We start from the raw sequence: 72,089 nt of genomic DNA, 5'->3' as shown, positions 1-72,089 counted from the left end.
GGGTGGGGGTGCAGGAAAAAGCACGTTTTTTTTCAAAAATCATACTTCTAGATTTTAAAAATTCCAATTTTTTTTTTGCATGATGCGCATGTGAATTTCAAAATTTGTAACTTATCCATGCAGGCCTGCGTCCCCTCACATGTGTGCTTTCGCGGCCCCACCTCCCATCATATGCGTGCACCTTATTGGATGTTGATTGGTGAGTGCAAAAATGCGGCATGTTTTACAATACAAAAGGGATCATATCTAGGCGAAATAATAATGATTTGGAGCATTAACGATCTTCCAACAATAAACCACACCAAGCCAAGGAAGAAATTCGTGAAACCACGTTGACAAAAGACTTAAAGACCAATGGTACGATATGGCCCGCGTGTGCCGTCTAATGGTACCGCCCGTTATTGATGCTGCCTCGTCAAATATATTCACCTTGTGAAGAGGAATCTGAAGGGATAGACATAAGACACCAGAAAACCACGAAACCTGATCTTCGGGAGAGATCTAGAGGGAGAACTCGCATAAAGGGATCCATCACCACCGTTGCTTGGATCATTAGAGTCTAAGGCATCGATCTTCATCGTCATCATCATCACCATTTTTGTATTAATCTAAGTTGCTTGGATCCTTAACCTTGAGTTACGTTGGATTCATATTTGTATTAAACGGATCCCCCATTTTCCATCTATAGTATGGTGATGATGTTATTTGCCTCCATGTGTGAGTAGATCCATTTGTTTTTGGGGAGATGAAGAAACCCTAGCCAAATTATGAAATGAAATAAAGTTTGTGGATTGTCTAATAATTATAAAGTGTGTTGGTTCTTGCCAATGATGATGTGTGTTGTAGACCACATAATATTTTCCTAAGGGACGTTCGTAAGAAACATCATTGTATATGGTTAACGGTACATGGACGTACATATGGCAGCAATTCTCCGCCTATGTCAATCATGTATATACGAGGATAACAAGGACCAGTACCTAAGACCATGACCATGGGGAGAACCTTATTTGCAGGACCTGCGCAACATACTATCATATAAGGTAGTGGTCATGAGGGATGTGAAACAGTGCTTACATGAGCTTCCATATAAGGTGAAAGGACACAGATACCGCCTAGAGGGGGGTGAATAGGCGGTTAAAAACTTTTCCTAGGTGGGCTTAACAAATACAGAATAAAACTAGTGTTTACTTTGTCAAGACCAAAACCTATATACTATGGTTCACCTATGTGCACCAACAACTTATGCTAAGCAAGATAAGCAACTATGTGATATCAAGATATATATATATATATATATATATATATATATATATATATATATATATATAACTTCAAGCACGAAGGCTATCACAAAGTAAAGTGCATAAGTAAAGAGCTCGGGTATAGAGATAACCGAGGCACGCGGGAGACGTGATTTATCCCGAAGTTCACACTCTTGCGAGTAATAATTTCCGTTGGAGAGGTTGAAAGGACACGGATGTCGCCTAGAGGGGGGGGGGGTGAATAGGCGATATAAAACTTTTACGAGATGGGCTTAACAAATGCGGAATAAAACTAGCGTTTACTTTGTCATGCCCAAAGCCTATATACTATGGTTCACCTATGTGCACTAACAACTTATGCTAAGCAATACAAGCAACTATGTGATAGCAAGATATATAACTTCAAGCACGATGGCTATCACAAAGTAAAGTGCATAAGTAAAGAGCTCGGGTATAGAGATAACCGAGGCACGCGGGAGACGATGATTTAACCTGAAGTTCACACTCTTGCGAGTGCTAATCTCCGTTGGAGAGGTGCGGTGGCTTAGTGCTCCCGAACGCCACAAAAGGCTCACCTTGAGGTGTGGTTGCTCGATGCACACCAACGCCACAAAGGCCTCACCCCAAGATGCGGTACTCACACCACACACCGAACGCCACGAAGGCGCCTCACCTTATTCTCCGGTGACCCTCGCCACAAAGGCCTAGGTCACGGTTCCACTAAGGGATTTCCTTCGAGGCGGAAACCGGGCCTTACACAAAGCTTGGGGCACGCATCCACAACTTAATTGGAGGCTCCCAAGAAATCGCCACAAAGGCCTAGAATCCGTCTAGGGTTCCAAGAACCCAAGAGTAACAACCTTCTTGCTTTCACTTCCACGAATCACCGTGGAGAACTCAAACCGATGCACCAAATGCAATGGCAAGAACACCACAAAGATGCTCAAGTCCTTCTCTCTCAAATTCCAACAAAGCTACAAAAGCTATTGGGAGAATAAGAGAGGAAGAACAAAGGAATTCACAAAGAACACCAAGATCAAGATCTAGAGGATTCCACTCACAAAGAGATGGATTTGATTGGTAGAAATGTAGATCTAGATCTTCTCTCTCTTTTCCCTCAAATGGGGGCAAGAATCATGGAGGGATAGAGAGAAAGGGAAAGCTTCTCAAGAACAACAATGGAGGAGAGAGAGAGTGGGAGAAGCACCAGCCCAAGGAGGAAGAAGGGGGGTATTTATACCCCCCCCCCAAAAAAAATCGAGCCGTTGCAGCAAATTGGGGGCGGATAATCCGGCCTAAGTAGGGGCCGGATAATCCGCCCCCCCCCCCCCGGAAAATCCGGCCTTTGGGAAATTCCGGGCAAATGTCCGGCCCTGTTCCAGACTTGCTTTTCGAAAAGTCCTTAGCCAAATTTCAGGGGCCGGATATTTTGCAAATATCCGGCCCGGAAAATCCGGCCAGGTGAAACTTGTAAAATCAATATCTAAAGATTGGTAGCTCCGAATTGAGTGAAACCAATTTTGTTGGAAAGAGGACGACAAGAGCTACCCAACAAAAAGTGGAAATATGGAAACCAGTGGGGGTTGATTTTCTATTATATTTAGACGTGCAACTCCTCAACATGAGAAACCGAGAAAATCACCAAACTCGAAAACGCAACAAGTGATCTATGCGAAATCCGTTTTCGATGAACTAGAGCTTGTCATGAGAATAAGCACAAGCTCTAAAACATCACATGGATAAGATCCAAATAACAACCAAGAAAGATGATGCAAGGATGCAAAGGTTTGAGCTCTCTCCGAACGATACGATCGAGTTACTCACTCGAGAGCCCTCTTGATAGTACGACAACTAAACTATAAACCGGTCTCCAACTACACTATGAGACCGGTGAGAAAGAAACCCTATCAAGAGCAAACCTTAACCTTGCGCGTTCCACTTGAGCTCGATGATGACGATCTTGACCGCAACAAGATGGAACGCCTTTCTTGATTGCGCTTGCTTGAAGAAGTCATGCGAATTGCTCTCCCATACTCCACTATGGGAGAGCTTCTTCTTTGACGCATCTTCACATATCCATGAACATCATATGGATGGGAGAGCTTCTTGCTTGACGAAGTCTTGTGGGTTGCTCCCCCATAATCCATCATGGGAGAGCTTCTTTTTCGTCGCATCTTCACATATCCATGATCACCATATGGATGGCAAGAGTCAAGCAAAGGATCTCTTCGAGATGGCTCATCTTGAACTTGCACTTCATTTCTTCATGGCAAGCTTCAAGCATATGATCTCTTCGAGTTGGCTCATCTTGAACTTGCACTTCATTTCGTTGATGTCTTGAAGTTAACTTTGAGAGCTCACTTCATCTTTATCTTCAAGACATACTTGACACTTGATCTTCTTCATTTGCTTCTTATTGCAATCTTGAAGCCAACATATGGTTCAAGCATTGCATATGGACAACTCCTACAAATATAACTCAATGCAAACATTAGTCCATAGGGATTGTCATTAATTACCAAAACCACACATGGGGGCTCCATGCACTTTCAGAGGTGCGGTGGCTTAGAGCTCCTGAACGCCACAAGAGGTCTCACCTTGAGGTGTGGTTGCTCAATGCACACCAACGCCACAAAGACCTCACCCCAAGATGCGGTAGTCACACAACACACCGAGCGCCACAAAGACCTCACCATATTCTCCGGTGACCCTCGCCACAAAGGCCTAGGTCACGGTTCCACTAAGGGATTTCCTTCGAGGCGGAAACCGGGCCTTACACAAAGGTTGGGGCACACATCCACAACTTAATTGGAGGCTCCAACAAATCACCACAAAGGCCTAGAATTCGTCTTGGGTTCCAAGAACCCAAGAGTAACAACTTTCTTGCTTTCACTTCCACGAATCACCGTGGAAAACTCAAACCGATGCACCAAATGCAATGGCAAATCCTTCACTCTCAAATTCCACCAAAGCTACAAAAGCTTGTGGGGGAAGAAGAGAGGAAGAACAAAGGAAATCCACAAAGAACTCCAAGATCAAGATCTAGAGAATTCCACTCGCAAAGAGAGGGATTTGATTGGTAGAAATGTAGATCAAGATCTCCTCTTACTTTTCCCTCAAAAAGATTCAAGAAGCATGGGAGGAATAGAGGGATAGGTAAAGCTCTCAAGGTCAACAATGGTGGAGAGCAAAAGGAGGAAGAAGAAGTGGGGATTGTCATTAATTACCAAAACCACACATGGGGGCTCCATGCACTTTCAATCTCCCCCATTTTGGTAATTGATGACAATCTCTTTGAGAGGGTTTATATAAGGAATTTAAGTAACAAACAAGTTGAATACATAGAGCAAACTCCCCCATAATATATGCATGTGTGAATGAACTTGAATTTCATTGCATACATTGGCATTCAAAGCCTAGTGGAGTTTCCTCTAAATATTCAACTATGCAAAGCAACAAGATGCAATGCAAGAAAGGCACATGCTTAAGCACAAAGCAAAGACATAGCCAAATTCCCTTAAACCCTCCAAACTTCTCCCCCATTGGCACCAATTGCCGAAATGGGTGAAAAATTTAGAAGGCCAATATAGTGAGAGTTCCTCCATAGCGTGTGCATTTCTCATAATTTGAGTGGAATCAAATGCACATATCCAATGATGAATATTCGGAAGGAATCACACTATAGCGAGGATCAAAGATTGCAAAAAGATAACAAAGTCAAGAAGTTTCAACAAATGAAGCAAGCAATCAAATGAACCACAAATAAGATACAAAAATAAAGATAGATATTATGATAAGATCAAGAAGATTGCTCTAAATAATATGAGGAAGCTCCCCAAGGTTTGTGCACAAAACTTGACAATGTGCATTGGAGTATAAAGTGCACAAACATGGAATCATCACTCCCATAATATCATTCAAAACAAAAGATACCAAGTGAATTAAACTCTAATGATCACTACAAAATTGTGCTTTAAATAAAATGAGGAAGCTCCCCAAGGTACATGCATAAATTAAAATGTTGCATTTGAATACAATATGCATAACATGGAATCCTCACTCCCTCACTATCAATTAAAAGCACGAACATTTGCAATGAATCATAGATAGAAAATTAAGCTTAACACTTGCAACAAACAAATGGTTGAGCAAGAAGTAAGAGGCACCATAATACAAGGCTCAACCAAGAGGATATGTGACAGGCATGATAAATCATATTATAAGACTATTACAAGGATGAGCAAAAAGCATCATCATAGTCTTCAATGAATTATATTGCTTAGCATGACCAATCAACACGCAACAAATAAATAAGATATCAAATGGAGATGTATCATTTCTTATGTGTATAAGTTTCTCTAAGTGGGCAATATCACAAAGATATTTCTCCACAAAGAAACATGCACACACAAAATAGATATGCAAGAAATATAGCATGATATCCAAGATGAAGTCATGCAATATACCAATAAGATTTTTTGCTTAATAGCATGGCCAAAGGCTCAATTTTATCTTATTGTACATTCATGGACTTCAACCACAAACACATCAAAGATATCACAAATATCAACAAGGGAAAGAAGATAGTTGAGATACTTTGAGAGGAGCAACAAGTATCACAAAGAAAGGATACCAAAACAAATAACTCAATTTGCACTTTCATCGATATTGCACATGTGAGAGGCTTGAGGAATTGATATGCAATAAAATTGCTAGATAGGCATAGTCGGGATGGATGAATCATGAGCATGATTTTATATACTTCCCAACGTATGTGCTCATCTCAAGTTACTCACATTTGCAATAAAGAGGTTTCATTAAAATCTTTGCAAGAAGCATAATATTTGCAAATCAAGAGATTCATGCCAAGATGCAACCATATGGTTGGATGCTAGAAAAATATGCATGAGAAGATACTTGTTACCGAGATAGCATTGGTGTGGATGTAGTAGATAGGAGTTCGTTGATCATCCTAGCTTGCCTCAAGTTGCCATTGAGTCACCACTTCTTCCTAAGAGTGAGACAAGCATCCAATGTATCTCCATGTACCTAAAACAAAATTAAGCACAAAATGGTTCCCAAACTAATTGGGTCCAAAGTAGTTAGGTACACTATAACATATAGGACAAAATCCACAAACTATGTGCATATAGATATGAAATCGAATTTCATGCACATCTTAATCAAATTAGGATTTGATGGAGTTTACCCTATATATTGGATCAAAGAAAGTAACATATGACATAAGATATACATATATTAAATATGCATGCACAAGACTTTCAAGAACCAAAGGAAGATACAATTTGGACAAAACACCAAATAAATCAAGAGACAATGGTTGTCCAAATTATATCAAAGAATCAAATCAACACAAGATTGACTCCAAAGACTTATCTCATTATAAGAAGTTAATTAAATCCAAAAACAAAGGAATGAGATAACCAACTCCCAAGAGAGCAAGGTTCCAACAAATAAACCAAATCCTCAACACTTTTTATGATGGCACAAAGTACCAAAAAGAAAAGGTTTGTCTTCCAATATCAATTACTTGATAATGACCAAGAGATGTTAAACATTCTAACAAATATAGGAGAGCTCCCCCAAGATTAGTGCATTATCTAGGATTTTGCATATGAATACAAAATGCACAAAACTAGGATCATCACGCTACCTATATCTACTAAAAATGCTAAGAAAGTTTGAATAGACAAATTAGATCCATAAGATGCAAGGAAGACGCATGGGAGTCAAAGCACAACAAATTTATGGCAACAAATAAGGTAATTTAAACACAAGAGCCAATGTAAATATGATCAATAAATATCTACCTCATAATAGATTGCCAATTGTCCTAGGACAAGAGGCATTAGGAAATATTTCCTGTGGTAGTTTGTATGTATGCATAAGATCATATTTACAACAAATAAAGCATATGGTAAAAGATAAGAGTTAACCATCATGCAAAGGGAGTTTCTTGATAGCTTCAATTAGTCATACCAACATGCAAAGCAATTAATAGTATTCATACCAACATGCAAAGCAATTAATAGTATTCATACCAACATGCAAAGCAATTAATAGTATTCATACCAACATGCAAAGCAATTAATAGTATGACTTGAAGCACATGGTTTTCCAAAAAGGGTATTGAGGGACACGGTTGTGTAAAACCATGCCAAGAAAAACTTTCACTAATAAGATCCACAAAGATATTAGCAAAGAAGCCATTTAACCAAATTGGAACTTGTTTGAGCAAACATGTCACATAGGAGAGAGATAATTTATAATATCAATTCTATGATACACAACCTCAAATGTTCACATTTTCTAGGCTTGTAATATGCACAAAGCTTATTACTCCCCCATAATGTGATAAGGAAATTATTTTCACAAGAGGCAAATAAGATCCAACTAGAGATATTAATGGACATTAGAATTTGAATTTCTCATGAAGATAACATACCACATAGAGACTAGATAATCTTGCAATATCAATTCTAAGTGATATTCCTCATGTACACACATTGTTAGGATTGTGAAATTCCCAAAGGAATATCACTCCCCCAAAATGGGATTGTCCATTAATCGCTCATAAGAGCCATATAAGATACAACAAGATGCAAAGAGGCTCCAACACAAACACAAATACATGGTGTGCAACCCAACATACATAGACTTGATTTCTCAAGATAAGCAAGTAGGAAGCACAACATATACAAACACATGCTAGGAACAAAACTAACACATGCAAAGGGGCGAGTAACTTTCAATATAAATGAGTTGAGCACATGTTACCGCAAGGAGGAACATTGGATATATGATAGAAGCAAGATAACCAAAAGACTTGGCTTGATATAATATAAATGATGAAGATCCCTTAATTCTTCATGATGTAGCCAAGTCTCCAATGCCCTCCAACAAGCACCTATTGATCAAGTTTTGGATTGTTGGTCCCCAACTAAGTTGGGTCCTAAGAGGTTAGTCATAATAGGCTTGGCAACCCAAATGGTTCTTTTCTTGACACCACTTTGAGTACCAACATATTTGGCAAACACATTGCCACCCTCATCCGTACGAAGAGAATAAACATCATCAATGGTGATAGAGTTGGATGAGGTACCAATAGTGCAAAAGGAGGAGATGTGGCCCTTCTCACGGCATATGTAGCAAGTTCTTTTCTTCTCCTTCTTCTCACTAGATTTCTCCACAATGGGAGCATTGGCTTGAGACTTCTTGGGAAGTGGCATTTCTTCAACTTGAGGTTGAATATGAGTTTGAGCTTGAGGCCGCTTCCCTTTTTGCTTCTTCTTCAAAGGGCAAGATCTAACATGATGCCCTTCAATTTTGCACTTGAAGCAAACAATCTTGGCCGGGTCTTTGACTTGTACTTGGCCCTTCTTCTTGTTGTTGTTCTTGGACTTTTTCTTGTTGTTGGATTTGAATCCAAGTCCACTCTTGTCATTGAGGGATTGTTGCATACTCAACATCGTGTCAAGTTTGCATTTCCCTTCATGACTCTTTACCAAGTCATTCTTCAAAGAAGTGACTTGGGCCTTGAGCTCTTTGATTTCCTCTACATGGTTAGTAACAACACAAGTACTAGAGGAAGTAGAGCTTTCATTGTTAGAGCAACAAGGCAAGGACGATAATTCATCACAAGATTTAGCAATACTATGAGTGGATGAATTACTAGGACTAGCACATGGCAATATAACATTTTGAGTAGTAGTGCTAGTATCCACATGAGGCTTACAAGGTGTTGCCTTTGATATGATAGCCTCATGAGCTAACTTTAGCCTATCATGAGAGGCTAGAAGATCCTCATGGGAGCTAGAAAGCTTTCCATGATTTTCTTCCAATTTCCCATAATTGCTAGTTAGCAATTCAAGTTGAGCCCTTAGCTCAACATTCTCCTTCAAGATAGATGCTTCACAAGAAGTAGAGTTAGTAGCACAAGCATCATCACAAGACATATCAAGAAGAGAGGGTAACATAGCATGCTCTTTTAAATATGAAGCTTGTAGTTGCTCATGTGACTTGGTGAGGATAGAGTGTTCGCTCTCCAAGGCCTTGTGGGCCTTGTCTAGATCATCTAGATCCTTAACAAGTTTATCATGACCAACACCAACTTTGGACTTTTCATTTTTAAGCATTTTTAATTTAGCTTTAGCATGGTCTCTTTCCTTAGTGAGTTTAGAAAATATTTTATTTTGAGACACCTCAAGAGTTTCAAGTTGCTCCTCAAGAGAGGCTACGGTATCTTGTTCTTCTTCAAGATCATTTTTTAGGGATGCTACATCATTGGCATACTCTCGTTCAAGAGCACCCATTTTATCAATGGTGTTCTCATGCATCCAAATAAGTTTTTGACTCTCAATAGCGATAGTCAATATTTCAAAGAAGTGAGAGCTAGCAATTTTATCTTTGCAAAGAACCTTGAATACACTATTACCCTTATCGCGTAGAGAGACAACCCAATCCTCTTCATACTCATCCTCATCCTTATCACCACGAGAAATATTAGATTCCATGGTAGGAGGTACCGTGGAACCCTTGGCCATAAGGCATATATGAGAACCGTGAGATAAAGATGAGGAGTTTCTTGAGGCTCCTTTCAAGATCTTGTCTTGACCAATAGAATCTTTGGTTTCCTCTACATTGTTAGTCACACAAGAACTAGAGGAAATCGAAGCATTTTTATCATGGCCACAAGACAAAGCAAGCATATCATCATTAGATTTATTCAAGCAACTTACACATGATATGCAAGGACTATCAACACAAGCATGTAAATCATTTCTAGTGCTAGATGTGTTTAAGTCCAAAGATGAACAATTGCAATGAGATATAGATGAAGGATCATCAATAGTAAGCTCAATACCAACATTGCAATTTCCATCACCACTCACCATATCATTACCTCGTGTCTTGCCACACATTGGTGAAGTGGATGAAGATGAGAACTCATCACGGCCGGAAGTGGAAGCAATACAATCATCCTCAATAATATTGGACACATCATATTTATCTTGAAGCTTTGTCCATAATTCATGAGCGCTCCCAAAAGGCATGATTGATGTAGTAACTACATTGCTCACAACAATGGAAAACACATGAGAAGCAAGAGCATCGAGACAAGAGTTTTTCTTCTCCTCAAGAGTTAACTTTTGGGGATCCTTAGGAGAATAAAAACCCATGTCAAGACTTCGCTCCAAGTCCGGGGAAATACCCCGCAATATATTAAGCACATAAATTTTCCATAGATCATAATTTGTGCCATCAAATATAAACAAGTCATTGTGCGCTAATCCCCTAACCGACATCTTTACTCTCAAGGCGGTGAAGCCTAAGAATGAGAAACCTTGCTCTGATACCAATTGAAAGGACACGGATGTCGCCTAGAGGGGGGGCTGAATAGGCGATATAAAACTTTTACGAGATGGGCTTAACAAATGCGGAATAAAACTAGCGTTTACTTTGTCAAGCCCAAAGCCTTGATGGGATTCGTAGCATGGAAAACAAAAAATTTCCTACCGCAAGAACGAAAACCAAGCCAAGATCCAATCTAGAAGATGGGAGCAACGAGAAGATCATGAGACTAACCCTCGAAGATTTCCAAAGCTTAACGAGATTAGATCTCATGGTGGATGTAGTCGATCACTTGCCGCTTGCAAAAGCGCGTAGAAGATCTTGACGGTGCCACAGTCGGGCAGCACCTCCGTACTCGGTCACACGTACGGTGTTGATGACGACGTCCTCCTCCCCGTTCCAGCGGGCAGCGGAAGTAGTAGATCCTCCTCGGAATCCCGGCAGCACGACGGCGTGGTGGCGGTGGTGGTGGAGAACTCCGGCAGGGCTTCGCCTAAGCACTACTAGAGGTGTATGAGGAGGAGGGGGAGCTAGGGTTTGGGGAGAGGGGGCTATGGGCGCCGGCCACTTGGGGGCTGCGGCCAAGAGGGCTTTGATTTGGCCGGCCCCCTCCCCTTGTCCCCCTATTTATAGGTGGAAACCCCCAAGAGTTGGACTCCAAGTCTTCGAATAAGACCCGAACCCAAAACTTGCCATAAGCACGAAACCTACCCAAGGTGGGACTCCTACTCAAGGTGGGACTCCCACCCCTTCCTTGGGGGGGTTGGCCGGCCACCTATGGTGGAGTCCACCTGGGACTCCTCCCCCCTAGGGTTGGCCGGCCATGCTAGGTGGAGTCCCTCCGGGACTCCACTTTCCATGGTGACTTCTTCCGGACTTTTCTAGAACCTTCTAGAACCTTCCATAAATGCACCGGATCATTTCCAAACATGGAAAGTGACTTCCTATATATGAATCTTATTCTCCGGACCATTCCGGACCTCCTCATGATGTCCTGGATCCCATCCGAGACTCCGAACAAAACTTCGAACTCCATTCCATATTCCATATCTACTTAAACGACATCAAACCTTAAGTGTGTCACCCTACGGTTCGCGAACTATGCAGACATGGTTGAGACCTCTCTCCGACCAATAACCAATAGCGGGATCTGGAGATCCATAATGGCTCCCACATATTCAACGATGACTTAGTGATCGAATGAACCATTTACATACGATACCGATTCCCTTTGTCACGCGATATTTTACTTGTCCGAGGTTTGATCATCGGTATCTCTATACCTTGTTCAACCTCGTCTCCTGATAAGTACTCTTTACTCGTACCGTGGTATGTGGTATCTTATGAACCATTCATATGCTTGCAAGCTAATTAGACGACATTCCACCGAGAGGGCCCAGAGTATATCTATCCGTCATCGGGATGGACAAATCCCACTGTTGATCCATATGCCTCAACTCATACTTTCCGAATACCTAATCCCACCTTTATAACCACCCATTTACGCAGTGGCGTTTGATGTAATCAAAGTACCCTTCCGGCATAAGTGATTTATATGATCTCATGGTCGAAAGGACTAGGTAACTATGTATCGAAAGCTTATAGCAAATGAACTTAATGACGTGATCTTATGCTACGCTTAATTGGGTGTGTCCATTACATCATTCATCAATGACATAACCTTGTTATTAATAACATCCAATGTTCACGATCATGAAACGATGATCATCTACTAATCAACAAGCTAGTTATACAAGAGGCTTACTAGGGACTCCTTGTTGTTTACACAACACACATGTATCAATGTTTCCGGTTGATACAATTATAGCATGGAGTGTAAACATTTATCATAAACACAAAGATATATTATAATAACCATTTTATTATTGCCTCTTGGGCATATCTCCAACAGTCTCCCACTTGCACTAGAGTCAATAATCTAGTTTACATTTGTAAAGATATAACACTTTGGCCTTCTGGTGCTTATCATGTTTTGCTCACGGGAGAGGTTTTTAGTCAACGGATCTGATACACTCAGAAACGTATGTATTTTGCAATTTATTTGCGTCTCAACGCATCACTCATTTTCCAAATGAGTCGGCATTAATCATATATGTTCAGTCTTCTGGTGGAACCTTAATTCCGCGGTCTGAAAAAATGTCACTAATATTGTCATACACAATATAGCTTCAAAGTTCTGACACTATCGGAACTACACCAAGTTCAAAGAACTTATCGACTTTAAACATCCTCAGTCATTGTCAAAACAATGACATATTCTGCCTTCGTTTGTAGAATCCGTCACAATATTTAGAACTCATCTAAATCCAGCATAGACATCTTCTAGCTCATTGTGCTACCTTTTAAACAACACTTAGCCTAATTGAGATTGAAATTTTATTTTTATATGTGACCAAACTAATATCGGTGCAACACTTTACAGCGATTTGTTTGTCATTACCCATACAAAACTATATATATCCTTGGTTCTTCTAAAGAACTCAGGGATATTCTTACTGTTGTCCAATGATCATCACATGAATCATTCTGGTATATGCTCCTAACTCTTTAAAGCACAGGACATCTGATTGTGTACATTTTATTCGTGATCTAAAATCACTCATGTGTTTTTACTCATTGAGTGTCAGATACACTCAAGTCTTGTTAAACCTTCACATGAAAAGAACATCTTCTTAATTTATTATATTGAACTACTTCAATATTCATTTTATGTACTTTTAACTTAAACTTATTATGTGTTTCAATCTATCTTCATAGATCTTGACACTAAATATGTTTCAGTTCATATCCTTTCATTGAAGTTAATTCTCAATGAAACCTTTTTAATCAATTACATAATTATATTATTTATAATCAACGATATGTCATCTACATAAAGTATTACAAATATGTCTCAGCGCTCCCACTTAATTTCTTGCAAATGCAAGTATCTTCATCGTTTCTGATGAAATCAAAACTCTTTTATTATTTCATCCGGTGAAGATTCCAACTCCGTGATACTTACTTCATCCAGTAAAGTTTGTATACCTTTCTAGTATTCTACGGACTAGCAAAACTCTCAGCTGTATCTTGTATACACCTTTAATACACACTTCTGTTAAGGAATGTATTTTGCCATCCTACTAACATATCTCATAAAAGAAATATGTAGTGATTACTAGAACAATCCGCATAGATTATAAGCATCGCTGCTAAAGATCTAATCTTATCGCGGTCAACTCTTTGAACTTTGTCGTAAACAATCTTTTGACAAGTCGAGCTTCTTCAAGGATATTATATCCAAGTCTATTTATAGATCTATTTACTTTCAAAAAGTATTTTAGATACTATCTTGGATTTCATGGCTCTTAGCCATTTTGACGGAGTCGGGGCCCATCATAACTTCTTTGTATGCAGTTGGTTTATCATTGTTCAAAATCAATCCTTTGTTCACAAATCATTTATTTGATCACAAAGTAAACCATACCTACAAGGTTCAATAGGTACTTCGATCTCCATGACTCTAACACTTTGTAGACATGGGAGCCATGATCATCGTGGCCGCTTCCGGAACCATTTCCGATGCTGTGCTACTCTGATCATCATGCTCAGGTTAATCAACCTTATCAAGTTCCATTGTCCTCCCACTCAAATACTTCGCTAGAAACAATTTCTTGGAAATAAGTAAGAAACATCGACAAAACCTTTTGTCTTTGTCTCCATAGTGGAAAGAATTCCCAATCATTCTCTGGGATAACCAACAAAGACATTCATCCTATTTTGGTTGTAAACTCATTTACTTATGCTACGCATACCAAAATTTAAGAAAGGACTATTAGGTTCTATACCCATGCCATAACTCGTATGGTGTCATTTCAACGGATTATGATGATGCTCTATTCAGTGTAAAAGCGGTAGTCTCTAAAGCATAATCCACAAAAATATAATGGCGTCATTTTATATTATCTCATCATTAATCCAACAAAGTTTGGATACGTCTCTCGGATACTCCATCATCACTATGATATTCCAAGAAATGTGAGTTGTAGAACAATTTCATAACTCTCTTAGATGTTCGCTAAAATTCGTAATTCAAATATTTCCACCATGATCCAATCATAGATATTTGACTTTTCTATTACGATGATTTCCACTTCATGCTGAAATTTATCGAATAAATATATCCACATATATATACTCAATTCATTGTTGGAAGTTTTCATGAAGTAGAAGAATCTCCCGCACACAACTATGCCCAGTGAACCACATACATCATCATGTATGTTTCCACTAAGTTAGTTGCCCGTTCAACTCTTGGCCTATGAACGGTATTTCAATCATTCTATTTAGAAGAGATTTGCAAGCGCCAAATGATTCAAAAATCAAATGACTCCAAAAATCCATTTGCATGGAGTTCCTTCATGCGTTCCTTTCTAACATGACCAAAATGGCGGTTCCACTAATAAGTGGAATTCACATCATTTGCCTTATGGCATTTTAGCGTCAGTGTTATGCATGTGTGTTTCACCATAAAGATTTATAATAACTTATCCATCGTACATGGAATACTGTCATAATTTGAACAACTCATTGTTTTCATTTGACCAGAACAAAATAACAATTATGAAGTTCTTTATTATAAATCTGAAGGGCTAGGTAGAATGCCAACGACGAACACAATAACACTTTATTTTTGTTCCAGACGTGCATTCTTACCATATTCCTTGTCAGTCACTTAGGCCATTGAATTCTTGTATTGCGTTGTTTCGTATGACATCTCATACCAACCAATATGATACAAATACCCAAGAACTTCATTGTGTGACCAATCAAAGAATACATTCATAACATGTATATCATATATATACACCTGAGCTAGACTTTCTAGTCTTTTCTTTCTTTCTGTCAAAATCTTTTGTAGTTTCTCTTTTAGCTTTCCTCATTCTCAGAAAACACTTCACCTTCAATAACTTCTAGGTCCATTGGTCAAATACTAAAAACCTTGAGGTTTTTACTTTGAAGTTGATCATCACATGACAAGTGTTCCAGATTTCACTATTAGTAACCTTTTAATGTGATGAACAATTTCACTCATAATTTTTATCCATCAACTCATGACGACTTTCCGAGACCATGTCTGTACATGCTAGGCTCGTAAAGTTTAACCTCAGTATTCGCATGTGCAAATCTGGCTTGCACCCGTTGTATGCACACGTAGAATCTATCACACCCGATCATCACGTGATGCTTCGAAACGATGAGTCTTAGGAACGGTGCATACTAAGGACGATCACTTCATGGATATGCGAATATCGTTAGTGCCCAACTAGTTGGAGGATTGGGACGCCTGGCGTCTTCAACCTTCGTACATTCCCATAAAACTTATGAGTTTATGTAGTCTCACTAGATTATATTCTATCATCTTGCAATAAGGTCTTAGATATCACATATATCTCTTACCTTGCTTATTTCTGAAAACAAAATTTCCAGCTCCTTACTTTTCAAACAGATTTGAACTTCAAGTTTCACGGAGACAAGATGACTTTAGGTACTAATTGAAACCATTGCTCTTTGAATCAACAATGTGAGGTTTACTAAAAGTTTGCAATAGGACTTAATCATTTCTTGATTCTTTAACAATACGGTACCAGTCCGTAAAGTTTCTTGTCAGACTTAACAGTATTTCTATCTCAATTACAAGACTAGCGCATGGTAGATAACGGATGCCAATTCTACAAATTTAATTCAAAATACTATTCAGACTATGTTCATGATAATTAGTTCATGTTTTAATCTAATTACTAATGAACTCCCACTTAATACAACATCCCTCATAGTTGTTTAGTGGCACACGATCCATATTCACTACACCAAAACCGATCATCACGTGAGATGATGTAGCTTCAATGGTGAACATCAACATGTTGATCATATCATCCATATGACTCGTGTTCAACCTTTCGGTTTCCTGTGTTCCGAGGCCATGTCTGTACATGCTAGGCTCGCCAAGCAAACCCAAGTATTTCCGCGTGTGCAACATGGCTTACACCCGTTGTATGTGAACGTAGAATCTATCACATCCGATCATCACGAGATGCTTCAAAAACGACGAACTGTAGCAACGGTGCATACGAGGGGAGAACACTTTATTATCTTGATATTAATGTGAGGGATCATCTTATAATGCTACCGTCGCGATCTAAGCAAGATAAGATGCATAAAGGATTAACATCACATGCAATTCATATGTGATATGATATGGCCCTTTAGTCTTTGCGCCTTTGATCTTCATCTCCAAAGCACGGACATGATCTCCATCATCAACGGGCATGATCTCCATCATCGTCGACGTAGCGTCAAGGTCCATGGCGCCGTCTTCATGGTTGTTCTCCATGTAGCAACTATTACAACTACTTTGAAATAATACTATTACATGAAATATAAAGACAACCATAAGGCTCCTGCCGGTTGCCACAATACAATAATGATCATCTCATACATATTCATCATCACATCGTGGCCATATCACATCACCAAACCCTGCAAAAACAAGTTAGACGCCTCTAATTTGGTTTGCATATTTTACGTGGTTTAGGGTTTTCGAGTGAGATCCGATCTACCTACGAACATGAACCACAACGGTGATACTAGTGTTGTCAATAGAAAGAGTAAATTGAATCTTCACTATGGTGGGAGAGACAGACACCCGCAAAGCCACTTATGCAATACAAGTTGCATGTTGAGCGTGGAGCAAGTCTCATGAACGCGGTCATGTAAAGTTAGCCCGGGCCGCTTCATCCCACCATCCCGCAAGATGCAAAGTACACGAACTAAAGACAACAAAAGCATCAACGCCCACAAAACCATTGTGTTCTACTCGTGCAACCAATCTATGCATAGACACGGCTCTGATACCACTGATGGGATTCGTAGCATAGAAAACAAAAATTTTCCTACCGCAAGAACGAAAACCAAGCCAAGATGCAATCTAGAAGATGGGAGCAACGAGAAGATCATGAGACTAACCCTCGAAGATTTCCAAAGCTTAACGAGATTAGATCTCGTGGTGGATGTAGTCGATCACTTGCCGCTTGCAAAAGCGCGTAGAAGATCTTGACGGTGCCACAGTCGGGCAGCACCTCCGTACTCGGTCACACGTACGGTGTTGATGACGACGTCCTCCTCCCCGTTCCAGCGGGTAGCGGAAGTAGTAGATCCTCCTCGGAATCCCGGTAGAACGACGGCGTGGTGGCGATGGTGGTGGAGAACTCCGACAGGGCTTCGCCTAAGCACTACTAGAGGTGTATGAGGAGGAGGGGGAGCTAGGGTTTGGGGAGAGGGGGCTATGGGCGCCGGCCACTTGGGGGCTGCGGCCAAGAGGGCTTTGATTTGGCCGGCCCCCTCCCCTTGTCCCCCTATTTATAGGTGGAAACCCCCAAGAGTTGGACTCCAAGTCTTCGAATAAGACCCGGACCCAAAACTTGCCATAAGCACGAAACCTACCCAAGGTGGGACTCCTACTCAAGGTGGGACTCCCACCCCTTCCTTGGGGGGGTTGGCCGGCCACCTATGGTGGAGTCCACCTGGGACTCCTCCCCCCTAGGGTTGGCCGTCCATGCTAGGTGGAGTCCCTCCGGGACTCCACTTTCCATGGTGACTTCTTCCGGACTTTTCTAGAACCTTCTAGAACCTTCCATAAATGCACCGGATCATTTCCAAACTTGGAAAGTGACTTCCTATATATGAATCTTATTCTCCGGACCATTCCGGACCTCCTCGTGATGTCCTGGATCCCATCCGAGACTCCGAACAAAACTTCGAACTCCATTCCATGTTCCATATCTACTTAAACGACATCAAACCTTAAGTGTGTCACCCTACGGTTCGCAAACTATGCAGACATGGTTGAGACCTCTCTCCGACCAATAACCAATAGCGGGATCTGGAGATCCATAATGGCTCCCACATATTCAACGATGACTTAGTGATCGAATGAACCATTTACATACGATACCGATTCCCTTTGTCACGCGATATTTTACTTGTCCGAGGTTTGATCATCGGTATCTCTATACCTTGTTCAACCTCGTCTCCTGACAAGTACTCTTTACTCGTACCGTGGTATGTGGTCTCTTATGAACCATTCATATGCTTGCAAGCTAATTAGACGACATTCCACCGAGAGGGCCCAGTGTATATCTATCCGTCATCGGGATGGACAAATCCCACTGTTGATCCATATGCCTCAACTCATACTTTCCGAATACCTAATCCCACCTTTATAACCACCCATTTACGCAGTGGCGTTTGATGTAATCAAAGTACCCTTCCGGCATAAGTGATTTATATGATCTCATGGTCGAAAGGACTAGGTAACTATGTATCGAAAGCTTATAGCAAATGAACTTAATGACGTGATCTTATGCTACGCTTAATTGGGTGTGTCCATTACATCATTCATCAATGACATAACCTTGTTATTAATAACATCCAATGTTCATGATCATGAAACGATGATCATCTATTAATCAACAAGCTAGTTATACAAGAGGCTTACTAGGGACTCCTTGTTGTTTACACAACACACATGTATCAATGTTTCCGGTTGATACAATTATAGCATGGAGTGTAAACATTTATCATAAACACAAAGATATATTATAATAACCATTTTATTATTGCCTCTTGGGCATATCTCCAACAAGCCTATATGCTATGGTTCACCTATGTGCACCAACAACTTATGCTAAGCAATACAATCAACTATGTGATAGCAAGATATATAACTTCAAGCACGATGGCTATCACAAAGTAAAGTGCATAAGTAAAGAGCTCGGGTATAGAGATAACCGAGGCACGCGGGAGACGATGATTTAACCCGAAGTTCACACTCTTGCGAGTGCTAATCTCCGTTGGAGAGCTGCGGTGGCTTAGTGCTCCCGAACGCCACAAAAGGCTCACCTTGAGGTGTGGTTGCTCGATGCACACCAACGCCACAAAGGCCTCACCCCAAGATGCGGTACTCACACCACACACCGAACGCCACGAAGGCGCCTCACCTTATTCTCCGGTGGCCCTCGCCACAAAGGCCTAGGTCACGGTTCCACTAAGGGATTTCCTTCGAGGCGGAAACCGGGCCTTACACAAAGCTTGGGGCACGCATCCACAACTTAATTGGAGGCTCCCAAGAAATCGCCACAAAGGCCTAGAATCCGTCTAGGGTTCCAAGAACCCAAGAGTAACAACCTTCTTGCTTTCACTTCCACGAATCACCGTGGAGAACTCAAACCGATGCACCAAATGCAATGGCAAGAACACCACAAAGATGCTCAAGTCCTTCTCTCTCAAATTCCAACAAAGCTACAAAAGCTATTGGGAGAATAAGAGAGGAAGAACAAAGGAATTCACAAAGAACACCAAGATCAAGATCTAGAGGATTCCACTCACAAAGAGATGGATTTGATTGGTAGAAATGTAGATCTAGATCTTCTCTCTCTTTTCCCTCAAATGGGGGCAAGAATCATGGAGGGATAGAGAGAAAGGGAAAGCTTCTCAAGAACAACAATGGAGGAGAGAGAGAGTGGGAGAAGCACCAGCCCAAGGAGGAAGAAGGGGGGTATTTATACCCCCCCCCCCCCAAAAAATCGAGCCGTTGCAGCAAATTGGGGGCGGATAATCCGGCCTAAGTAGGGGCCGGATAATCCGGCCCCCCCCGGAAAATCCGGCCTTTGGGAAATTCCGGGCAAATGTCCGGCCCTGTTCCAGACTTGCTTTTCGAAAAGTCCTTAGCCAAATTTCAGGGGCCGGATATTTTGCAAATATCCGGCCCGGAAAATCCGGCCAGGTGAAACTTGTAAAATCAATATCTAAAGATTGGTAGCTCCGAATTGAGTGAAGCCAATTTTGTTGGAAAGAGGACGACAAGAGCTACCCAACAAAAAGTGGAAATATGGAAACCAGTGGGGGTTGATTTTCTATTATATTTAGACGTGCAACTCCTCAACATGAGAAACCGAGAAAATCACCAAACTCGAAAACGCAACAAGTGATCTATGCGAAATCCGTTTTCGATGAACTAGAGCTTGTCATGAGAATAAGCACAAGCTCTAAAACATCACATGGATAAGATCCAAATAACAACCAAGAAAGATGATGCAAGGATGCAAAGGTTTGAGCTCTCTCCGAACGATACGATCGAGTTACTCACTCGAGAGCCCTCTTGATAGTACGGCAACTAAACTATAAACCGGTCTCCAACTACACTATGAGACCGGTGAGAAAGAAACCCTATCAAGAGCAAACCTTTACCTTGCGCGTTCCACTTGAGCTCGATGATGACGATCTTGACCGCAACAAGATGGAACGCCTTTCTTGATTGCGCTTGCTTGAAGAAGTCATGCGAATTGCTCTCCCATACTCCACTATGGGAGAGCTTCTTCTTTGACGCATCTTCACATATCCATGAACATCATATGGATGGGAGAGCTTCTTGCTTGACGAAGTCTTGTGGGTTGCTCCCCCATAATCCATCATGGGAGAGCTTCTTTTTCGTCGCATCTTCACATATCCATGATCACCATATGGATGGCAAGAGTCAAGCAAAGGATCTCTTCGAGATGGCTCATCTTGAACTTGCACTTCATTTCTTCATGGCAAGCTTCAAGCATATGATCTCTTCGAGTTGGCTCATCTTGAACTTGCACTTCATTTCGTTGATGTCTTGAAGTTAACTTTGAGAGCTCACTTCATCTTTATCTTCAAGACATACTTGACACTTGATCTTCTTCATTTGCTTCTTATTGCAATCTTGAAGCCAACATATGGTTCAAGCATTGCATATGGACAACTCCTACAAATATAACTCAATGCAAACATTAGTCCATAGGGATTGTCATTAATTACCAAAACCACACATGGGGGCTCCATGCACTTTCAGAGGTGCGGTGGCTTAGAGCTCCTGAACGCCACAAGAGGTCTCACCTTGAGGTGTGGTTGCTCAATGCACACCAACGCCACAAAGACCTCACCCCAAGATGCGGTAGTCACACAACACACCGAGCGCCACAAAGACCTCACCATATTCTCCGGTGACCCTCGCCACAAAGGCCTAGGTCACGGTTCCACTAAGGGATTTCCTTCGAGGCGGAAACCGGGCCTTACACAAAGGTTGGGGCACACATCCACAACTTAATTGGAGGCTCCAACAAATCACCACAAAGGCCTAGAATTTGTCTAGGGTTCCAAGAACCCAAGAGTAAAAACTTTCTTGCTTTCACTTCCACGAATCACCGTGGAAAACTCAAACCGATGCACCAAATGCAATGGCAAGTCCTTCACTCTCAAATTCCACCAAAGCTACAAAAGCTTGTGGGGGAAGAAGAGAGGAAGAACAAAGGAAATCCACAAAGAACTCCAAGATCAAGATCTAGAGAATTCCACTCGCAAAGAGAGGGATTTGATTGGTAGAAATGTAGATCAAGATCTCCTCTTACTTTTCCCTCAAAAAGATTCAAGAAGCATGGGAGGAATAGAGGGATAGGTAAAGCTCTCAAGGTCAACAATGGTGGAGAGCAAAAGGAGGAAGAAGAAGTGGGGAGAGAGAGGAGGAAGAAAGCATTAAAAAGGGGGTCTCAGATTTCTGCCCGTTGGGGCCAAAATCGCGACTGGCCGGCAGTGCCGGCCTGGTGTCACCGGCAATGCCGGGTGCTCCCAGCGGCAGTGCCGGGGTGCTCCTGGCGGCAGTTCCGGCCTCCATGTTTTTACCCAAACACCCGATACGAAAACCTTAAAAACTTTTGCATCCGGACTCCGAATTCGATGATCTTGGGCTCGTTGAAATCACAACAACAAGCTCTACAACAATATGCATAGAAACATCATATTCCAGCACGGGAGTATAGAAACAAATGAATAAAGGTTTTATCTATCTATAAAAGACAAACCGATAAACCTCCAATATGGAAAATGCAACAACTTGAGTTAGGAAACTCGGATTTAGGTGAAACCAATTTTGTTGTAAAGAGGGTGACAAGAGATACCCCACAAAGATTTAAAAACTTAAGAACAAGTGGGGTAGATTTTTCTATGGATTTTAGAGTGAAACCTCTCAACACGAAGAACCGAGAAAAACTCCAATATCGAAAACGCAACAAGTGATTCATGCGGAATCCGCTGATGAAATAGAGCTTGCTATGGAAATAACCACAAGCTCTAAATCACCACATGGATAAGATCCAAATAACAACCAAGAAAGACGATGCAAGTATGCAAAGGTTTGAGCTCTCTCCGAACAATACGATCAAGTTACTCACTTAAGAGTCCTCTTGATAGTACGGCAACTAAACTATAAACCGGTCTCCAACTACACCATGAGACCGGTAAGAAAGAAACCCTATCAAGAGCAAACCTTAAACTTGCACGTTCATCTTGAGCTCGATGATGACGATCTTGACCGCAACAAGATGGAACGCCTTTCTTGATTGTACTTGTTTGACGAAGTCTTGTGGATTGCTCCCCCATAATACACCATGGGAGAGCTTCTTCTTCGGCACATCTTCACATATCCATGATAACCATATGGATGGCAAGATTCAAGCAAATGATCTCTTCGAGATGGCTAATCTTGAACTTGCACTTCATTTCTTCATTCTTCATCAGGTTGATGTCTTGAAGTTAAACTTGAGGGCTCACTTCATCTTCATCTTTAAGACATACTTGACACTTAATATTATTCATCAATTTCTTCTTATTGCAACCTTGAAGCCAACATATGGTTCAAGCATTGCCTATGGACAACTCCTACAAATATAACTCAATCCAAACATTAGTCCATAGGGATTATCATTACTTACCAAAACCACACATGGAGGCTCCATGCACTTTCAATCTCCCCCATTTTGGTAATTGATGACAATCTCTTTGAGATGGTTTTTATATAAGGAATTTAAGTAACAAACAAGTTGAATACATAGAGCAAACTCCCCCATAATATATGCACGTGTGGCATACATTGGCATTCAAAGCCTTGTGGAGTTTCCTCTAAATATTCAACTATGCAAAGCAACAAGATGCAATGCAAGAAAGGCACATGCTTAAGCACAAAGCAAAGACATAACCAAATTCTCTTAAACCCTCCAAACTTCTCCCCCATTGACACCAATTGCCGAAATGGGTGAAAAATTTAGAAGGCCAGTATAGTGAGAGTTCCTCCATACCGTGTGCATTTCTCATAATTTGAGTGGAAACAAATGCACGTATCCAATGACGAATATTCGGAAGGAATCACACTATAGAGAGTATCAAAGATTGCAAAAAGGATAACAAAGTCAAGAAGCTTCAACAATAATCATCAAGAACTTGTTGCAATGAAGTTGCATTATTCGAGTCTGCCTTCAAGAGAATCAAGGAATCATCAGCAAATAATAAATGTGAAACTAACGGTGCATTTCTGCACACCTTTATCAGTTCAATTCCACCAACCTCCTCTGCTTGCAATAAACAACTCAATAATCCTTCTGCACATAACAGAAACAGATAGGGAGATAGAGGATCACCCTGTCGAATGCCTCTAGTGGGACTAAAACCCTCTTGTCAGCTGAGAATTAAATCTCATAGAATATGTCACCGAAGTAACATAGGACATCACTAAGTCAACCCACTGATTGTGAAAACCAAGCCTGATCATCATATTACGAAGAAAAGTCCACTCAACTCTGTCATAGGCTTTATGCATATCAAGCTTTACTGCACATAAGCTTGTCTTCCCCTTCTTTTTGTTTTTAATCTTGTGAATACACTCATATGCTACCAGCACATTATCAATAATGAGTCTACCTGGCACAAACGCACTTTGGTTAGGGGATATTATTTCTGGAAGAATAACCTTTAATCTAGCTGCAAGCATCTTTGAGATAATTTTATAGACAACATTGCAAAGAGATATAGGTCGAAACTGTGATACCTCCTCTGGATCTTCAATTTTTGGAATCAAAACCACAATTGTTTCATTCCATCCTGTAGGGATCACCTTGTCATTAATCGCCTTAAGAACTGCATGTATAATGTCATCACCCACTAAGTGCCGATTTTTTTTATAGAACAGAGCATGTAGTCTATCTGGCCCAGGGGCCTTCAAGTCCCTAGTAAACATAGCTTTTTTGACATCCTCCCCCGAAAACGGTGCAATAAGTTTATCATTCATCTCCTGTGTGACCTTTGGAACAATCTTCTCCAAGAACAGCGGATCAGTAACTTGAACCTCCGACGAGAAGAGGTTCGAAAAGTAATCTCGGACTAGAGGGTTTAAACTTTCTGTGCCCTCAACAGCCTCGCCATTTTGATTCTTCAGGGATTTAATGAAAATTTTCTTTCTCCGAGCTGATGCAAAGCTATGAAAGTAAGCTGTATTCTTGTCACCATTTTGGAGCCAGTTAGCACGTGCTGGTTGACTCCATTTAATCTCCTCCTATTCCAGTAGCTTCTCAATCAGATTTGCAAGCCTGTGCTTCTTCTGTTCATTTTCTACTGACATTTGGCCACGCATAAGCTCTTCCAAATCTCGTTGGGCCTTTCTAAGCTGTTTCTTGGGCTGCTTGAGTACGGATCTTAAAGTAAAGAAACAATGTGAATACAATGACAATGACATGCACAAGACCTCGATACAATGGCCGCTCTTGTAGATGGACATCTTGAGCCCACAAGACTTATATGCAAGCGTAATTCAAGTCAACCCGGTAGCGTGGTACATATTAAAGGGGGACACGTCACCCGCTACCACTAATGTATTAGCATTCTAGGAGAGCTACCTCTCTTATTGGTCAGCCAATCCAGCAAAGGTGGGTATCGGTATACATCGCTTTTGTACTCTAAATCTTCGATACTATTTTGACGGGCATTTATTTAAACGGGTTTACTAGAAATCAGGCATCTGATTTTTATTATGTCTCAGTTAACTCCTTAACCATTGAATTTTTCTCGTGATTCGTGTTGATATGACAGTTACAAGTGGATTGCAATTGAGATTTCTCTAGTTACATGTGGGTTACAACTGAGATTATCCTAGTTGCTAGTGGGTTGCAACTTACAACCAAAAAAATTCGTAGTTGCAAGTAGGCATCAACTGAGATTTTTTCCGAGTTACACCTAGGTTGTAACTGAGAAAAAATATCGACACTGTTAAATATTTTTCAGGATTTGTGCTTGCCTATGAGTCGCAACTAGGTTGTAACGAACCGATGTAGTATTTCTAAGTCATCCTTAAATATGGAAGTCATGTTTTTTTGTTAGACAATATTAGTGAGAATGTGAGATCATGCTTACTCCCTCATTGCAGTGTATATCAGCTTTATATTCCAAGCACAGATGATCACCTGCAACTACATATCAACTGTTGCAGATCCAACATACTATTTCTGTGCGGACATCGTCTTGGCAATGGCCACGAAGATCTCCCTGCTCGGCGCCAAGGCGGCAAGCAGGCGGTCCCTGTCCGGCAGGCACAGCCACACGGTCTGATTCGCCGTGTACTCCCTCGCCCACCGGTACAGTGTCGGGTGCTCCTCCTCTGTCAGCAGCCGCACCCCAGCAATTTCTTCGAAGATCTCCATCCAGTGCGCAATCCCGCTAACGGCAATGTCGAGGAACCCGATGGTGTCGCCTCCGAAGAACCTCATCCCCTCCAGCAGCTGCCCCTCGATGAGCGTCCGGTTCGCCTTCGCCGCACTGATGGCACCGGCCTGCTCCTCGCCGTCCGTCCACAGCGCCATCCACATGGACTCCCTGAGCTGTGTAGGCATAGCAAAACAGAGTGAAAATCTGAAATTTGGTTACCGATCGAGCTAACCCAATTCCTGTAAGAAGTCGTTTGGAAGCCAGGCTTTTATTTCGTTTATAGCATTTTGACATGTATTCATTTCATTTACATTGTAATTCTAGAAATGAACACTTGTTTGGTTGCCACAGGAATTGCAAATGACAGCAGAATTCAATATTGAATTTGTAAATAGCTTCCATAGAGAAACACAAATGACAGGTCTCATCTTGGAATTGTGTTTACCCATGACGTTATTTTGCTGGATTTCCTAAATGAAATGACGGCCCAATTTTGTGGCAACCAAACAGCCCACCTATGGAATTTCAAAATGAATTCCAGGATTCCAGGTCCAAATGATGAATACCAAACGACTTCTAAGATATATGTGTCAGTTCACCTACCTCCTTGTCCATGAAGCTGGCCCAGAACCGGACAGCGGCGCGAGCGAGAGGGTCGGCCGGCATGAGCGGCGGCCCATCAAATGCCTCGTCAACGTACTCAACGATGACGAGCGACTCGCAGATGGCCGGCCGGTCGCCGTGGAGGAGCACGGGCACCTTCTGGTGGACGGGGTTGTGCTTCAGGAGCAGCTCGCTCTTGTTGTTGAGGTCTTCAGTGATGAGCTCGTAGGGAACCCCCTTCAGCCGCAGCGCCAGCTCGGCGCGGTGCACCACTGGGCTGCCGAAGCAGCCGAAGAGCTTCACCGGCTCGGACATCATCACCAGTGCTTTGCTTGGTTTGGTGTCTCACTGATTTCTTTGAGATATAAAGCTTCAGCCGCTTTGATCACCACGCGAAAGAACTAAACTGAATGTTATGTTTCGTCCTCGTGCAGTCGTGCGCACGTCTGCAAGAAAATTCAGAGCAGCTTCTGGTCAAACCTTATGGCATGTTTTCCACGGCTGAAAGCCACTGGAAGCTTCGCAGCTCTAAACATGCCTAGTGATAATGTGCCAAGATGTACAACCAAAAGAAGGCGTTCGCATCATTTATTTGGGACACACATCAAATATAACTACTTGCTCGCCGTCAATGCGGCAACTATAGACGACAAGAGTGGAGAAAATAAGCATAAAAGCTTAAATTCCTGAGTAATCATAAACCAGATTGCAAACAATAAATGTTGAATGGAAGGTACTAATAATTTTGATTGATCTAGATGTGTTTGATCGTTTTCTACAATCACAATAAGAGAAGCGAAGCACTAGCTAGAAAATTTGAAATGGCGCATTAATGTTCTAAAATGGTTCTCTCTTTCGTGACTTTTTTAATGCTTCGGTTTCAGATACTTATCATTTCCCCTATTTTATGGTATTATTTTGGTACTAACTTCATAATCGGAACGTGCCTAGGAGCGTAATTTTGATAAATATGTATCACAATAAATTACTTACTTATTTATTTTTCTTTTATAGGTACGCCCAAATATTAATCAGAATTTCCTTTACACGAGATGTTATATAAATATTTTTGTATAGTTTTGTTAAATGAAATGCATAAACTCTATGTTTCTAAGCGTTTTTCGTTGGGCCTTCATCTTTGATCTTGTCTCTTTTTTGAAATGCCGACAAGGTTACTGTCATGGACTTTATACCTTGACTAGGCTTCACTTTCTTGACTTCTGTCCAAGTAGGTGCCATATCGTTTTGGATCCTACCTAAATCAATATTACTATTTTTAACAACAAATGTCTTTGTCTGACATGACTTATATGCAAGTGAAACTCAAGTCAAACCGATAATATGGTACTCCCTCTGATCCATAGTAAGTGTTAAAATTCCGACACTTATTATGAATCGGAGGGAGTACTAAAGAGAGGGTATGCATGTCTCCTGCGGCACGTAACCACTATTGTAACCTATTCTACACGATCTACTTGTGTTGCTTGTCAACAAATCGAGCAAAGACGTGGCATTGCTTGTCAACAATTCGAGCAACATGAGCCACCCTTGAACCCTAAATTTGAAACCTAACTTGGCATGTGTCTAGTGATCAGCTTGGGAACCGAAGAGGAAGAAGTAAGTGATACTCGATAAGTTTTTGTCAATTGTCACGAAGTCAAAGTAAACTTCAATCCGAGTACAATACTAGTAAATTGCCTTTTCATTGGATCATATCATACTCGCTTCCGCATGACTCTACATGTACCTTGCCCCGATATATTAATTAAGTAGAAGAGTTATGATAAGATAGTCCGGACCAAATAAAAGACAAAGCGAGAGTACTGTCCCGGCATGATTTGGCCCAAACGCTTTGCACCTGCAGTAACCCAAAAGCGGGGTTCCCTTTTTATTTTTTCAAGGAGAATTAAAGGTGGCATATGCCTTATTTTCAAGACCCTTACGTTGGTCCCATTAATTCCAAATCTTCCAAGTGACAAGGAGAGTGAGAGAGACGACGGCTTTGCTGTTAGGCATGTGAGCACTCATCATGTTTCGCCACCAAAACTCAATAGAGAGACCACCCAATTGGTTCAGTTGTATATCGGGGGTACGCAACCATTATTGAATGCAGTTCCAAAAACGAACGTAGTACCTACACTGGACGAATAGGTGGAAGACCGATTCTGTGGTTTTCTTACAAAGGGGGCATAGACCATAATTTGGCCACCCATGTTTTTGTTGCCGGTCGATGGTCCATATGCGGTTTTGAGTGCTGAGGCAACCGAAAAATGGTTCAATTCTGAATACCACGGGAGTACTTGCACCTCTCTTTCCTTGTTGTGAAATGTAAGATTTCTGATTACCATGGGAGTACTTGCACTTTATTCCGAATAATCCGAATAATGGAGTAGACAGTCTAAGGCAATAATTCGAATTGGGGTCTCTCCTTTATGTTGGTCTATATGGAGGGTGTGAAATGATATTATCTTTACAAAAAATTATTATTTCACTTTTTGCGGTTATCCATATGGTGGCACATTGGGTTCAGCTATGGGACCTCCTTTCGCCGGAGGGGTAGCGACATGCTAGGCGGCTACAATGATGTGTAGTGATAGTATGCTTTGTTTCTTTCGTTGGTTGATATTTGTATCAATTCTTGACGATGCTTGGGTTGTAATAACTACTGAATTTGAGACTTATTAATAAAATGCCGTGTGCATCATCACGATGCATAAGCCGAGGTTTTATCCCCATTTCGAAAAAAAAACTTGCACTTTATTCCAAATGCAGACGTTTGCTTTAAATTACATAACCACTGCTACAAGTCCAACAAACAGAGAACTACCTCTGTGCGGCCATTGCATTAGCTATGCTTATATACAACTCCTTCCTCGGCATTAAGGCAGCAATCACGCGGTCTCTGTCCGGAAGGCACTGCCTCACTACCTCGTCGGCCGTGTACTCCCTCGCCCACCGGCACAGCGCGGGGTGCTCCTCCTCGTTGAGCAGCTGCACCCCTGCCATCTCTTCAAACACTCCCATCCAGTGCGCGATCGCGCCGAGAGCTATGTCGAGGTAGCCAATGGCGTCGCCTCCAAAGAACCTCTTCCCGTCAGGCAGCTGGCTTTCGATCAGCGTCAGGTTCGCCTTGGTCTCCCTCGCTGACGCCGCCTGCGCCTCGCCGTCCGTCCAGAGCGACATCCACATGGACTCCCTGCACTGCTTGTGTAGCAAAGCCGAGTGAAGATTGGAAGTTCGTTAAGAAGTTCATGTGACAAAAATGAAACTCTGGTGGAACCTATCTGTCAATATGTGTGTCAGTTACTCTGTTCACCTCTTTGTCCAGGAAGCTGGCCCAGAACCGGGCGGCGGCGCAAGCCAGAGGGTCCGCCGGCATGAGGAGCGGCCCATCAAAGGCCTCGTCGACGTACTCGACGATGACGAGCGACTCGCAGATGGCCGGCCGGTCGCCATGGAGGAGCACAGGCACCTTCCGGTGGACGGGGTTGTGCCTCAGCAGCAGCTCGCTCTTGTTGTTGAGATCTTCAGTGATGAGCTCGTAGGGGACCCCCTTCAGACGCAGGGCCACTTCGGCGCGGTGCACCACTGGGCTGCCGAAGCAGCCGATGAGCTTCACCGGCTCAGCCATCATCGTCAGTGTTTGCTTGCTTGCTTCGGTCACCTACTTATTTCTCTGGGATATATAACACTCCGACCGCCTTGATCACTACGTTTGCAAGAAAATTCAGAGCAACTTCGTGTCAAACTTTAGCGGCGTTTTATATATTTATATTTGTCTGACATTTTCTGTCTTTCCACGGGTGAAAGCTACCAGATTCTTTGGCAGCTCTAGAAAACAATCCTTGGCGGCATGAACGCACCACTAACGGGACTACGCACTACTAGCAATAACCTTATCGCCGCACTTAGTACCGGCGGCAAGTCCGCTTCGAGATGGCCGGCGGTAAATTACCGCCGGCGAGCTGGTTTGGTGTCGCCGGGATAGGCCCCTTACCGCCAGCGAGTCGAGACTGAAACCGCCGGGGGTAAGTTGGGCCGAGAGCACCCAAATGAACCTTCCATTACCGCCGGCAATTTCGCCCAAACAAGCCGGGGGTAACTTTAATACCACCGGTGAGAATGATTTATTTTCGCCAGGAGTAAACTACACCGATGTGAGCGAGTTGGGCCAAATTTACCGCCGGCGTTATCAGTTGACACTCGCCGGGGGTATTGGGCCTATGCCACCCCTTCCAGCCCCCCACCTACCACCCACGACCCACCCCCACCGCACCCACACTTGCTCCCGAAGTCCCGAGAGACCCCAAAATCCCCCCTCCCCGTTCTCCCCTCGCTGCCGCCCACCGCCGCCGCCTCTCCTTGGGTTCCGCCGCCGCGCCACTTCGCAACCCCCCCTGCCGCTGCGAGAACTCTGCTCCGCTCCCTGCCCCCGCCCCCGCCCGTCCTCATCCCCATCCCAACGCAGGGTTCCGGTGACCTCCCAGTCCCCAACCGCGGCTCGATGTCGTCGGAGGCGTCGGCCTCTCCCCCGAAGGTATCCCCCGGTGGCGCTGGAGTCAGAGGCGGCGCCGCCCCGCCGGGGCCACGGCCCACGAGACGAACATGCTCTGGGTGGGCAACCTGCCCACGCACGCGGGCGAGGACGACGTGATGGCGGCCTTCGCCCCGCACAACGCGCTCGACTGCACCCTCTCGCGCGCCGGCGCCCGCAGCTACGCGTTCGTGCTCTTCCGGCCCCCCCCCCCCCCCCCCCCTGATTCGGCTGCAGTTGGTTACCCCCGCGATGTTTTGCGGAAACTAGGGTTTATGTGTGTTAGATTGGTGATTTTGGTCCTTGTCTGTAGGGTGATTTTCTCAATTCATATTTATGATGTGCGAATAGACATATGCCGTGATGATCCTTTTGGTGTTTTTAGTCTATAACTTTCTATGGTGGTTCAATATCTAGCCCTTATACTATGGTTTCATTTCAGTTAGAATATTATAATTTTGTGATTTGCTAGAACTATACATTACCTGTTATATTTGGTATGTTTCAGTTTGAGTTAGGATGAGCATCTTCATAGGTGTGTTTTCACGGTTTATGTCGCTAGCTCTTTTGTTCTGAGGTGGATTGTTTTCTTCTATGTCGTTACATAAATAGTACCATGTGTTCTTATGGTTGGTGTTTGTGTACAGGCCAGAGCTGTTAGGAACTTATGGATTGGCGGAATTAGTCCAGCAATTTCAAAGCAGGAGCTGCAGGAGGAATTTCAGAAGTTTGCGAAGATTGAAGGTGTTGCATTCTCCCGTGATCAGACTTCTGCATACATCGACTTTGAGAAGCTGGGAAGGAATTGTGTGTTGACTTCCAGAGGTCCAGGGGCAGAGCGGTGAGTATTCGGTATTGTTGACTGATTTGGTGAATAATACTTCCAGGCTACATTTTTTTAAGGGCAGTGTCTTATGTTAGTTATTTCTACTGATTTCGGTAGGAACGGTCGGAATCGGGCAACTTCAATAGTAGAGGATCAGTGCCTCCTGGTGAAATGGGAGTTGGAAATGTAAAGGTACATGTTGTTTACCATGTCTTGGATCTTGCCCGTTCAGTTGCCGTAATTATTCCAGTAAATTTCTTAAAGCTGTACCTTTCTTTCCAAACTAGCAATGGAATCATATTTCTCTCATGTCATTAGCAGAGTGTTTGATAACTGGTTTGATTCAGTTGTGTCTTCTGGGGTAGGCTACCGTCTTCACATGAGCTGATTTAGCTAAGCCTATTATTTGAATCAAATTGTTTCTCTAATCTGAACCTGTACAGACTGATTTGCAGAAATAAACTCAGATCTCAATTTGATGCCAAATGAACCTGAAAAGCTATACAATATTTTTTTGCGAAAATTATTATGAAAATGAAAGGAACATGATACATGACGTCATTGTTTCTGTGCTGAAAGATGGCTAGGACTCCTGTTATTTTCTCTCTTTATTCAATGTGGCCAATATAGATGCACAGAGTAACTGATATGAGCTGGGTTTTTTTGAACAAGATATGAGCTGGTTGGAAGATCCATACTGCATAGACCCATGAACATGAGTTTGTCTTGTCGTTAAGTTTACTTATATGATCCAGGTTAAAATATCCCCATCCACTCTGTAGTCAAATAATAGCCTCATATTTGCACAACTTTACCATAAAAAAAAGAAACAACCTGTGAAGTTGGATTCAATTGTTAGTTAGTGATTTGGTGCTGGTTAATCATTCTAATCAATGTTGCATCAACATGACTCTTCCTGCTGGTTATTTGGAGGTCGGAGAGTCTGCAGCAGAGGGAGCCTCCAGGGAAATTTTGGAAGAAGCTTGTGCAGATGCAGAGATAGTCTCTCCTTTTGCTCAGTTGGACATTCCACTGATTGTGCGTTGTAATATAAAATAGAATAGAGAGACAACTTGGCCTTTACGTTGACTGTGGACTTGCTGTTTTTTTTAATCCTATACAAACTTAGCGCTCGCGAATTAGCCTATGTGTCGGGGGTAGTTCAAGGTAGTGCTGGCGAATAGGCTAGACGCCAGGGGTAACAAATACCGCCGTCAAATACACTAAAGTGCCGGGGATAATGTCACGTTACCGCTGGCGAAACGGAAGGTGCCGGCGGTAACCACTTACCACCGGCGAGGTGATCGCCGGCGAATGCGAAGGTGCCGGCGGTAGCAAAATCTGTGCGCCGGCGGTAAGCAAAATCCTAGTAGTGACGGGAGATAGTTACAGCAGCATCTATAGGGGCCACAAATAATTATGTACTCCCTCCTCCTTAAAACATGATGTATATAATTTTTTTGTTAAAGTTAAATTATTTGAAGTTTGACTAACTACATAAAGAAATAAACATCTACGATACCGTATGTACACAATATGAAAGTATAATTCATGACCATTCTAACAATATTTGTTCCAAATCATCAATGTTGACATCTTTTTATATAGTTTTTAAAACTTCAAAGTTTTTGTGTTTGACCAAAAATATGAACATCCTATTTTACAAAGGCGGGAGTAGATGGTAGACATACATGAACTGACTCCAACGATTACAAAATAAAGTCTAAAAGATAGTAACAAATCTTCGAGGTCTTTAATTTGTTGCTATGAATATATGTGGTATTGATTGTCAAAAAAAAAGGAGGGAGTAGATGCGATCAATATGTGTCGACTTCGGCTTTCCAACTGTTAAAGGCAGAAGGCGCCATCAATTGTTTTTTCGGTGGCAGATATGTCATACGTTGTCTATGCAGAAGCATCTATAAAGGTGATACGGTGTTGTAGTGAATGCACTACCCCGTTATAAACGCTTCTACTGGTCAAAATATTTTGATTTTTTTTTGAATTAAACGCTAAAAAGAAGCTAAATAGTATGTGGTCTACCGAATTGTACAACCTCAATACATAGCGTGGTGGTAGCAGAGTCTGCCAAATGTCACATAATTATGCAAAAAATGTGGAAGCGAACATTTGAACCATTGACCTGGGGCGTGCATGCTAGCCAGGTTGTGTTCAATTGGAGTTAAAAGGCTGAATTACCCCATGCTCAGAAAATTTAAATTTAATTTTTTTTTTAATTTTCTCGGGAACTGGTCTAGATTTCTTGGTTACCGCGGTAGCCGGGAATCCCGAACACCCTCAGGAATTTCTTCTACCGGAAACCAAAACCTTGGCAAAAACAACCTATCAAAATGTCTTTTATGATAAAATAGAAGTAATAGTAAAAACATGATTGCAAGGGAAGTACATGTGTTTTAATCCAAACAAAGAGAGCACCTGCAACTAAAGATAGGGTACTACTTCTGTGCGGCCATTGCTTTAGCTACGCTTACATACAGCTCCTTCCTTGGAGTTAAAGCAGCAACCACGCGGTCCATGTCCGGAAGGCACTGCCCAACAGTCTCGTCCAGTGTGTACTCCCTTGCCCAACGGCATAGCGCCGGGTGCTCCTCCTCGATGAGCAGACGCACCCCTGCGATCTCTTCGAACACTCCTATCCAGTGTGCGATCGCTCCTACGGCTATGTCGAGGAACCCGATGGTGTCACCCCCGAAGAACTTCTTCCCCTTCGGCAGCTGCCTCTCGATGAGCGTCAGGTTCGCCTTCATCTCCCTTGCTGACGCCGCCTGCACCTCGCCGTCCGTCCACAAAGCAATCCACATGGAATCTTTGCACTGGGTATATATGACGAATATTTAGAGTTGGTTAAAGAACTTATGAAATTCCTGCAAGAGTGGAAGTATATGTGTAGCACTTCACCTCGTACATGAAGGCGGCCCAGAAGCGGGCCATAGCCCTTTCGTAGGGGTCAGAGGGGAGGAGCGACGGGCCGCTGAAGGCCTCATCGACGTACTCAATGATGACGAGGGACTCGCAAACGGCCGGACGGTCTCCATGGAGGAGCACGGGGACCTTCTGGTGGAAAGGATTGTGATTCAGCAGCAAGTCACTTTTGTTGTTGAGATCTTCTTCGATGAGTTCGTAAGGGACTCCCTTGAGCCTCAGAGCCACCTCGACACGGTGCACGAACGGGCTGCCGAAGCAACCGATGAGCTTCACTGGCTCAGCCATCATCGCCGGTACGGTGTGCCTGCTTCAGTGTCCGCCTGAAATGCCCTAGGTTTATATAGCTCCTGCCGTCTTCATCAGCACGCCAAAGAACAACACACTGAATATTTGTCTCGTGTATTCAGGCAGTCGTCTGTACGTTTGCAAGAAAATTCGCGGCTCCTTCTTGGTCAAGGTGTAGGGCTGATTATATAATTTTATATCTACTAGGACAAGTTCATCCATGGCTGAAAGCTACCGGGTGTTTTTGGGAGACTGCATATATGGCACCGGGCGACATGTGAGCGCCGATATCCAGCCGGTGGACCTCGCGGCCAACTCCGTGATTGGGGGCGCTGCCTGTCCCCAGCTTCCGGTGTGCGCTGCGGGCTCCTGCGCGCGGGCGGTGATTCCGGCCGAATCCGGCGATGTGCCCGATGAGCCGCCTGGAGACACCCATATGCCGCCGCCCGCCACGGACTGTGGTGGCATGGCGAGCTCTGGCCGAATTACCACCAGCTGCGTTGCATCAGGATTTGGCGGCGACCAGCCCGTGGTGACTACGAGCTGGACTGAAGCAACAGTTGATCAATCGGTCGACGGCGGCGGCAGGTCTGGCGTTGGGGCGGTACCTGATGGATCTACATATGTTGGCTGGAAACGAAGGTGAGTCCACATGCAGTACAGATAATTATCATCCCTCCAGAAATCTACATGAATAGGGGGATTGGTGTGGCTTTCCACTCTTGCTGCGTGGCTCTGCGTTCATCAAAGGAAAAATTTGCTTTATGATCACCACCTGTTCGTCCATGACACCCACATCACCTCCTTCCCTAGCATGCCGGCAAATGTATTTTCCTGTTAAAGCACTGTTCACGTCAGGCCAACAAGTTGTATCGTCGCGTATCAGTTGAAGTAGGGGAACATCCAAAAATCTGTCTTGGCTGCCGTTGTTGGATGTATACAACGAGGAATGCACATCCAGTTAGTACGATCAGTGTAATTCATGTGCATATCCAGAAATTCAACCGTCCTGCTTGCGCAGCTGGTCTGAATCACCCAACACATATCATTCCATGGAATTTTTTTATGAAAAAACATTCTGAAGCGTTCAGTAGTTAGATTTATCAAATGGGGTGGGGGGGTGGGGTGGGGTGGTGATATGGCTGATGTGCAAAAATAAAGGGTGTATGTTGTAGTTGATGCATGTGTTTATTGTGGTGCAGGCCAAGAGGCCCAGCGATGCCAGATGAGCGCCCTCCATCAGTCGGGAGGGTGCCTGCACTCGAAGCTTCGTTGCGTGGATTCGCAAATAGGGAGTCGGAAGTGATAGTCAATCCTACAATGGGGATTGTGTTTGACTCGCTTCCTGAAGCTTACGAGTTTTACAACCTCTATTCGTGGGAGACTGATTTTGGTATTAGATATGGCAAGAGCAGGCAGAATGTTCGCGGCTCCAAGTGCATGCAGGAGGTAGTGTGCGGCAGTGCGGTAAGAACAACCACACCTCTGTGATCCCTATGTTGAGAAATATTGAGTCCGACCATCGGCTTACATTCTAGGCTAGATGTTTTGTGAGGGTATGCTTTTATTTCTGCCTTGTTGCCTGATTTGCTGTAACATCTGGTCATTCAAAATGTTGGCAGGGCAAGCCTGTCAGGGACAACAGTTCGTCCACGAGGACAAACTGCCCCGCGCTTATTCGGTTGCTGCGAACCGAAGATCATGGATGGTACATTAGCGAGCAACGGATGTCGCACAACCACCCGATGCTGCGAACATGTGCTGAGAAGATTCACTGCCCCTCGCACAGGCACATTGATAAATACACAAGGGATCTTGTCAAGCATTTACGTGAAAACAATGTGAATGTCAGCAAGGTGTACAACATAATTGGAAGTTTGTTCGGAAGAATGGAGAATGTTCCGTTCACGAAGAGGTGCCTGCGCAATTTCTGTGGCAAGCTAAGCAGAGAACAAGCGGATGATGATGTCCGAAAAACAATGGATGTGTTCTCGCAGATAGGTGCAGAAGACCCTGACTTCTCATACGTTGTCGAGGTTGATAGAGATAGCAAAATCAAAACCTTGCTATGGACAAACGGACGGAGCAAGCTGCAGTACCATAACTTCGGAGATGCTATCACGTTCGACACAACATATCGAACTAATCTTTACGACATGCCATTTGGTCTGTTCGGTGGCGTGAACAACCACTAATGCAACGCGGGGATATCAGCCAGTGCATTTAAGTGTCTGCAGATTTTTTCAGGACCGACTTCCTCCCACAATGAGACCAGCCATTTATGTCTGGACTCCTGGTTGGCCTGGCTTAAATCATGTTCGTACCATACCTAGTCAAAACCGAGTGCCTCGTGGCCCAGATAAAAAACTTTTTTACTACTCCCTCCGTTCCTTTCTATAGTGCCTATAGATTTTTGGCATTTGTTTCACAATATAAGGCTGTAGCTTGGCTTTTTTCAATTACCCCATCCACCAGTCAACTCCCACACGACATGCATGAAAAAAGATCCATACAAAACAGGAAACAATTAATTGAGATTCCTAATGCATGGCCCCAAGGATTGCTTAGATTTAGGAAGCAATGTTTTTCTTTCCTTAATTAAATCTGGCTGCACATATATGGAGAGACAACCAGACAGATTTTTGGGATTTGCTATGGTAAGTTAGGAAGTTATCGATTTCCCTAATTTTAGTCTGATCTCAAATCGTTCAGCCAGGGGGTCTTGTGTAAAAAATACTCTTACGCTAAATTCCGTGCCAAAAATCTATAGGCACTATAGAAAGAAACGGAGGAAGTAATACTAGTACAAATGTCCGTGCGTTGCCACGGGTCCAATTTCATTTCTCAATGCACATATATAATTCACAACTCACTATGAAAATTCAAAACAAATCAGAGATATAATATTGGATGATAATACTGAACTCAATAACAAGACAACATTGTTATGTATCTGTGTGGTTTCAAGTTCTAGATCTTTTTGTTACTCTTCTGTATAACTATCAACTCAACAACCTTTTTTTAGATGTATTATTGTCTCACAAAACGTGGGTGCTGCAAACACATGTAAAACTTTAGGAATACTTCTTTTCTGATTAGTCCAAACAATACTTTGATATTTATAGTAAAAAACACCCATGCGTTGCCACATGCCAACAATATTCCTTTCTATTGAGCATATAAACACAATGCATGTGAATATTCGAACATCTCAAACATGCGCTGCCGCTGGAGCAAAAAATAATTCTAGATAGCATTTGGTTAAAATGATTTGGATGTAACCCAGTGATCAATATGATTTGGGTGTAAAAGGCTTTGCTTATTTGGCCTCTCAGGAAACAATATTTTGAAGCACATGTTTGATAGAAAAATAATTAGTGAAACTTTGAAAAATCACTAAATCAGAACGATATAAATTAGTTCAATGCACATTCTTATTGGTTTTTGGTGTAAGCTGGCAGATGCAAGCATGTCCAATCTGAAGGTAAATGACAATATGTCTCTCGAGTAGGACTTAAGTATTACTTCATTTAAGTTCGTCATATATTTATGTTAAAGGAAATGAAATTGTCTCATATAGGAAGAGCGTTATTCCATGCCCCTGGTAACTTAAGATAAGACTCAGTCTCATGTAAATCCTGCATCCCCTTCAACGTGTGTAGTGGCTTCAACATATGGCAGCATGTATGTATTTCGAAGGATGTTCAAGCCGCAAGGCTTGCATTCCCTTTGTTCAATAAATTTTTAACTGTATCCATACATAGGTCCAAACATCGAACAACGAGCAAGCTTTCTTGTATTCATCTTGTATCTACATCTTTCCACTAAATTGCTACAGATTACTTCCCGTTCCTCTCAGTTTTCTTTCTAAGTCCTGGACCTTAATGACTTCAAATTTGATGATAGACCCATTAGCCCATCTGCACTGCAATTCAATCTCATTCCAGAAGTAAAATAAACAATACTTTCTAAGAGAATTTGATGGCAATAATGCATTTATTGTAGATAGGGGTTTCTTGGTTTTACATTAGCAAGCAGATGCAGCGGAACAAGATTTTTAGCACATACTTCAGACCAATATATTCCATTGCAGTTAACAACTCAAAAACATAAAAAAGAAGATGATTTTTTTCAGTATTGGTGCTTGTCCAAGAGAAACCTAACTTTGCACTTTACGAAACTACAGATTGCTACAACAGGTTCATTGCTAGCTAATAGCCTAATTGGCAAACACTGTGAAGTCGAATAAAAAATATGATAGTAGCCTGAACCTATGAAATCTTGAGCTCTCTGGTACTACGCCTACTTAATTGAGTTATTAAGGAACACAAGACGGTGTACGGTGGGATGCAACTCTGTCATATCAATCCATCATCGTATCTGACTATCTGCAACAGAAACAATTCATACTTGGTAGACAATTCCAAGGAGCAAAAGGGCAAGCAATAATAGGATCTTGTAAACGAAAGTGTTGAATGATGAACTAACGTTTCAACAATTTGCACCGACTTGGGAAGATGGACTCCTCCACATGTGCCAGCAAAATGAGAAAGATAAACGGCAGGCTAATGGCCTTGGCTTGCAGCAGCAACATAATTTCTGGCAACCCTGCTGATAGTGTTCTCTTGCACTCTTTGTGTCTGGAAGTAGTATCCGAAGACTTGCACAACCATAAGCAGTTCCAACTTGGTGGACACTGACCCTGAATCACGAGTAAAGTGTCAGCCAAGCCAATAATCAGAACCAAAATGTGTGCTGCAATAGAATCACATGTTGCATAGTCATGAAAATAGAACAAGTATATGTTGTTACTTTCTTGAAACGTGAGAACATAATCAACAAAAAGGAAAGGAAGATTTGTTCTTCGTTCAAGCACAACTACACAGAAAATTAGGAATAGGGAAATCACTATGGGTAATGCGTCAGGTATCCAACAACATCACGCAGAATCGTGTAGATGAGCAGGTTCCTCCAGCCAAGTGGCTAGCATGGAGGCAGGCGAACTGGTGGGTGCTCTGCTTGCCCGTCCCCAACCCATCATCGGTGGCAATGTTGAGAGCAACAACCCGGACGCTGGTGTCGGAGGCCTTGGCGAGAACCCACCGCCCAGGTACTGATGAACTAATGTTTAATAATTTGCACCGGCAAGATGGACTCATCCACATGGATCAGCAAACCTAGAACAATAAATGGCACGCTGGTAGCTCTGGCTGACAGTAGATAAACAATTTGTATATTTGCAGCAAAAACGAAAAATCTACATCTTTCTTTGATGGCCTAAAACATAAACTCGACAAAGATAGCTATAGACTTATCTGTCGTCGTGGTGAACAGACAGATGCCATGGGATGGCTTAAGTTGGGGCCGAATGTGCGCTAGAGGATTCGGGGGAGGGTTTTTGGTAAGGTAGGGATGGATTCCGGATGCTTTCCTCAAGAACTTGGCCTTGGCCAGAGGTAGAAGAAGAAGAACACAAGAACTTTTTCCCCTTCAGATCTCTCTATTCCTTGATCATAAGAGGTTACAGGTTTCTGGATACAAGATAGCATATGACATATAACCCCTAACACACGTTTTTTGCGCAAGGGGGTGATCCCTCTCCTTATATAGGGGAGAGGGTGGCTTACAGGGGAAGAAACCCTAGGAAACCCTAATGGTATCTTTGACTAGACAAACTACTTTATAAAGCCACTTTGGCTACCGGTGACGCTGGTATGTCTTTAATCAGGAGCGGTGACATCCTCCGGTACCTTTTACGTCATCATCTGCTTTAGACGTCGGGGCTTCGTTTAAAGCTGAAGTGCTTCGCTCATCCTTGTCCTCTAGCTCTCGAGAGAATCTTTGACCAGTCTTGCCGACGTGCTACAGTGTAGCCTGTACCGGTACTCCGGTACCTTCTTAGCCGGTTCCGGTATACCCCTCCTATGATACCGGCATGATTCACTTTGCATAGAACCAATTCTTGTTATCCGGAATAATTTTTAAACCGGTACTTTGATGGCTCAAACCATCCAGTTCGGCATGCCTTTGGCATACCGGGGGTCATCCCCCCAACATTAGTCCCCGAAGCTGGTATAGTCCGGTGGATCCTATCCAACGGACCATGCCAGGTTCCCATACATTCAAGATACCGGTTTAATCCTTCCGGTAACCAGTTCAAACCTTCCGGCGTCCTTGCCGAACTTATGTTAACACCAAACCTGTCCGGTATGTTTGTCATTAAGACCTTCCTCGACGAAGTCGGGAACATCTCGGGCACAGTGCCTGTCAGTGACATGCGCACTGTGCCTGGCGCGACAGTGTCAGGGGTCATTTCCCTTCGACTTCTGCGCCAGCACTTATGGCGCCACACCGGATCCTCGCTGCCGTTCCGGATCCGTGTGGCCTCCCTGTGGCTTTCTGTTTTCCGCGCGTGTACCATCGCGCCACGTGGCGGCCCACGAGGTGAACCGGCGTGGCCCAACGGTTGCCGGCCCACGACCTCTTCTCTCTATTTAACGGGGGAGCGGTTCCTTCCCCTCTTCTTCTCCGCACTCACCACTTCTCACGCGCCCAGAGCTCTTGCCCGTTGCGCTCTCGCCTCCGTCGTTCGCCGCCTGAGCTCCTCTCTCCGATGAACCTCCGCAGCGATTCCACCGTGCTCCGTTGCGCAGAGGCCCTCTGCAGTGCCTTCGCTGTTGCCGCGCCGCGCGTCCCTTGGCGACCTCTGCTCTTTTTCACCGCCGTTCATCTCCACCGCCTGTAACTTCGCCGCATCTCCGGCGACCGTCGTCCTCGACGTCCTCTGCCGCCTCAGGTTAGCCTCAATGCCTCTACGCTCTCTTCCTTTTGCCTTCCAGTTCTTGGGCCGGTGGGGGATTTACTTTCCCTTTTCTTTTGGTTTTTCTCTTACTCGTAGATCTTCGCGCAAGGCTAGATCTCGGGAAAACTGTTTTTAGGTAGACTTGGGCATCTTTTGACCAGTATGTTTTCCGAAGCATATCTTTCCGATTCTGCCGGCAGCAGCCACCACAGCGGGGCCTCCGACAGGCTCGAAGCAGAGCTTGACCGGATGAACGCCTCTTCCTCTGCTCCCGAGGCCGGAACCGGAAGGGGTCAGGAGGCCAGCAGCTCCAGCCAAGCTTCCGGTGCGAACTTGGCGGCGATCACCCGCGGAGCCTGGAAAGGCTCCGACGTAAAGCAGCCGGAAATCGACTGGCTGTACCGCTCCCGGAGGATACCGGCACAAGTATCTTGCCGGATTCCGCGCGGCGAGGTGGAACCCGCGCCTGAACCCGGAGAGTATGTAGTTTTCTCTGCCCATTTTGAGCGCGGTTTTGGCCTTCCGGCCTCTGATTTTTTCCGCGAGTTCCTCGACTTCTACAAACTCCAACCTCATCACCTTCCTGGCAATGCCATTTTTTATCTTTCTTGTTTTGTTTCTTTCATGGAGGCCTACATAGGTCTCCGTCCTACAAAAGAAGCTTTCGCTCGCTTCTTCGGCCTTCGGATCAACTCGTTCCAAGGCAAGAACATCCCCAATCCTAAACCTCCGGTTCAGTGCGGCTCTTGCATCATCAGCGCGCGCCAGGGGAGCCCCTTTTTCAAATTCTCCGGTCTGGAGTCATGCCGGGCATGGCAAGAGACCTTCTTTTACGTGAAGAACAAGGGCGCCGCTGATTTCATCAATCTGCCGGCTTACCTCCCGGGGACGCCATCGAAGGCCAACTGGAAGTTCAATCCGGGGACTAACCATATCGAAACCAACCGGATTGTTCGATTCTTGGAGAAGCTCAAGATGGACACGGACATCTGTTCCGATGATATCATCCGCGCGTTCATCTCACGCCGGGTGCTCCCTCTCCAGCGTCGGGCTCACAAGATGAGCCAGATGTGCGGCCCCCATGATCCGACCAAGATCACCAGCTGCCGGTTAAGCAAAAAGGACGTAGTCCTCAAGGCTAGGAAAATTTGCCAAACCGACATGCCGATGGACTGGGAGTGGGGCTTCCTTCCCCTCTGCTCCCTGAATCCCCCAACTGCCAAAGTAAGAACCGAGCAATCCGGATTGTTGTTCCGGTAGCTTTTAACGTGTTGCTAACCATCTTTCTTCTCTTTTTTCAGGCCTGCAAGCGCTTTCCTCGCATTGCTGCGGAGGCACTACGAGGCCCTTGCCGCGAGCGCGCCTTGGACAAGGAGGATCCGGATCCTTACGTGGCTGGGAATAAGCACAAGATGGGCAGGACCCATACTTCACGCCCCGGTAACTTTTCAGCCGCAGCTTCCGGTTCCGATGATGAGATCACTGTTCTCGAGGTATTTTATTCTTTCGCTTCCTTATACACTGTCTTTCTGTAGATCTCCCCTCAGCCAGCGCCAACCCACAGGATGTGGAGCACGCCACCCCGCTGGAGGCTGAGGTTGGCCAGGAGTTCCTGGAGAAACTTTCCTCCCGGGGCCAGAAGAAGAAAGCGCCGGCACCCGAAGCCGGTACGAGCGATGCTCCTCCTGCCAAGCGCTCCCGGAAGGAAGTTGTTGGCGGGAAACAGGTCACCGCCAAGCATTACCGGAAGCGGGAAATGCCGGTTGCTTCCGGGTAAGTTTCTGTTTCCACTTTCCTTTTGTTTCATGATTTTCTTTTTCCGGAAGTTTTTTCTAAACCTCCTTTTTTCTTTATCTTTTCAGCCCTGCGCTCAAGATTTCCAAGAGCGCCACCGGCATGAGGCCGGAAGGCTCTGAGGATGCCGCCAGGGCCTCACCTCCTCCTCAACCAAGTCCGGTACCAACTAGTGCCGGCAAATCTCCTGCCTCCCCTCGGGGAGGCGACACAAGTGCGGGGCGCGCGGCCCCCGAAACTTCCCATCACCGCGCGGAGGAGGATTTCTTTTCCCCTCCAGAAGCCCAAGACACCGGCGCCAGCAACATCGGCGCCGGCACAGAAGATGCCGGGAGGGCGGAACCTCAGGTTCCTCCCGTCCCGAAGAAGAAGAAGAAGACCTCTGCTTCCTCCCCCTCCAAGTCCGTGCCGGACTCTTCCGCGCCGGCAAGCTCTTCTCCGGCAAAGATGCACCGGATGCTCCTGCGCCATCCCGAGGCACATCAACGCCTCCACCGGCTACCCCTACCGGCAAGCCTGCCGCCGCCAAGCCTACACCTCCGGAGGGCGCTAAGCTCTCCGCGCAAGATCCTGCTGCGGTGGTCACCGCTGCCAGCTCTCCCTCCTCCGGCTCGCGGTCCCTCGTAATGCATGCCAGCCGCGCCGCCCTTGTGGCCGGAGAAACGGCTCCAGCTCAGCTGGGCCGGATCACCGAGCTCACCCGCGGAGGAGCCGACCTGGGCCATCTCGCTGATTATGCTGAAAAGTGGAATCAAGCGGATCTGTCCCCAGCGACGCGCGGCCTGGGGAAGGACAAGCTGCCGGTGATTGATCCTGCCGGCCCCAGGAGCACTGGGCAGCACTTTGGCCGGCTGCGGCGCGCGGTCAAAGAATTTGATACCGCGTGGCACGACGCCAACAACAACGTGGTGGTAAGTTGCACAAACTTCATAATTCTTTAAATCTATGCCGGTTCTTACTCTTTCAAGATTATATATATCTTCCCAGTCCCCGAGTTTCGGGTTGAGAGCGCAGCTCTTAGCGCGAAACTTTGTTAGAAACACAAGAAACCGGCATAGCCAGCCCCCGAGTTTCGGGTTGAGAGCGCAGTTCTTAGCGCGAAACTTTCTGTCAATACCGGCATCTTCTTACCGGAACCTTTTATCTTGAACAGAGCACGCTGGATACCCGGAAGCACCTCTTCGAGGAGCTTCTGTGGGAGCACCGGGAGCTTTCTGAGGCCCATAGCAAGTGCCAAGGTTAGTTTCTTTGCCTCCGGCTCTTCCTATACCGGTTGCTTTTTTCAATCTATATTCATAAGTTCTTTGCACACCAGCGCTTCCGGAAGTCTCCTTCGAGGACCTCTCTGCCCAGCTTTCCACGCTTAAAGGTACCGTTTTGTTTTTTGTTTGTCTTGCCTCTCTTGAATCTACCGGTTTCTTTCTGTTAACCGTTTCTTTTTCCGGATCACAGCTGAAAAGGAGCAGCTCGTCGTCGAGCATCGCAAGGCCCTGGACGCTCAGGAGAAAATCTCCGCTGAGCTGAAGGACCAGCTCATGCAAGTTGAACTCTAGCATGCGCAGGAGCTCAAGGACGCGCATGCTGCGGCTGAAGCCAAGCTGGATGAGTCGCTGAAGGAGTTCACCGACGCCAGCGCGGTGCTGCGGGCGGAGCTGGAGGAGGAGAGCCGGGCGCGGAAGGAGGCGCAAGACCGGATCGCCACCCTCACCACGGATCAGGCTGAATATGACCGGTTGGTCATTCAGGCCGATACACTGGCCCTCCGTAAGTCTCTTTTCTTCTTTTTGCTTAAAAGCTTGCACTTTCTGGCAGTATGTCCTTATACCGGTCCCTTTTTTCTTCTTCTTCTTTCCTTGCAGAGCTCTTCCCGGATTCCCAGCCCTTTGCGCAAAAGAGGGTAACGGAGCGCAGGGTTGAGCAATCTCTCAGCAATCCGGATGCGCCCTGGGACCCCTATGATCATCTTGTGGCGCTGGCCACCCGGATCTCTCATATGAGAGCTGTGGACCGGCATCTGGTTGAGCTGCCGGAGAGGGCCATTCAAATTTTCAAGGTGCTGTGGCCTGGGGAAGCTGTTCCGGCAAACCTGACGCTCCTCTCTGATCGCTTGAGGGATGCCGGAAGAAGGTTCCGAGAATGGAAGTGCTCAGCGGCCCGTGCCGGAGCGGATGCGGCGCTACGCACCGCCTGCTCTTGGTACGAAGACTTGGATCTGGACGCTTTCCACAGCCTTCGCGGCGATGCGCCCACAGATAAGGATCCGGTCTTGACCGCCAAGCGCCAGGACCGCGCCTACCGGATTGCGGAGTTTGCCCACACGCACACCTTCATCCCTCCTCCTCCCGGCGTCAGAGACGAAATCTCCGACGACGAGGAAGAAGACGTTGAGGACGAGGAGGATGAGGAAGCCGCAGAAGGCGATGCCCCTCCGGAACAAGGCGATGCTCCTCCGGAAGCTCCTGAAGCCGGCGCGCAGCCTCCAGTTGCTTGAATATCTTGCTATGTGTTTGCCACACCTGTTGTCTTAAAACAATGCTCATTAAATTCTACCCCGGTATACCGGGGTTTCTGATGTAAGATAATACTCTGCCGCTCTTTTGGCTGTGCTACAACATTTTATGCCGGTAAGCTATACCGGTAATCTATCAAGTTTAAGTTTGTATGCTATCTTAGCATTTTACTCATCGTTTGCTTTTATCTTGCACTGTGAAGATTCCGGAATTGTTTCGGCATTCAATCCGATGCACACTTGGTTCTTTTACTTTGGCTCTGCCTACCTCTTTTGGGTGTTTTGGCGTATGAGTCACAAAGTTCTTTTGCCAAGCAAGCACTTTCTTGAACTTAGAAATAACTCGAAATTTTGCACAAAAAACCGGTATAACCGGGGTTAGTTAAATTTTCTTCGGATTGTTTGTTCTGACCCTCTCTTTGCGTGTTTCACGTGCTTGGATCCTTCCGGTTTATCTTGCTTGCCATGAAGCCGGGTTTCGGACAGCAGCAAAGTCGAAGACTCCGGTAGGTTTAGCACGCTACTATACCGGAAAAAGAAGATGTCCAACAAGCAAACCGGTATACTGAAAAAACATGTTGCATTGGTTGAGTGGTAAAGACTCCGGATTCATTCCCGCATCCAATCTGATGCACGCTTGATTCTTTTGCCAAACAAGCACCTTCTTGAACTTAGAGAAAAAACTCGAATTCTTTTACCAAAAAACCGGTATAACCGGGGTTAGTTAAACTTTTTTCCGGACTGTTTGCTTTCGGTTTCTTTTCCGTTTTTCACGTGCTTAGAACCTTCCGGTTTATCTTGCTTGCCATGAAGCCGGGTTTCGGACAGCAGCAAAGTCGAAGACTCCGGTAAGTTTGACACACTACTAATCCGGAAAAGCGAACCTTAAGCAAACAAACCAGTATACGGAAAAAATAAACATATTGCATGCAATTTCGGTAGAGGCAGTCCCCGAGATTCATTCGAGGTGCCGGCATTTTCTACTCATAGCAAATAAGGTACAAAAAAGAACTCCTTACAGCACATCTTCAGGAATAGAAAGGACGCAGCAAAGCTATGTTCCATGGGCGCTTAGTCTCCTCTCCTGACCTGTCCGCCTTTCCCTCCTTTGATTCCTGTGCATCGATCAAGTAATAGGCACCATTGTGTAGAGCCTTGCTCACAATGAAAGGTCCTTCCCATGGAGGCGAGAGTTTATGGCGCCCCTCAGTGCGCGTAGCACCAGGTCCCCTTCCCGGACTAGAGGGTTTAAACTTTCTGTGCCCTCAACAGCCTCGCCATTTTGATTCTTCAGGGATTTAATGAAATTTTTCTTTCTCCGAGCTGATGCAAAGCTATGAAAGTAAGCTGTATTCTTGTCACCATTTTGGAGCCAGTTAGCACGTGCTGGTTGACTCCATTTAATCTCCTCCTGTTCCAGTAGCTTCTCAATCAGATTTGCAAGCCTGTGCTTCTTCTGTTCATTTTCTACTGACATTTGGCCACGCATAAGCTCTTCCAAATCTCGTTGGGCCTTTCTAAGTTGTTACTTGGGCTGCTTGAGCACGGATCTTAAAGTAAAGAAACAATGTGAATACGATGACAATGACATGCACAAGACCTCAATACAATGGCCGCTCTTGTAGATGGACATCTTGAGCCCACAAGACTTATATGCAAGCGTAATTCAAGTCAACCCGGTAGCGTGGTACATATTAAAGGGGGACACGTCACCCGCTACCACTAATGTATTAGCATTCTAGGAGAGCTACCTCTCTTATTGGTCAGCCAATCCAGCAAAGGTGGGTATCAGTATACATCGCTTTTGTACTCTAAATCTTCGATACAATTTTGACGGGCATTTATTTAAACGGGTTTACTAGAAATCAGGCGTCTGATTTTCATTATGTCTCAGTTAACTCCTTAACCATTGAATTTTTCTCGTGATTCGTGTTGATATGACAGTTACGAGTGGATTGCAATTGAGATTTCTCTAGTTACATGTGGGTTACAACTGAGATTATCCTAGTTGCTAGTGGGTTGCAACTTACAACCAAAAAAATTCCTAGTTGCAAGTAGGCATCAACTGAGATTTTTTCCGAGTTACACCTAGGTTGTAACTGAGAAAAAATATCGACACTATTAAATATTTTTCAGGATTTGTGCTTGCCTATGAGTCGCAACTAGGTTGTAATGAACCGATGTTGTATTTCTAAGTCATCCTTAAATATAGAAGTCATGTTTTTTTTGTTAGACAATATTAGTGAGAATGTGAGATCATGCTTACTCCCTCATTGCAGTGTATATCAGCTTTATATTCCAAGCACAGATGATCACCTGCAACTACATATCCACTGTTGCAGATCCAACATACTATTTCTGTGCGGACATCGTCTTGGCAATGGCCACGAAGATCTCCCTTCTCGGCGCCAAGGCGCCAAGCAGGCGGTCCCTGTCCGGCAGGCACAGCCTCACGGTCTGATTCGCCGTGTACTCCCTCGCCCACCAGTACAGTGTCGGGTGTATCACGGTAAACTGATGTTTTTCTTTTATAGGTATCCCCAAACATTAATCAGAATATGCTATACATGAGATGTTATGTAAATATTTCTGTATAGTTTGGTTAAAGGGGATGCACAAAGCCTATTGTTGTGCGCTTTTTTCGTCGTGCCTTCATCTTTGATATTGTCTGCCAAGAAGCTTATTTCCATGGACTTTGTAACTTGACTAGGGTTGAATTTCTTTACTACTGTCCAAGTACTCACTCCTTCTCAAAATATGATGCATTTTTTTTGGTCAGAGTAAAACTATTTAAAGTTTGACTAACTACATAGAAAAACATAAATACCTAGGATACCAAATGCACAGAATATGAAAGTATATTTCATAATCATTCTAACAATATTCTTTGAGATTATAAGTGTTGATGTTTTTTTATATAGTTTATCAAACTTCAAGAAGTTTGAATTTAACCAAAATCTATAGGCATCCTATTTTGAAAAGGAGGAAGTAGGTGCCATATCTTTTTAAATCCGGCCTAAATAAATATTACTATTTTCCACGACAAATTTCTTAAACTGCCATGACTTATATGCAAGTGTAACTCATGTCAAACCGGTAATATGGTACTCCTTGCGATCCATGGTAAGTGTCGGGTTTTAGTTCCTTTTTAGCTATGTCGCCACCCGTAACCACTATTGTAGCCCCATTCTACATGAGCTACCTCTGTTGCTTGTCAAAAAATCGAGCAAAGATGTTGGATTGCTGGTCAACAAACCGAGCAACATGCATGGGCCACCCTTCAACCAAAAATTTGAAACCTAACTTGGCATTCCTCTGGTGATCAGCTTCAGAACCGAAGAGGAAGAAGTGATACTCGATAAGTTGTTAGCACAAAGTCAAAATAAACTTCAATCCGAGTACAATACTAGTAAATTTCTTTTTCATTCTTTTTTTAGGGAAAACAATCGGCACTGCTTTCATTTGACTAGAAGAAAATGGGGTATACCACGCCTGAATTACAACAGTCATAATAGGATCAATGAAACTACTGAGCAAACCATACATGTGAGATTTGTCAAAATTTGAATGTATATAGACACTAAATAGAATCTAGATACATCTAAACTTTGGCAAATCTCACACAACCTTTATGGGACAGAGGAAGTACAACATACTGTGATTTAGAGAAAAACCTGCAAAGAAACAAGGCAGGGATGAACTGCCAACAGCTTTACCATTGCCTGTGTGAAGCCCTGAGAATAGAGTGGTCTGGCTCCCTTGGTCGATGAGCAAGCTGACCTGGAAGTGATCTTCCAGCAAACAACCAAACTGCCGTTTCATCAACAATTTTGTTGAACACAGCTACAGGTGTGCAGTGAAGATTATTGAAAACTCGTGCATTATTTCTTTCCGGATAGACCACCAAATCAAAGTGACAGCTGAATTCAGAGAACGAGCATCCATCTTGGTCCTGCCCAATAGTTGCTCCATCCACCATTGCCCAAGATCAGAAGCATCTCTAAGCTGGGATCTGAAGGTAATGTGTTTTTTCATTCTGTCATATCATATCCGCTTCCGCATGACTCTACATGTACCATACAATTCTGATTACCACGGGAGTACTTGCAGTTTATTACAAATGCAGATGATTGCTTTAAATTACATAACAACTGCTACAATTCCAACATACAGAGAACTACCTCTGTGCGGACATTGCCTTAGCTATGCTTATATACAACTCCTTCCTCGGCATTAAGGCGGCAATCACGCGGTCCCTGTCCGGAAGGCACTGCTTCACTGTCTCGTCGGCCGTGTACTCCCTCGCCCACCGGCACAGCGCGGGGTGCTCCTCCTCGGTGAGCAGCTGCACCCCTGCCATCTCTTCAAACACTCCCATCTAGTGCGCGATCGCGCCGAGTGCTATGTCGAGGTAGCCAATGGCGTCGTCTCCAAAGAACCTCTTCCCGTCAGGCAGCTGGCTTTCGATCAGCGTCAGGTTCGCCTTGGTCTCCCTCGCTCGCCGCCTGCGCCTCGCCGTCCGTCCAGAGCGACATCCACATGGACTCCATGCACTGCTTGTGTAGCAAAGCCGAGTGAAGATTGGAAGTTGGTTAAGAAGTTCATGTGACAAAAATGAAACTCTGGTGGAACCTATCTGTCAATATGTGTGTCAGTTACTCTGTTCACCTCTTTGTCCAGGAAGCTGGCCCAGAACCGGGCGGCAGCGCAAGCCAGAGGGTCCGCCGGCATGAGGAGCGGCCCATCAAAGGCCTCGTCGACGTACTCGACGATGACGAGCGACTCGCAGATGGCCGGCCGGTCGCCATGGAGGAGCACAGGCACCTTCCGGTGGACGGGGTTGTGCCTCAGCAGCAGCTCGCTCTTGTTGTTGAGATCTTCAGTGATGATCTCGTAGGGGACCCCCTTCAGACGCAGGGCCACTTCGGCGCGGTGCACCACTGGGCAGCCGATGAGCTTCACCGGCTCAGCCATCATCGTCAGTGTTTGCTTGCTTGCTTCGGTCACCTACTTATTTCTCTGGGATATATAACACTCCGACCGCCTTGATCACTACGTTTGCAAGAAAATTCAGAGCAACTTCGTGTCAAACTTTAGCGGCGTTTTATATATTTATATTTGTCTGACATTTTCTGTCTTTCCACGGGTGAAAGCTACCAGATTCTTTGGCAGCTCTAGAAAACAATCCTTGGCGGCATGAACGCACCACTAACGGGACTACGGGAGATAGTTACAGCAGCATCTATAGGGGCCACAAATAATTATGTACTCCCTCCTTCTTAAAACATGATGCATATAATTTTTTTGTTAAAGTTAAATTATTTGAAGTTTGACTAACTACATAAAGAAATAAACATCTACGATACTGTATGTACACAATATGAAAGTATAATTCATGACCATTCTAACAATATTTGTTCCAAATCATCAATGTTGACATCTTTTTATATAGTTTTTAAAACTTCAAAGTTTTTGTGTTTGACCAAAAATATGAACATCCTATTTTACAAAGGAGGGAGTAGATGGTAGAGATACATGAACTGACTCCAACGATTACAAAATAAAGTCTAAAAGATAGTAATAAATTTTCGAGGTCTTCAATTTGTTGCTATGAATATATGTGGTATTGATTGTCAAAAAAAAAGGAGGGAGTAGATGCGATCAATATGTGTCGACTTCGGCTTTCCAACTGTTAAAGGCCGAAGGCGCCATCAATTGTTTTTTCGGTGGCAGATATGTCATACGTTGTCTATGCAGAAGCATCTATAAAGGTGATACGGTGTTGTAGTGAATGCACTACCCCGTTATAAATGCTTCTACTGGTCAAAATATTTTGATTTCCTTTTTGAATTAAACGCTAAATAGAAGCTAAATAGTATGTGGTCTACCGAATTGTACAACCTCAATACATAGCGTGGTGGTAGCAGAGTCTGCCAAATGTCACATAATTATGCAAAAAATGTGGAAGCGAACATTCGAACCATTAACCTGGGGCGTGCATACGGCACCGGACATCGCAAAACTGCTGCTAGCCAGGTTGTGTTCAACTGGAGTTAAAAGGCTGAATTACCCCATGCTCAGAAAATTTAAATTTAAATTTAATTTTTTTAATTTTCTCGGGAACTGGTCTAGATTTCTTGGTTACCGCGGTAGCCGGGAATCCCGAACACCCTCAGGAATTTCTTCTACCGGGAACCAAAACCTTGGCTAAAACAACCTATCAAAATGTCTTTTATGATAAAATAGAGGTAATAGTAAAAACATGGTTGCAAGGGAAGTACATGTGTTTTAATCCAAACAAAGAGAGCACCTGCAACTAAAGATAGGGTACTACTTCTGTGCGGCCATTGCTTTAGCTATGCTTACATACAGCTCCTTCCTTGGAGTTAAAGCAGCAACCACGCGGTCCCTGTCCGGAAGGCACTGCCCAACAGTCTCGTCCAGTGTGTACTCCCTTGCCCAACGGCATAGCGCCGGGTGCTCCTCCTCGATGAGCAGACGCACCCCTGCGATCTCTTCGAACACTCCCATCCAGTGTGCGATCCCTCCTACGGCCATGTCGAGGAACCCGATGGTGTCACCCCCGAAGAACTTCTTCCCCTCCGGCAGCTGCCTCTCGATGAGCGTCAGGTTCGCCTTCATCTCCCTTGCGGACGCCGCCTGCACCTCGCCGTCCGTCCACAAAGCAATCCACATGGAATCTTTGCACTGGGTATATATGACACGGTGCACGAACGGGCTGCCGAAGCAACCGATGAGCTTCACTGGCTCAGCCATCATCGCCGGTACGGTGTGCCTGCTTCAGTGTCCGCCTGAAATGCCCTAGGTATATATAGCTCCTGCCGTCTTCATCAGCACGCCAAAGAACAACACACTGAATATTTGTCTCGTGTATTCAGGCAGTCGTCTGTACGTTTGCAAGAAAATTCGCGGCTCCTTCTTGGTCAAGGTGTAGGGCTGATTATATAATTTTATATCTACTAGGACAAGTTCATCCATGGCTGAAAGCTACCGGGTGTTTTTGGCAGCTATAGAAAACAATTGTTCCTTCGTTAGCAAGTGATGACGTGATATGCATTCATCTCGCTCTACCAGCTATAGAAAACAGTCGTTCAAAGCATTGCTGGGCGATATGGGCATTTCTTTTCTCTTTCCTCGCTTGGGAACTTGGGGAACACGAAAATGTAAGCATCCATTTTCCGCCTGTTACTTTATTTTGGTATCGTCACTCCAAATTCCTGCCCTCTTGACTTACCTCCACTAGAAGAAAAAGGGCCTCTAGTCCCGGTTGAGAATGGGTTCTAGTCCAACCGAAACTACGAAATCGAGACTAAATGCCCTTTCTTTAGTTCCAGTTATCCACAAACCGGGACTAAAGATCTCGACGTGGTCGCGGTCGAGCGATGGGGTAGGAGGACCTTTAGTCCCGGTTGGTAAAACTAACCGGAACTAAAGGCCTCCACGTGTCGAGTGCGATCGAGCGCTAGAGGGCCTTTATTTTGTGTTTTCCATTCAATTTTTTATTATAAACTTTTTCCATAATTTATAGTATTTGAGTTATTTGACCAGTTTAGTGATCTCTAACTACACTTACTCTTTAGTCAAAGTACTTACTCGTGGTAAAACTAATTATCGATCGGTCATCCATCCTCAAACTACTTCAATCCACACATGCTTAACTTTTGAGTTCCTTCCGAAGAAGCTTCCAAGTACATTAGCAGACCTCGTTGATATTAATATCACACTAGTGAAAACAGGCCCTTCAGTCCTGGTCCGTAACGGGCTTTAGCCCCGGTTGGCCAACCGGGACTATCCACGCGGGACTAAAGGCCAACCCTTTAGTCCTGGCCCAGTTACCAGCCGGGACAAATGGCACTCCACGTGGCCGCGACACAGCGTTTGGGTTGGAGGACATTTAGTCCCGGCTTGCAAGCCCAACCGGGACTAATTATTATTTTCCGAAATTGTTTTTCTTTTTTCTAATTTCATTTTTCTAATATTTTGACTCGTTACTCTCTCACTTGGACTATTTTTAACACTTATTGCAATTAATCTTTAGTCAAATTTTAGACTTGGTCACTTACCAGTCGGTCACCCATCCTCACACTACTCCATCCTCAACACGCTTAACTCCTCGGTTCTTTCATGCTGTGCTCCCGCGAATGTGATTCTACCTTGTTGTAAATACTACCATAGCAATCCTATTAACTCTTATATTATTGTGTCCCATTTCTGTATTTTTTGAAACCAAAAACAATTATGTAACTAAACTGAATAAGATAATAATATTGAATTCCAATGAAAATAAAATTAGTAATAAAAGTACTTTTTATTATTATCAAATAATATATGCATTATTCATATAATATGGCCAAATAAATAATATCCTTAAATCTGTAAACCGCAATTGGAAAAATAATATATGCATTATTATTAGAAAATGTGAGGAATTTCAATATGAAACAATTTTGTTTTTATTCATTTATTATTATTATTATTATTATTATTATTATTATCAAATAATAAATGCATTATTCATATAATATGATTAAATAATTAATATTTTTAAATCTGTAAACCGCAATTGGACAAGTAATATATGTATTATTATTAGAAAAATGTGAGGAATCTGAATATGAAATTTTTTGTTTTTATTCAATTTTTATTATTATTACCAAATAATATATGCATTATTCGTATAATATGGCCAAATAATTAATATCTTTAAATATGTAAACCGCAATTGGACAAATAATATATGCATTATTATTAGAAAAATGTGAGAAATTTGAATATGAATTTTTTGTTTTTATACATTTATTATTATTATTATCAAATAATATATGCATTATTCATATAATATAGCCAAATAATTAATATCTTTAAATCTTTAAACCGTAACTGAACAAATAATATATGCATTATTGTTAGAAAAATGTGAGGAATTTGAATATGAAACAATTTTGTTTTTAATAATTTTTTATTATTATTATCAAATAATATATGCATTATTCATAAAATATGGCTAAATAATTAATATCTTTAAATCTGTAAAACGTAATTGTACAAATAATATATGCATTATTATTAGAAAAATGTGAGGAATGTGAATATGAAATAATTGGCCCTATAATGTGGGGAATTTGGATACGGCATAATTAATATGTGAGGAATCTGTAAACCGCAATAAGAAAAATATGAGAAATTTGAATAACAATAGAAAGATTCGATATATTTAGACGATTCATAGTTCATACAAATATACAAGACACGCACCACACCACCATCTACTCATCATCTTTAAATATTTAGACGATCAACATGGCTATTGTAGCTAACTAGCCTCCAATAGCTGATAGCCATCTTAAAGCCCTGACGAGCGTCTAGAGCGGCATAGTGCACTTGCTAATAGCTCAATGGAACATTGCCCCATCCAAAAATAAGTTCATCTTCTTCCTCGTCATACTTCTTCGTGTTCTTCTTATCCCTCTTCCTCTTCTTCTTCTCGAGATTTGTGCCAACAGTAGCATTTGCTAGATCATACAGATTCGGAATGGGCTTGTTGGTGGGGTTCGGGAGTATCTTTTGGAGGTCGCACGCAGAAGTAATATCAATACCGTAGGGACTCAGCATTTCCACATCTTTGGCGATAGCTGCGCTGCAGAATCGGATGGTCTTGTCCTGCAAGAAATCCTTCAGCAGTTGTGGTACTTCATCCGCCCAACAAATCTGGAAGACCAAATTCTCAGTCGCCAAAGAGAGTTGAAGGACGGCGGCGCGCTGATTAACCTCGCGAGGGTTGGTGAACTCACAGTACAAGCCGACGCACTTGATTGGTGCGGCGTCGAGAAAAGTCCTTCTTGATGGCGCGGATCCACTTCTCCACTCTTGATGCACAGAGAGTGACCGTGATCTTGAAAGATATCCATTCGTCCGAGATCGAGGAGCCGGGGCGCGCGCGAGGTGCTCCATTGGGGCGGGAACGTCGACGGGGAGAGAGCTTTTTGGGAGAGGATGATGGAGATGTGAAGAGATGTGTGACAATGGTTAATGAGATGTGAAGCATATAAAGGTGAGGAAGATGAAGATGAACAAGCCAGCCACCGAGTGATCAGTTCCCGTGGCTGGCCGCCGACGCCGGCGATCCAAATGGTCGCCGCGTGACGATCGGTTTCTGTGCCAGTAATGACGACGACGATCGGCTTCCGCGCGGGGAATGAACCGTTTGACTTCATGTCCCGACTCGTGTCACCAATCGGGACTAAAAGGGTGCCAGCAAGCGCAGCGAACCGCAAAACCATTTAATCCCAGTTTGGGATACACACCTTCAATGTATACGAATTGCACGCGGGTGCTTTGGAAGAAAACATCTTGGTAGCTCCGCATGGACGCGATCATGCCATGTTTTTATCGGCTGAAAGCTACTGCATCGAGAATGTTAAATTGGTAAAATCGTGCAGCACAACCTCTGTCTCCGTCTGTGTTCACTGCTCATTTTATTATTCCGGCCAGCACACCATGACATAGTAGCAGCGATCGATCGCCGCTCTGACTGCCTACATTAATCTTACCGATGACCCATGTAAGTATGCAACCCACATGGCGACGTCCAGATCCGCATCCATGGACACGCACAACAAGATCGAACATCACTTGGGCAGCATGGACTTGGCCATGGCCATGAACATCTCCTTCTTGGCGGAGAAGTGCTCGAGCAGCACGGCCCTGTCGGGCAGGCACGCGCGGATCTTCTCGTCGGAGACGTACTCCACGGCCCAGCGGCGCAGGCGGGGGAACTCGTCGTCGGTGACCAGTGTCACCCCGGAGACCTCCTCGCAGACGCCCAGCCAGTGCGCGAACCCGCACGCGGCGATGTCGACGAGGCCGATGGTGTCGCCGCCGAAGAACCTCTTCCCCTCCAGCTGCGCCTCCAGCAGCGCGAAGCTCTCCTTGATCTCCTTCAGGTACCCCTTCTGCGCCTCGCCGTCCACATCGCCAGCCAGAACGGCTTCGAGCACTGCGCGCGCCAGAGTGAAGCTTCAGTCTCCGCAAAATAAAACTTAGTGAGACCAAGAACTGAGTGACCATGGCGGTACCTTGTAGTCGAGGAAGCGGGACCAGAAGCGGGCCATGGCCCTCTCGTGTGGGTCGGCGGGGAGGAGTGCCGGGCCGTCGAATGCCTCGTCGACGTACTCCACGATGAGGAGGGACTCGCAGACGGCGCGGTCGCCATGGAGGAGCACCTTCTTGTGGACGGGGTTGTGGGTGAGCAGCAGCTCGCTCTTGTTGCGCAGGTCCTCCAGGATGAGCTCGTAGGGGACCCCCTTGAGCCGCAGGGCGGCCTCGGCACGGTGGCTGAACGGGCTGTCGAATGCGCCGATCACCTTCACTGCCGCCGGCGAGCTCATCTTCACTAACTAGCTAGCTCTGCTCGAGATCAGGTGTAGTGTGGTTGTTTGTGGAACTGTGAGAGCTCTGGGTAATGGCCGGCGACTTGGTGGTGTTTTTTTTTTAAACAGTAGGCCGTAGCCCTGCGTTAAATTAATAACGCCACAACGGTAGATAACAGAGTGCTGAAAGATCAGCTTACAGGCAACACACACCACAAGAAAGAAGATTACAAGAAACACAGCTTGAGGTTGAGGCCCTCGTCTATCCGCTTGATCAACCATTGGAGGAGACCTGTCAAGGAGGAACATCAGGAGAATGATCCAGCCATCGTCATCGCCTGAGCCGTCGTCGAAGTGTCGACATCCGCCTCTGCCTCCGAAGAAGGTCCCTACCCTCTCGCCCTGGATCGAAGGGCGCCGCACCGTCGAGAGGCAGGGAAGCTCCCTAGCATACGGAGGTCACATAGGACGGCAAGCCCAGAGCCCGAACTACTACCTAGATCACCTCCGCACGCGAAACCCACAAACACCGTCGTCGACCGCCGAACTGACCGCCCATCAAGACGCAAGCTTCAGACTGAAGACGCCGAACGAAGACACGACAAAGCCGCTAAAGGCAGCCACCGGAGCATGCAGCTCAGCACTTCTCCTCCAACCCAAGACGGCGCCTTCATCAAGGGGACGGCGCCAAAGCGCCGCCACCGCCAAATCAGAGAGATTTGGGTTTTCACCCGGGAGGAGGAGAGGGGAAAGGGAGATAGACCTCGACAGCGCCTCCAGGAAGGGGAACGGCACAGCGCGTCGTCGTCGTCGTGACCGCCACCGCCGGTCAAGGGTTACCCCCGGGCCAGAGCTCCCTTCCCCGCCACCCCGAGGACACAGACCCGGCGAGACGCCAGGCACCGGCAGCATCAAGGTGGAAGCCGCACGCAGGAAAGCCACCGTCTTCAGATCTGAGGTGGAGGTTGACGGGGCGACCTCCACGCCACGAGCAGCAGCCTCCGCCCCCTCGCTGCCCACGCGGCCAAGGAAAGCAGTCCACAGCACCGGCAGGCGCCCCTGCCGCCGGTGACGCCGCCCACACCGTGCGAGGCTGCCGCCTCAGATGCCCAGGCCCCCACCGGGGAGAGCACCGGCCGGAGCCACCCTGGCCCGAGGCCGCTCCTGGAGGAGCAGATCAGGGCAAAGGGCGCCCAACCAGTATCCACACCGGCGCCGGCAAGCTTCGCGCGGAGGTCCCCCACCTATCACCGCACGGAGAGCTGAGAGCCAAGATCCTCGCCGCCCCCTTCACCGGTGTCGCGGGCTTAGCCCGGCGGGGCCTCTAGGGGCGACGAGGAGGGAGAAGAGAGCAGGGGAAGGTGGCGGCGGCGCGGCTAGGGTTTCGCCCCCTCGGTCGCCTGGAGGGGGCGACCCGAGGAGAGCGAAGCGACCACGTTGTTGAATCACTTGGTGGTGTTTTATAGAGCTAGGATAAGCGATTCATTGACTCCAGGTCGATGATAGTGTAGTTTATAGATGAGTTGGTAATGAATGAAACTTCTCGAAGAACCAGTTTTTAATGTATATCGCTGATTTTCTACGGAAGAACAATTTTTTTCGTACATTGTTGATTCTCTCCGGGAACAGATTGTTTTTTTGCTTCCCGAGCTATAGTCAAAGAGTCCTGTCTATGTGCGCGAAACTTCCGTGTTGCTTCGCAGCGAGCAGAGTAATTAAAAAAGTATCCAAGACAAGGCCCATTTGTTTCTATCCACAGACCAGGGTGGTGGACCTGGTAACGGCACAGTTAGCCGTGGCTCTGGCCCAGTTGTTTTTTTTTGGCACTGGTCATGGTCATGTCTCTCTCGAAACCCATCTCTCACCCCTCCGGCTCAGTTGAGAGTCAACTCCAACCACCCGCTTCCCCCCCCCTCTTCCCTCTCCGGCAGCGATGCCTGCTGGCGTGGTGGAGTGAGTGCAGCTACGAAGTCCTCCGTAAATAGTAGCAGTAGGAGTAGTTTGAGTCTAGGGTTTGCCTTAATGGCATATGGCGTGATGCTGACCTAGAGTTGTGTCCTCGTGCTTGCAAGCGGCACATGGAGCTCACCTTCTCCTCCCCGTGAGGATGTCCATGGTGGATGCGTGTTTTTTAGTTGATTTGGCATCTCCTTCCTCTCTAGTAAGCTCTTAGAGTCTGGTTGATATCTGATGGACGCTGCCCTAGGTAGCCATCGTGGTGGCGTGATAAAGGGGTTGCCAGAGGGATCTGGATTCCTGGGAAAAGCTGGAGCTGCTCCGTGGAGTTCCTACATGGTTACATGGTGGCAAAGCTTGGCTGCTATGACCTTCAACAGAGATGGCGACCACTCCACATGCAGGTGCAACTTCTGCGCTTCTGCGTTTTCATCCTCCTTCGGTAGTTCTTCCTTGATGTAGTGGTGCATGCCTTTCTAAGACCAAGTGGTTCCGTCCTTGGTGTTGAGATGGGTCGTCGTGCTCCGCGGTGCTTCAACGCGAGCTGTAAGGAAAAGAATAAGGACTTGACTTCTTTTTTGCAAATCTTTGTAGGGTACTTTGTGCAAGAATTATAAATCAAATTGCATTTTCTTTTACTTTGAGATCCTTTTGTAAAATATAAAGTCACCGTTGACGAATTTTAGTAGTCTTTGGGTCATTCTGGACCCTTTCCTGTTAAAAAAACATTTTCTATTTTTCAAATTGAAGTATTATCTATGCATCCCTTGACGAGAGCGGATTTGTAGAACCCAAGGACCGATGAACTTAACTCACCGCCCAATAGGGGAGTCGTGGGGGTCGAGGGTGGGGGTGCAGGAAAAAGCACGTTTTTTTTCAAAAATCATACTTCTAGATTTTAAAAATTCCAATTTTTTTTTTGCATGATGCGCATGTGAATTTCAAAATTTGTAACTTATCCATGCAGGCCTGCGTCCCCTCACATGTGTGCTTTCGCGGCCCCACCTCCCATCATATGCGTGCACCTTATTGGATGTTGATTGGTGAGTGCAAAAATGCGGCATGTTTTACAATACAAAAGGGATCATATCTAGGCGAAATAATAATGATTTGGAGCATTAACGATCTTCCAACAATAAACCACACCAAGCCAAGGAAGAAATTCGTGAAACCACGTTGACAAAAGACTTAAAGACCAATGGTACGATATGGCCCGCGTGTACCGTCTAATGGTACCGCCCGTTATTGATGCTGCCTCGTCAAATATATTCACCTTGTGAAGAGGAATCTGTAGGGATAGACATAAGACACCAGAAAACCACGAAACCTGATCTTCGGGAGAGATCTAGAGGGAGAACTCGCATAAAGGGATCCATCACCACCGTTGCTTGGATCATTAGAGTCTAAGGCATCGATCTTCATCGTCATCATCATCACCATTTTTGTATTAATCTAAGTTGCTTGGATCCTTAACCTTGAGTTACGTTGGATTCATATTTGTATTAAACGGATCCCCCATTTTCCATCTATAGTATGGTGATGATGTTATTTGCCTCAATGTGTGAGTAGATCCATTTGTTTTTGGGGAGATGAAGAAACCCTAGCCAAATTATGAAATGAAATAAAGTTTGTGGATTGTCTAATAATTATAAAGTGTGTTGGTTCTTGCCAATGATGATGTGTGTTGTAGACCACATAATATTTTCCTAAGGGACGTTCGTAAGAAACATCATTGTATATGGTTAACGGTACATGGACGTACATATGGCAGCAATTCGCCGCCTATGTCAATCATGTATATACGAGGATAACAAGGACCAGTACCTAAGACCATGACCATGGGGAGACCCTTATTTGCTGGACCTGCGCAACATACTATCATATAAGGTAGTGGTCATGAGGGATGTGAAACAGTGCTTACATGAGCTTCCATATAAGGTGAAAGGACACAGATGCCGCCTAGAGGGGGGTGAATAGGCGGTTAAAAACTTTTCCTAGGTGGGCTTAACAAATACAGAATAAAACTAGTGTTTACTTTGTCAAGACCAAAACCTATATACCATGGTTCACCTATGTGCACCAACAACTTATGCTAAGCAAGATAAGCAACTATGTGATATCAAGATATATATATATATATATATATATATATATATATATATATAACTTCAAGCACGAAAGCTATCACAAAGTAAAGTGCATAAGTAAAGAGCTCGGGTATAGAGATAACCGAGGCACGCGGGAGACGTGATTTATCCCGAAGTTCACACTCTTGCGAGTAATAATTTCCGTTGGAGAGGTTGAAAGGACACGGATGTCGCCTAGAGGGGGGGGGGTGAATAGGCGATATAAAACTTTTACGAGATGGGCTTAACAAATGCGGAATAAAACTAGCGTTTACTTTGTCAAGCCCAAAGCCTATATACTATGGTTCACCTATGTGCACCAACAACTTATGCTAAGCAATACAAGCAACTATGTGATAGCAAGATATATAACTTCAAGCACGATGGCTATCACAAAGTAAAGTGCATAAGTAAAGAGCTCGGGTATAGAGATAACCGAGGAACGCGGGAGACGATGATTTAACCTGAAGTTCACACTCTTGCGAGTGCTAATCTCCGTTGGAGAGGTGCGGTGGCTTAGTGCTCCCGAACGCCACAAAAGGCTCACCTTGAGGTGTGGTTGCTCGATGCACACCAACGCCACAAAGGCCTCACCCCAAGATGCGGTACTCACACCACACACCGAACGCCACGAAGGCGCCTCACCTTATTCTCCGGTGACCCTCGCTACAAAGGCCTAGGTCACGGTTCCACTAAGGGATTTCCTTCGAGGCGGAAACCGGGCCTTACACAAAGCTTGGGGCACGCATCCACAACTTAATTGGAGGCTCCCAAGAAATCGCCACAAAGGCCTAGAATCCGTCTAGGGTTCCAAGAACCCAAGAGTAACAACCTTCTTGCTTTCACTTCCACGAATCACCGTGGAGAACTCAAACCGATGCACCAAATGCAATGGCAAGAACACCACAAAGATGCTCAAGTCCTTCTCTCTCAAATTCCAACAAAGCTACAAAAGCTATTGGAGGAATAAGAGAGGAAGAACAAAGGAATTCACAAAGAACACCAAGATCAAGATCTAGAGGATTCCACTCACAACGAGATGGATTTGATTGGTAGAAATGTAGATCTAGATCTTCTCTCTCTTTTCCCTCAAATGGGGGCAAGAATCATGGAGGGATAGAGAGAAAGGGCAAGCTTCTCAAGAACAACAATGGAGGAGAGAGAGAGTGGGAGAAGCACCAGCCCAAGGAGGAAGAAGGGGGGTATTTATACCCCCCCGAAAAATCGAGCCGTTGCAGCAAATTGGGGGCGGATAATCCGGCCTAAGTAGGGGCCGGATAATCCGGCCCCCCCCGGAAAATCCGGCCTTTGGGAAATTCCGGGCAAATGTCCGGCCCTGTTCCAGACTTGCTTTTCGAAAAGTCCTTAGCCAAATTTCAGGGGCCGGATATTTTGCAAATATCCGGCCCGGAAAATCCGGCCAGGTGAAACTTGTAAAATCAATATCTAAAGATTGGTAGCTCCGAATTGAGTGAAACCAATTTTGTTGGAAAGAGGACGACAAGAGCTACCCAACAAAAAGTGGAAATATGGAAACCAGTGGGGGTTGATTTTCTATTATATTTATAGGTGCAACTCCTCAACATGAGAAATCGAGAAAATCACCAAACTCGAAAACGCAACAAGTGATCTATGCGAAATCCGTTTTCGATGAACTAGAGCTTGTCATGAGAATAAGCACAAGCTCTAAAACATCACATGGATAAGATCCAAATAACAACCAAGAAAGATGATGCAAGGATGCAAAGGTTTGAGCTCTCTCCGAACGATACGATCGAGTTACTCACTCGAGAGCCCTCTTGATAGTACGGCAACTAAACTATAAACCGGTCTCCAACTACACTATGAGACCGGTGAGAAAGAAACCCTATCAAGAGCAAACCTTAACCTTGCGCGTTCCACTTGAGCTCGATGATGACGATCTTGACCGCAACAAGATGGAACGCCTTTCTTGATTGCGCTTGCTTGAAGAAGTCATGCGAATTGCTCTCCCATACTCCACTATGGGAGAGCTTCTTCTTTGACGCATCTTCACATATCCATGAACATCATATGGATGGGAGAGCTTCTTGCTTGACGAAGTCTTGTGGGTTGCTCCCCCATAATCCATCATGGGAGAGCTTCTTTTTCGTCGCATCTTCACATATCCATGATCACCATATGGATGGCAAGAGTCAAGCAAAGGATCTCTTCGAGATGGCTCATCTTGAACTTGCACTTCATTTCTTCATGGCAAGCTTCAAGCATATGATCTCTTCGAGTTGGCTCATCTTGAACTTGCACTTCATTTCGTTGATGTCTTGAAGTTAACTTTGAGAGCTCACTTCATCTTTATCTTCAAGACATACTTGACACTTGATCTTCTTCATTTGCTTCTTATTGCAATCTTGAAGCCAACATATGGTTCAAGCATTGCATATGGACAACTCCTACAAATATAACTCAATGCAAACATTAGTCCATAGGGATTGTCATTAATTACCAAAACCACACATGGGGGCTCCATGCACTTTCAGAGGTGCGGTGGCTTAGAGCTCCTGAACGCCACAAGAGGTCTCACCTTGAGGTGTGGTTGCTCAATGCACACCAACGCCACAAAGACCTCACCCCAAGATGCGGTAGTCACACAACACACCGAGCGCCACAAAGACCTCACCATATTCTCCGGTGACCCTCGCCACAAAGGCCTAGGTCACGGTTCCACTAAGGGATTTCCTTCGAGGCGGAAACCGGGCCTTACACAAAGGTTGGGGCACACATCCACAACTTAATTGGAGGCTCCAACAAATCACCACAAAGGCCTAGAATTCGTCTTGGGTTCCAAGAACCCAAGAGTAACAACTTTCTTGCTTTCACTTCCACGAATCACCGTGGAAAACTCAAACCGATGCACCAAATGCAATGGCAAATCCTTCACTCTCAAATTCCACCAAAGCTACAAAAGCTTGTGGGGGAAGAAGAGAGGAAGAACAAAGGAAATCCACAAAGAACTCCAAGATCAAGATCTAGAGAATTCCACTCGCAAAGAGAGGGATTTGATTGGTAGAAATGTAGATCAAGATCTCCTCTTACTTTTCCCTCAAAAAGATTCAAGAAGCATGGGAGGAATAGAGGGATAGGTAAAGCTCTCAAGGTCAACAATGGTGGAGAGCAAAAGGAGGAAGAAGAAGTGGGGATTGTCATTAATTACCAAAACCACACATGGGGGCTCCATGCACTTTCAATCTCCCCCATTTTGGTAATTGATGACAATCTCTTTGAGAGGGTTTATATAAGGAATTTAAGTAACAAACAAGTTGAATACATAGAGCAAACTCCCCCATAATATATGCATGTGTGAATGAACTTGAATTTCATTGCATACATTGGCATTCAAAGCCTAGTGGAGTTTCCTCTAAATATTCAACTATGCAAAGCAACAAGATGCAATGCAAGAAAGGCACATGCTTAAGCACAAAGCAAAGACATAGCCAAATTCCCTTAAACCCTCCAAACTTCTCCCCCATTGGCACCAATTGCCGAAATGGGTGAAAAATTTAGAAGGCCAATATAGTGAGAGTTCCTACATAGCGTGTGCATTTCTCATAATTTGAGTGGAATCAAATGCACATATCCAATGATGAATATTCGGAAGGAATCACACTATAGCGAGGATCAAAGATTGCAAAAAGATAACAAAGTCAAGAAGTTTCAACAAATGAAGCAAGCAGTCAAATGAACCACAAATAAGATACAAAAATAAAGATAGATATTATGATAAGATCAAGAAGATTGCTCTAAATAATATGAGGAAGCTCCCCAAGGTTTGTGCACAAAACTTGACAATGTGCATTGGAGTATAAAGTGCACAAACATGGAATCATCACTCCCATAATATCATTCAAAACAAAAGATACCAAGTGAATTAAACTCTAATGATCACTACAAAATTGTGCTTTAAATAAAATGAGGAAGCTCCCCAAGGTACATGCATAAATTAAAATGTTGCATTTGAATACAATATGCATAACATGGAATCCTCACTCCCTCACTATCAATTAAAAGCACGAACATTTGCAATGAATCATAGATAGAAAATTAAGCTTAACACTTGCAACAAACAAATGGTTGAGCAAGAAGTAAGAGGCACCATAATACAAGGCTCAACCAAGAGGATATGTGACAGACATGATAAATCATATTATAAGACTATTACAAGGATGAGCAAAAAGCATCATCATAGTCTTCAATGAATTATATTGCTTAGCATGACCAATCAACACGCAACAAATAAATAAGATATCAAATGGAGATGTATCATTTCTTATGTGTATAAGTTTCTCTAAGTGGGCAATATCACAAAGATATTTCTCCACAAAGAAACATGCACACACAAAATAGATATGCAAGAAATATAGCATGATATCCAAGATGAAGTCATGCAATATACCAATAAGATTTTTTGCTTAATAGCATGGCCAAAGGCTCAATTTTATCTTATTGTACATTCATGGACTTCAACCACAAACACATCAAAGATATCACAAATATCAACAAGGGAAAGAAGATAGTTGAGATACTTTGAGAGGAGCAACAAGTATCACAAAGAAAGGATACCAAAACAAATAACTCAATTTGCACTTTCATCGATATTGCACATGTGAGAGGCTTGAGGAATTGATATGCAATAAAATTGCTAGATAGGCATAGTCGGGATGGATGAATCATGAGCATGATTTTATATACTTCCCAACGTATGTGCTCATCTCAAGTTACTCACATTTGCAATAAAGAGGTTTCATTAAAATCTTTGCAAGAAGCATAATATTTGCAAATCAAGAGATTCATGCCAAGATGCAACCATATGGTTGGATGCTAGAAAAATATGCATGAGAAGATACTTGTTACCGAGATAGCATTGGTGTGGATGTAGTAGATAGGAGTTCGTTGATCATCCTAGCTTGCCTCAAGTTGCCATTGAGTCACCACTTCTTCCTAAGAGTGAGACAAGCATCCAATGTATCTCCATGTACCTAAAACAAAATTAAGCACAAAATGGTTCCCAAACTAATTGGGTCCAAAGTAGTTAGGTACACTACAACATATAGGACAAAATCCACAAACTATGTGCATATAGATATGAAATCGAATTTCATGCACATCTTAATCAAATTAGGATTTGATGGAGTTTACCCTATATATTGGATCAAAGAAAGTAACATATGACATAAGATATACATATATTAAATATGCATGCACAAGACTTTCAAGAACCAAAGGAAGATACAATTTGGACAAAACACCAAATAAATCAAGAGACAATGGTTGTCCAAATTATATCAAAGAATCAAATCAACACAAGATTGACTCCAAAGACTTATCTCATTATAAGAAGTTAATTAAATCCAAAAACAAAGGAATGAGATAACCAACTCCCAAGAGAGCAAGGTTCCAACAAATAAACCAAATCCTCAACACTTTTTATGATGGCACAAAGTACCAAAAAGAAAAGGTTTGTCTTCCAATATCAATTACTTGATAATGACCAAGAGATGTTAAACATTCTAACAAATATAGGAGAGCTCCCCCAAGATTAGTGCATTATCTAGGATTTTGCATATGAATACAAAATGCACAAAACTAGGATCATCACGCTACCTATATCTACTAAAAATGCTAAGAAAGTTTGAATAGACAAATTAGATCCATAAGATGCAAGGAAGACGCATGGGAGTCAAAGCACAACAAATTTATGGCAACAAATAAGGTAATTTAAACACAAGAGCCAATGTAAATATGATCAATAAATATCTACCTCATAATAGATTGCCAATTGTCCTAGGACAAGAGGCATTAGGAAATATTTCCCGGTGGTAGTTTGTATGTATGCATAAGATCATATTTACAACAAATAAAGCATATGGTAAAAGATAAGAGTTAACCATCATGCAAAGGGAGTTTCTTGATAGCTTCAATTAGTCATACCAACATGCAAAGCAATTAATAGTATTCATACCAATATGCAAAGCAATTAATAGTATTCATACCAACATGCAAAGCAATTAATAGTATTCATACCAACATGCAAAGCAATTAATAGTATGACTTGAAGCACATGGTTTTCCAAAAAGGGTATTGAGGGACACGGTTGTGTAAAACCATGCCAAGAAAAACTTTCACTAATAAGATCCACAAAGATATTAGCAAAGAAGCCATTTAACCAAATTGGAACTTGTTTGAGCAAACATGTCACATAGGAGAGAGATAATTTATAATATCAATTCTATGTTACACAACCTCAAATGTTCACATTTTCTAGGCTTGTAATATTCACAAAGCTTATTACTCCCCCATAATGTGATAAGGAAATTATTTTCACAAGAGGCAAATAAGATCCAACTAGAGATATTAATGGACATTAGAATTTGAATTTCTCATGAAGATAACATACCACATAGAGACTAGATAATCTTGCAATATCAATTCTAAGTGATATTCCTCATGTACACACATTGTTAGGATTGTGAAATTCCCAAAGGAATATCACTCCCCCAAAATGGGATTGTCCATTAATCGCTCATAAGAGCCATATAAGATACAACAAGATGCAAAGAGGCTCCAACACAAACACAAATACATGGTGTGCAACCCAACATACATAGACTTGATTTCTCAAGATAAGCAAGTAGGAAGCACAACATATACAAACACATGCTAGGAACAAAACTAACACATGCAAAGGGGCGAGTAACTTTCAATATAAATGAGTTGAGCACATGTTACCGCAAGGAGGAACATTGGATATATGATAGAAGCAAGATAACCAAAAGACTTGGCTTGATATAATATAAATGATGAAGATCCCTTAATTCTTCATGATGTAGCCAAGTCTCCAATGCCCTCCAACAAGCACCTATTGATCAAGTTTTGGATTGTTGGTCCCCAACTAAGTTGGGTCCTAAGAGGTTAGTCATAATAGGCTTGGCAACCCAAATGGTTCTTTTCTTGACACCACTTTGAGTACCAACATATTTGGCAAACACATTGCCACCCTCATCCGTACGAAGAGAATAAATATCATCAATGGTGATAGAGTTGGATGAGGTACCAATAGTGCAAAAGGAGGAGATGTGGCCCTTCTCACGGCATATGTAGCAAGTTCTTTTCTTCTCCTTCTTCTCACTAGATTTCTCCACAATGGGAGCATTGGCTTGAGACTTCTTGGGAAGTGGCATTTCTTCAACTTGAGGTTGAATATGAGTTTGAGCTTGAGGCCGCTTCCCTTTTTGCTTCTTCTTCAAAGGGCAAGATCTAACATGATGCCCTTCAATTTTGCACTTGAAGCAAACAATCTTGGCCGGGTCTTTGACTTGTACTTGGCCCTTCTTCTTGTTGTTGTTCTTGGACTTTTTCTTGTTGTTGTATTTGAATCCAAGTCCACTCTTGTCATTGAGGGATTGTTGCATACTCAACATCGTGTCAAGTTTGCATTTCCCTTCATGACTCTTTACCGAGTCATTCTTCAAAGAAGTGACTTGGGCCTTGAGCTCTTTGATTTCCTCTACATGGTTAGTAACAACACAAGTACTAGAGGAAGTAGAGCCTTCATTGTTAGAGCAACAAGGCAAGGACGATAATTCATCACAAGATTTAGCAATACTATGAGTGGATGAATTACTAGGACTAGCACATGGCAATATAACATTTTGAGTAGTAGTGCTAGTATCCACATGAGGCTTACAAGGTGTTGCCTTTGATATGATAGCCTCATGAGCTAACTTTAGCCTATCATGAGAGGCTAGAAGATCCTCATGGGAGCTAGAAAGCTTTCCATGATTTTCTTCCAATTTCCCATAATTGCTAGTTAGCAATTCAAGTTGAGCCCTTAGCTCAACATTCTCCTTCAAGATAGATGCTTCACAAGAAGTAGAGTTAGTAGCACAAGCATCATCACAAGACATATCAAGAAGAGAGGGTAACATAGCATGCTCTTTTAAATATGAAGCTTGTAGTTGCTCATGTGACTTGGTGAGGATAGAGTGTTCGCTCTCCAAGGCCTTGTGGGCCTTGTCTAGATCATCTAGATCCTTAACAAGTTTATCATGACCAACACCAACTTTGGACTTTTCATTTTTAAGCATTTTTAATTTAGCTTTAGCATGGTCTCTTTCCTTAGTGAGTTTAGAAAATATTTTATTTTGAGACACCTCAAGAGTTTCAAGTTGCTCCTCAAGAGAGGCTACGGTATCTTGTTCTTCTTCAAGATCATTTTTTAGGGATGCTACATCATTGGCATACTCTCGTTCAAGAGCACCCATTTTATCAATGGTGTTCTCATGCATCCAAATAAGTTTTTGACTCTCAATAGCGATAGTCAATATTTCAAAGAAGTGAGAGCTAGCAATTTTATCTTTGCAAAGAACCTTGAATACACTATTACCCTTATCGCGTAGAGAGACAACCCAATCCTCTTCATACTCATCCTCATCCTTATCACCACGAGAAATATTAGATTCCATGGTAGGAGGTACCGTGGAACCCTTGGCCATAAGGCATATATGAGAACCGTGAGATAAAGATGAGGAGTTTCTTGAGGCTCCTTTCAAGATCTTGTCTTGACCAATAGAATCTTTGGTTTCCTCTACATTGTTAGTCACACAAGAACTAGAGGAAATCGAAGCATTTTTATCATGGCCACAAGACAAAGCAAGCATATCATCATTAGATTTATTCAAGCAACTTACACATGATATGCAAGGACTATCAACACAAGCATGTAAATCATTTCTAGTGCTAGATGTGTTTAAGTCCAAAGATGAACAATTGCAATGAGATATAGATGAAGGATCATCAATAGTAAGCTCAATACCAACATTGCAATTTCCATCACCACTCACCATATCATTACCTCGTGTCTTGCCACACATTGGTGAAGTGGATGAAGATGAGAACTCATCACGGCCGGAAGTGGAAGCAATACAATCATCCTCAATAATATTGGACACATCATATTTATCTTGAAGCTTTGTCCATAATTCATGAGCGCTCCCAAAAGGCATGATTGATGTAGTAACTACATTGCTCACAACAATGGAAAACACATGAGAAGCAAGAGCATCGAGACAAGAGTTTTTCTTCTCCTCAAGAGTTAACTTTTGGGGATCCTTAGGAGAATAAAAAACCCATGTCAAGACTTCGCTCCAAGTCCGGGGAAATACCCCGCAATATATTAAGCACATAAATTTTCCATAGATCATAATTTGTGCCATCAAATATAAACAAGTCATTGTGCGCTAATCCCCTAACCGACATCTTTACTCTCAAGGCGGTGAAGCCTAAGAATGAGAAACCTTGCTCTGATACCAATTGAAAGGACACGGATGTCGCCTAGAGGGGGGGGGTGAATAGGCGATATAAAACTTTTACGAGATGGGCTTAACAAATGCGGAATAAAACTAGCGTTTAATTTGTCAAGCCCAAAGCCTTGATGGGATTCGTAGCATGGAAAACAAAAAATTTCCTACCGCAAGAACGAAAACCAAGCCAAGATGCAATCTAGAAGATGGGAGCAACGAGAAGATCATGAGACTAACCCTCGAAGATTTCCAAAGCTTAACGAGATTAGATCTCGTGGTGGATGTAGTCGATCACTTGCCGCTTGCAAAAGCGCGTAGAAGATCTTGACGGTGCCACAGTCGGGCAGCACCTCCGTACTCGGTCACACGTACGGTGTTGATGACGACGTCCTCCTCCCTGTTCCAGCGGGTAGCGGAAGTAGTAGATCCTCCTCGGAATCCCGGAAGCACGACGGCGTGGTGGCGGTGGTGGTGGAGAACTCCGGCAGGGCTTCGCCTAAGCACTACTAGAGGTGTATGAGGAGGAGGGGGAGCTAGGGTTTGGGGAGAGGGGGCTATGGGCGCCGGCCACTTGGGGGCTGCGGCCAAGAGGGCTTTGATTTGGCCGGCCCCCTCCCCTTGTCCCCCTATTTATAGGTGGAAACCCCCAAGAGTTGGACTCCAAGTCTTCGAATAAGACCCGAACCCAAAACTTGCCATAAGCACGAAACCTACCCAAGGTGGGACTCCTACTCAAG

General features: G+C 43.9%; 3 protein-coding genes and 3 pseudogenes across 3 annotated transcripts; all 6 read right to left on the bottom strand.

The window, feature by feature from the left end:
- Window positions 1–26,041: 26,041 nt before the first annotated feature.
- On the bottom strand, window positions 26,042–27,189 carry LOC127345757 (glutathione transferase GST 23-like). Its single transcript, XM_051372283.2, has 2 exons — window positions 26,850–27,189; window positions 26,042–26,419 (listed from the first exon to the last, which is right to left on the bottom strand). Exons 1-2 carry the CDS (start codon window positions 27,165–27,167, stop codon window positions 26,042–26,044), a joined length of 696 nt encoding a protein of 231 aa, XP_051228243.1. The 5' UTR covers window positions 27,168–27,189.
- A 2,483-nt stretch (window positions 27,190–29,672) lies between these two features.
- Window positions 29,673–30,491, bottom strand: LOC127345762 (glutathione transferase GST 23-like). The gene is made up of 2 exons (XM_051372286.2): window positions 30,166–30,491; window positions 29,673–30,050 (listed from the first exon to the last, which is right to left on the bottom strand). Exons 1-2 carry the CDS (start codon window positions 30,481–30,483, stop codon window positions 29,673–29,675), a joined length of 696 nt encoding a protein of 231 aa, XP_051228246.1. The 5' UTR covers window positions 30,484–30,491.
- A 4,196-nt stretch (window positions 30,492–34,687) lies between these two features.
- LOC127345765 (uncharacterized) lies at window positions 34,688–35,466 on the bottom strand (annotated as a pseudogene).
- Window positions 35,467–50,722: 15,256 nt separating this feature from the next.
- LOC127345763 (glutathione transferase GST 23-like) lies at window positions 50,723–51,519 on the bottom strand (annotated as a pseudogene).
- A 1,356-nt stretch (window positions 51,520–52,875) lies between these two features.
- Window positions 52,876–53,325, bottom strand: LOC127340408 (glutathione transferase GST 23-like). The gene has a single exon (XM_051366163.1). It carries the CDS (start codon window positions 53,323–53,325, stop codon window positions 52,876–52,878), a length of 450 nt encoding a protein of 149 aa, XP_051222123.1.
- Window positions 53,326–57,139: 3,814 nt separating this feature from the next.
- Window positions 57,140–58,018, bottom strand: LOC127345761 (probable glutathione S-transferase; annotated as a pseudogene).
- Window positions 58,019–72,089: the final 14,071 nt, after the last annotated feature.

This window comes from Lolium perenne, chromosome 3 (genome assembly GCF_019359855.2).
Source record: "Lolium perenne isolate Kyuss_39 chromosome 3, Kyuss_2.0, whole genome shotgun sequence".
In the NCBI taxonomy this organism is placed as follows: Eukaryota; Viridiplantae; Streptophyta; class Magnoliopsida; order Poales; family Poaceae; genus Lolium; species Lolium perenne.
The sequence above is the reverse complement of the archived record's forward strand: the minus strand, read 5'-3'. Positions and strand labels throughout refer to the sequence as shown.

Excerpts from the sequence above, each read along its gene's own strand:
- LOC127345757 (XM_051372283.2), bottom strand. The coding sequence starts at position 27,167 with ATGATGTCCGAGCCGGTGAAGCTCTTCGGCTGCTTCGGCAGCCCAGTG. Across the intron at positions 26,420-26,849 it reads CCAGCTTCATGGACAAGGAG|CTCAGGGAGTCCATGTGGAT; the intron begins GTAGGTGAACTG and ends ATGCCTACACAG.
- LOC127345762 (XM_051372286.2), bottom strand. The coding sequence starts at position 30,483 with ATGATGGCTGAGCCGGTGAAGCTCATCGGCTGCTTCGGCAGCCCAGTG. Across the intron at positions 30,051-30,165 it reads CCAGCTTCCTGGACAAAGAG|TGCAGGGAGTCCATGTGGAT; the intron begins GTGAACAGAGTA and ends CTACACAAGCAG.
- LOC127340408 (XM_051366163.1), bottom strand. The coding sequence starts at position 53,325 with ATGATGGCTGAGCCAGTGAAGCTCATCGGTTGCTTCGGCAGCCCGTTC.